Consider the following 72,089-nt stretch of genomic DNA (forward strand, 5'->3'; position numbering starts at 1 on the left):
TTTGTAAAGGCAATGTCATCCGTAAGGTGTCTCCCTCACTATGCCAAACTTGTCTGAACTATCAGCAGAGGAGAGAGGACTTCGAGCTGCATAGCAACCTTACCCTTGTTTACTGTGCTTTTCCTGGTGACCCTTCTAACCAACTCTACAACCCCAGTATCTTTATAGAGCCCTCCACTTTGGACTGTGACTTCATTTTACTAGGTCACTTGTATGTATGCAGGAGGGATACATGTTGTTAACCTTTTTATTTTTAAATACATTTTTATTGATTTCAGAGAGGAAGGGAAAGGGAGAGAAAGAGAGATACATCAATGATGAGAGAGAATCATTGATTGGCGGTTTCCTGGACGCCCTTACTGGGGATCGAGCCTGCAGCCCAGGCATGTGCTCTTGACTGGAATCGAACCTGGGACCTTTTCAGTCCACAGGCCGACGCTGTATCCACTGAGCCAAACCAGCTAGGGCTGTTGTTAACCTTTTTGATTGTTTTTCCTCTGTTCATCTGGGGTATATCGATTTAATTATTAGACCAAGCAAAGAACCTAGAAAAGAAGGAGAATAATTATTCTACCCCCATAGTGTCATTTCCCTCATCTTTTTTTCACAATCACTCCACAAAACTCCAGAGAATTAAGGAACACCTTCACCACATTTAGAACCTAAGGATTTATTGGCCTGAAGAGTCATTATTTCCAGGAAACCAAAAAAGGGATACCAGCGATACTTGGGCATTGTCAGCAGGAGCACCTTAGCAACAGGTCCCAGAGGAAATGTACCACTCATTGACTTTTCTCCTCAACTTATCGCAGGTTGTAACTCCCCAGTGTGGACCTAAAGGGGACCACATACTAAACCTAGCAAACTCAGAGGAGCCTGTATGGAGAGCCTTACAAACCCAGAGGCCAAAACAACACATTGGATGGTATGAAATGAATTCCTTCTAACTTCAAAGCAAGTCTAGGCAGTAGTCATGTCCTAGACTGGTATCTTCACTAAAGGTCATTCTTTAGCCCTGGTCTGTGTGGCTCAGTGGATAGAGCATCAGCCTGCAGACTGAGGGTTCTGGGTTTGATTCCGGTCGGTCAGGGGCACATGCCCAGGTTGCTGGCTCGATCCCCAGTAGGAGGCGTGCGGAAGGCGGCCAGTCAATGATTTTCTCTCATCATTGATGTCTCTGTCCCTCTCCTTCTCCCTTCCTCTCTAAAATTAATTTTAAAGAATATATATATTTTTTATTTTATTTATTTATTTATTTATTTTTTAAAAAATATATTTTATTGATTTTTTTTTACAGAGAGGAAGGGAGAGGGAATAGAGAGTTAGAAACATCGATGATAGAGAAACATCGACCAACCGCCTCCTGCACACCTCCTACTGGGGATGTGCCTAAAACCAAGGTTCACGCCCTTGACCGGAATCGAATCTGGGACCCTTGAGTCCGCAGGCCGACGCTCTATCCACTGAGCCAAACCGGTCTGGCAAGAATATATTTTTTAAAAAAGGTCATTCTTTAACTTAACCAAGCCTGTCGATTGCCTTCTTACATCCAGGATGACATGACTTTGAAATGTTGGGGTAATTTCTTTTTTTTTTTTCCAGATTCCTCAGGGCACAATCTCCCACCAGAGCAAGAGACCACAGAGTCCCTCAATGTTATTGCTGTCATGTTAATTTTTAAGTGTTAATTATCCTATTTCCACCTACGCAGAGGTAGGTGTCTGTTCCTTTTACTTTTAATCCAATCCCAGAGATTTCTCTGCTTTGCTTTCCCCCTCACTCCTAATGCTTCACCCATGGATTTCATGTAACCTTCTTGTGTTTCTTTGATCCTCATGTATAAATTAGGTGTAAAACTGCCATTCTCTAAAGCCTTTTCTTAATTCATTGTTATTTTGCTTCCAGGCACTTGTCGTAGCTTTGGCTCAGATAAACTCATAAAAATTCTTTACAAGTTTGGACGTATCTGTGACGGCACCAGGAACAATTGAATCATGTGAAGCAGGAGGAGGCTGCAGGGTTAGTATCAGCATTTCCGTGACACCCCTGACTGCAGACGGATTTCTGTACAGAAACACAGAGCAGATGCCAAAGACACCAAGACAGAGCCTCCCTGTTGCCAGCTCTATTCAGAGAACAGAAGGAAATGCTCCAGGCTCAGGTGACTGGATTTGTTTTTTCCCTTTGCTTTCTTCTGTAGTGGATTTGAAGAGGCCTATAAAACCACCTCCATTAATCTGAAAAGTACACACATACACACACACACACACACACACACACACATATATTTTTTCTCTCTTTCACATATATGCATTTGAATATATGAAACGTGTTTCTAGGTTAACAAGCACATTTAACTTTCACATTATAGAAATATCTAATTGGGAGAATGCTTGGATGTACAATTACAAATAGTATTTTACTAGCCATGGGGTTCTTCAACTGTATATTATAATAAAACTCCACTCGCTATATAGGTGCAGTCTGTAAAGTGAAAATGAGCAGAAAAACTAACATTTCTCCCAGGTCATGTACAGGAAGTCACGCCCTTACACAGCATGGAGTTGTTACCGGAATCCCTGACATTTCACGATGTGGCCGTGGACTTCACCTGGGAGGAGTGGCAGCTCCTGGACCCTGAGCAGAAGGACCTGTACAGGGACGTGATGTTGGAGACCTACAGCCACCTGGTGTCAGTGGGTGAGGACAGCTCCCCCGTGTCAGTCCGATGGTCCCCAGTCAGTGGCTTTTTATTGATAAGCTGCTTAACTGTTCAGAATAAATACAGATATGGACATGGTACAACCTCACATCTTTCTCTTGCCCCAGACAAGAGAGTATAATGTCCCCTCACCTGATAAAAAAGTCATTGTGTTAGATGTGAACCTGTTCATTCTCCATTCTTTTTTTATTTTATTTTTTTATTTTCACTGGCCCTAACTGGTTTGGCTCAGTGGATAGAGCGTTGGCCTGCAGACTGAAGGGTCCCAGGTTTTTTTTTTTTTAATATATTTTATTGATTTTCTACAGAGAGGAAGGGAGAGAGATAGAGAGTTAGAAACATCGATGAGAGAGAAACATCGATCAGCTGCCTCCTGCACATCCCCCACTGTAGATGTGCCCACAACCCAGGTACATGCCCTTGACTGGAATCCAACCTAGGACCCTTCAGTCCGCAGGCCGACGCTCTATCCACTGAGCCAAACCGGTTTCGGCTGGGTCCCAGGTTTGATTCTGGTCAAGGGCATGTACCTTGATTGCTGGCACATCCCAGTGGGGGCTGTGCAGGAGGCAGCTGATCGATGTTTCTCTCTCATTGATGTTTCTAGCTCTCTATCCCTCTCCCTTCCTCTCTGTAAAAAATCAATAAAATATATATAAAAAAATATATATTTTTTTCACTGTTTTCAGAGAGGAAGGGAGAGGGAGAGAGAGAGGGAAACATCAATGATAAGAGAGACTCATCCATTGGCTACCTCCTCCAAGCCCCCCACTGGGGATTGAGCCCGAAACCCAGGCATGTGCCCTTTGACTGGAATCGAACCCAGGACCTTTCAATCCACAGGCCGATGCACCATCCACTGAGCCAAACCAGCCAGGGCTCATTCTCCCTTCTTGACAGAGCCCAGCCCAATATAATATGTCTAACTCTCTGTCATTGTTCACAAGCAGGGTATCAAGCCAGCAAACCAGACGCGCTCTCCAAGTTGGAACAAGGGGAAGAGCCGTGGACAGTACAGCGTGGACGCCACTGTCCAGTCTCTCCAGGTGAGGGGGTGAGAACCAGCAAGGTGGGCGGCCAGGAACAGTGACTGAGGAAACTCAAACCTCCCCTCCACATATGAGAACCCTTTTGTAGAAGCTTAGAGGATAGCAGGCCCTGGTTTTCTTTTCTGAGCTCTGCCTTGCTTATTTTATCTTACATCTTGATTTTGTTTGCATAGTTTCCGTTGTCCTAAGATTTTCAGATTTTTTTTCCCCTTTGTCCATGGTCACAGTGTCTCTGTCTGTGTTACCACTTCTGTAGCTGTGGAATTCTACTTCCCAGGTCTCTTTGGAAAGAGAGAACTTTGAATTCATCACTTTTTTCTTCCTTCATGCCCTGGTTGGAAAGAGTGATTTCCCTCCATAACATTCAACCCACTGTGGATACTGTATCGTGGATACTGTATCCCTGTGATAACCTCTTTTTCACAGTGCATTTATATTGTTTTTCCCCCATTCTCCCATCAGTTCTCATCTGTTTTTTTTTAAAATACATTTTATTGATTTTTTACAGAGAGGAAGGGAGAGGGATAGAGAGTTAGAAACATCGATGAGAGAGAAACATCGATCAGCTGCCTCCTGCACACCTACCACTAGGGATGTGCCGGCAACCAAGGTACATGCCCTTGACTGGAATAGAACCCGGGACCCTTCAGTCCGCAGGCCGACGCTCTATCCACTGAGCCAAACTGGTCAGGGCCATCAGTTCTCATCTTAAACGTCTCCTCTATTCCCATGAGGTGACCTCTTTCTGTTCTGTGAAATGGACTCCCAAATTGACTTCTTCTATATCATCTAATGTACACTTTCTTCCAATGTATTTTACTCATTGTCATAGCAGCTGGCCTCTGATTTCCCATTTTGTGTGTGAGAACAGGAATCACCTTCCCTTTATTTTATTTATTTATTTTTTTACTATTAGTTCCTCTTTCCGAGTTAGGTATTTTGAATTCTGTCCATCCTGGCATCACCTGGGATGTTCCCTACATGCTGACGCTACCTTCTTAAAGGTCTCTACTGCTTCATTTGATGAACGAGAAAAGATCTTAACATATTACATGAGTTTGAGACCAAACGATGTCATAACTTGTGTCTGCTTCAAATGACTTACTTCCTAGTTTTCCCAATTCAGATTTTTGTTCATTCTAAGATGTTATCACTGCATATATTTATTTATTTACTCATTGTAATTGTTTTATTATTACTGATATTAGAATGAGGTGGGGGAGATAGGTAGGTAGGTAGATAGATAGATAGATAGATAGATAGATAGACAGATTTGTCATTCCACCTATTCATGCATTTATTGGTTGATTCTTATATGTTGCTCTGACCAGGGATGTGCAACCTTCATATATTGGGATGATGCTACAACTAACTGAGCAGTTTGGTCAGGGCTACAATTATTTATTTATTTATTTTAAATATATTTTATTGATTTTTTTACAGAGAGGAAGGGAGAGAAATAGAGAGTTAGAAACATCGATGAGAGAGAAACATTGATCAGCTGCCTCCTGTACACCCTCTACTGAGGATGTGGAAGCAACCAAGGTATATGCCCTTAACCAGAATCAAACCTGGGACCCTTCAGTCTGCAGGCTGATGCTCTATGCACTGAGCCAAACCGGTTAGGGCAAGGGCTACAGTTATTTATTTATTTATTTATTTATAAATATATTTTATTGATTTTTTTTACAGAGAGGAAGGGAGAGGGATAGAGAGTTAGAACCATCGATGAGAGAGAAACATCGATTCAGCCACTTCCTGCACACCCCCCACTGGGGATGTGCCCGCAACCAAGGTACATGCCCTTGACCGGAATCGAACCTGGGACCCTTCAGTCCGCAGGCCGGCGCTCTATCCACTGAGCCAAACCGGCCAGGGGGGGGCTATAATTATTTAAAAAAAAACAGCAACAACAACAAAAATACCACATCATAGTTTTAATGGTTTTACTTAGATTTAATTCACATACCATACAATTCACCTAAATTATATAATTCACTGGTTTGTGGTATATTTGATATAGTTGTGGTGGAACCATCATCATAATCAATTTTAGAACATTTTATATTTACAGAAATGTTTTTTAATATATTCATTTAATATATTCGTAATAAGTGCTTTTGGTTTTGTTTTTTGTTAATCCTCACCGGAGGATACTTTTTCCATTGATTTTTTTTTTTTTTTTTTTTTTTTACAGAGAGTAGAAGGGAAGGAGGGAGAGGAAGAGAGAGAGAGAGAAACATCAATGTGAGAGAAACACTTTGATTAGTTGCCTCCTGTACTTGCTGGTACTGGGGATCAAACCTGCAATCCAGGTACATGCCCTTGACCTGGAATCAAACCGCAGTCTTTTGGTGAACAGGCCAATGCTTCAACCACTGTTCAATACTGGCCATAACTAGAGTGAGAGAGAAAGAGAAAGAGAGAGAGAGAGAGAGAGAGGAGAGAGAGAGAGAAACATCTATTAGTTTTCTCCTGAACTGGCCCCCACCAGTTACTAAACCCTCAACCTAGGCAAGTTCCCTGACCTGGAATCCAACTAGTGACCCTTCGGTGCATGGGACACACTCCAACTAACTAAGCCACACCATCCAGAGCTATTTACACCTTCTGATTGAGGCCTTGATTCCTGTAGCTCTTTATAAGTTTTGAAATTGGAAAGAGTGAACTACCCAGCTTTGTTCTCTTTCAAAATAATTTTGATTTTTGGATAGTTGAATTTTCATTTGAATTTTAGAATCAGCTTGTGAATCTCTGCAAAAGAAGAAAATGCCGAACTGGATTGGTTCAGTGGATAGAGCGTCGGCCTGCGGACTGAAGGGTCCCAGGTTCGATTCCAGTCAGGGGCATGTACCTTGGTTGCGGGCACATCCCCAGTGTGGGGCGTGCAGGAGGCGGCTGATCTATGTCTCTCATCGATGTTTCTGGCTCTCTATCCCTCTCCCTTCTTCTCTGTAAAAAAATCAATAAAATATTTTTAAAAATTTAAAAAAAAAAAAGAAGAAGAAGAAACAGCTAGGATTTTGGTAGGGATTACATTGAATCTGTATCTGAACTCAGTAGTAATTCCATCTTAACCATATTAAACATCCTGATCCATGATCATTGTCTGTCTTTCTATCTAATTCGTTCTTTAATTTTTTCCAACAACGTAAGTTTCAGAATAAAAGTTCTACAGTTCCTTTTCTTCAGTTTATTCTTAAGTATGAGGTTCTCTCATATTATTTAAAGTAATTATTTAAATGGAATTATTTTCGTGATTGCATTTTCAGGTTATTCATTGCTAGGGTATAAAAATAAAACTGATTACTTTTTCATCATATGCTGATGACACTTAGTCCCAGGTAACCAAGTTTCCTGTCATATGTAATTGCAGCTTCTCTTTCAGTGATCTCTGTGACACGCTATTACCTTGCTTAGAAAGTCTGTCCTTTTCCTGAAAACTCTTTAAAGTGTTCCATACTTATAATTGCCTCCTGCAGTCTAAGTGACTGCTTTATTTCTTTACAACTTGCATGTCGATAGCCTAACATTTTTAAAAAATATATTTTCATTAATTTCAGAGAGGAAGGGAGAGGAAGAGAGAGATAGAAACATCAATGATGAGAGAGAATCATTGATTGCCTGCCTCCTACACACCCCCTCACTGGGTATTGAGCCTGCAACCTGGGCATGTGCCCTTGACCGGAATCAAACTCTGGGACCCTTCAGTCCGCATGCTGATGCTCTATCCACTGAGCCAGACCAGCTAGGGCAATAGGCTAGTATTTTTTAAGTTAAAAGCAGTACAAGAAAAGTCTTAAAAATGTATACCTTCTCGCCACAACCGGTTTGACTCAGTGGATAGAGCGTCTGCCTGCGGACTGAAAGGTCCCAGGTTCGATTCCGGTCAAGGGCATGTGCCTGGGTTGCGGGCACATCCCCAGTAGGGGGCGTGCAGGAGGCAGCTGATCGATGTTTCTCTCATCACATCAATGTTTCTCTCTATCCCTCTCCCTTCCTCTCTGTAAAAAATCAATAAAATATATTTAAAAAAAATGTATACCTTCTCTCTACATTGCACAGTCCTTTCATTCTCAGTAGAAATACTCTAGATCAGTGGTCGGCAAACTCATTAGTCAACAGAGCCAAATATCAACAGTACAACGATTGAAATTTCTTGAGAGCCAAATTTTGAGAGCCAAGTTTTTTTTAAAAATATATTTCTTGCCCTAACCGGTTTGGCTCAGTGGATAGAGCGTCGGCCTGCGGACTCAAGGGTCCCAGGTTCGATTCCGGTCAAGGGCATGTACCTTGGTTGCGGGCACATCCCCAGTGGCGGGTGTGCAGGAGGCAGCTGATTGATGTTTCTCTCTCGTCGATGTTTCCAACTCTCTGTCCCTCTCCCTTCCTCTCTGTAAAAAATCAATAAAATATATTAAAAAAAAATATATATATATATATATTTCTTTATTGATTTCAGAGAGGAAGGAAGAAGGAGAGAGAGAGAGAAACATCAATGATGAGAATCATTGATCGGCTGCCTCTTGCACACCTGCTACTGGGGATTGAGCCCGCAAGAGAGCCACATTTTTTAAACTTAAAACTATATAGGTAGGTACATTTGTTATTAACTTAATTAGGGTACTCCTAAGGCTTAGGAAGAGCCACACTCAAGGGGCCAAAGAGCCGCATGTGGCTCGCGAGCCGCAGTTTGCTGACCACGGCTCTAGATAATCAATAATAAGTTTATATCTTAAGGCAAAAAATGCTGAAAGAAAATTGAAGCAGCCAGTGGAACAGTGGGCGTTCATTCCAGAACTGTGCTTTTAGGAGTGCGAATGGCTCTCTGATAGGGTTCTTTTGAGCACGTAGACCAGGGATATGAGTCAGCTCCCTGGAGCTCTCCAAATGTAAGCCTATGGGAAGTTCCAGAGCTGAATTTGGGATGTGTTTGAGGAACTTCTAGGAAGCCTTTCTGGATAGAGTGAAATGAGCAGGAGGGAAAATGACTGCAGATAAGGACAAGGTGGTGGCCGTGAGATATAGGTCACACGTCGCTTCTTGAGGCCAATGAAGACCTTGCTGTCATTCCATTAAAGTTGAAAAACCAGTAGAAAAGTGACATTGTGTAACTAAGTTTGAAAATGGACCACTTTGCCTAAATTGTAGAAGACAGACTTTATAAGGGAGGGAAATATAACCATGTTATACTCACCATTACAATTTGTGAGAGTAGAAAAACACAGATTAAAATTATGAAAGATAAAAGGTGCCTAGGGAAGAATCCAGGAGTGACTTGAAAGGTGCTAAATTGCCTGACCTAAGCCCTGCTGGTGTTGCTCAGTGGTTGAGTGTTGACCTATGAACCAGGAGGTCATAGTTCAATTCCCAATCAGGACACATGCCTGGGTTGCAGGCTCGATCCCCAGTGGTGGGCGTGCAGCAGGCAGTCGACCAGAGAGTCTGTCTCATTGATGTTTCTATCTCTCTCTCCCTCTCTGAAACCAATAAAAAAAGGAGAAGAAGAATAGCAAGTTTTAGGCACATGATACCCCTCAATAGTCTGTTATAATTACCTGGATATCAGATGCTGAGAATCCACATCCTTACTCTCTGCGTATTTGTTCTGTACCCCTGTCAGCAGGTATGCACCCGATCACAATACTCAGTGTTTGCTTCTTTTTGGTGGGGTCCTTGAGTTTCAGAACTTTAGATATGCCTTCATGTTTTATTTTACATGTTTCAAAACACAGTCTAGTTTAGTCTCTTTGAAGAATTTGTAAATGTTCATGGACTGACACATATTTTCAGACTAGACCTTTTATAGCATTTATACAGTCAAATAATTTCTTCATATTTGTACTTGGATATGTGATGATAATATTAAACTTTGTTTCACAATGCAGTCTAGATTTTCTCCTCATTCTGAACTTCAGTAATATCCCTTATTTCATTAAAAGGCATTTCACTTACTTAGTGGCTCACTCCACAATCCTTTCGTTCCCAGTAGAAGTACTCTAGATAATTAGTAATAAATTTATATCTTAAGGCAAAAAATGCTGTAAGAAAATTGAATGCTGTAAGAAACATCACTCCTGCCCTAGCTGGTTTGGCTTAGTGGATAGAGTATCGGCCTGCGGACTGGAGGGTCCTGGGTTGGATTCCCGTCAAGGGCACATGGCTGAGTTGTGGGCTCAGTCCCCAGTAGGGGGCATGCAGGAGGCAGCTGGTCGATGATTCTCTCTCATCATTGATGTTTCTATCTCTCTCTCCCTCTCCCTTCCTCTCTGAAATCAATAAAAATATATTTTAAAAAAAAAAGAAAGAAAGAAACATCACTCCTGGAGTAATGTTTACTAGTAAGTCCTCACTTTCATTAACCTCTTCTTGCTTCTCCCATTTAGCCCATCAGTGAACCTTGTCTTCTCTTTAAATACAGGTTGAGCAAAAGTATGTTTGCCGTTGTGAGTACATGAAACACAGGTTTATAATTGTATTATTATTTATCAGTTAATGCCAGATTTCCCATATAAACACCTGTAAAGCTGCTCTTGCTGCATCCTGTGTATCCTCTGGAATCAATAAAGATATATATATACATATATATATATATATATATATATATATATATATATATTTTAATATATTTTATTGATTTTTTACAGAGAGGAAGGGAGAGAGATAGAGCGTTAGAAACATCGATGAGAGAGAAACATTGATCAGCTGCCTCCTGCACATCTCCTACTGGGGATGTGCCCGCAACCCAGGTACATGCGCTTGACCGGAATCAAACCTGGGACTCTTCAGTCCACAGACCGACGCTCTATCCACTGAGCCAAAACCGGTTTCGGCAAGATATATATATTTTTAAAAATCAATGGAAAAATATCCAAAAAAAGAAAAAAGAAAAATATCCTCAGGTGAGGATAAAAAAAAAAATTAATTCTTACCCAGCGGTATTTTTGTATATTATTTCCTGCAGAGGATTCAATCCTTGAATTAAATCTCTACTAATTCTGTAATGAATATCTATGACTTATAGCATAATAAAATCTATTTTTGCCCTGACCGGTTTGTTCTGTGGATGGAGCGTCGGCCTGTGGACTCAAGGGCCCTGGGTTCGATTCCAGTCGGGGGGGATGTATCTTGGTTGTGGGCGCATCCCCAGTGCGGGGTGTGCAGGAGGTAGCTGATCGATGTTTCTCTCTCATTGATGTTTCTGGCTCTCCCTCTCCCTTCCTCTCTGTGGAGAATCAATAAAATGTATTTTTTAAAAATCCATTTTTATATATATATACTAGAGGCCCGAGTCATGAATTTGTGCACCAGTGGGGTCCCTCGGCCTGGCCTGTGGGATCAGGCCGAAACCTGCTCTCCGACATCCCCTAAGGGGTCCCAAATTTTGCAAGAGGGGATAGGCCAGGCTGAGGGACCCCACGGGTGCATGATCAGGCCGGGGAGGGACGCGGAAGGTTGGCCAGCTGGGGGACCACAGGAGCGCTCCAAGGTGTGTCTGGCCCATCTTGCTCAGTCCCATTGGGCAGACCCCAGCAGCAATCTAACCTACTGGTCAGAGTGTCTGCCCCCTGATGGTCAGTACACATCATAGCGACTGGTCAGCTGTCTGCCCCCTGGTGGTCAGTCCACGTTATAACGAGCAGTTGCATGGCCTTAGCATATCATTAGCATATTACACTTTGATTGCTTGAACGGATGACTGGACACTTAGCATATTAGGCTTTTATTATGTAGGATATATTTTATTGATTTCAGAGAAGAAGGGAGAGGGAGAGAGGGAGAGAGAGAGAAACATCAACGATACAAGAGAATCATTGATTGGCTGCCTTCTGCACACCCCCTACTGGGGATGGAGCCTGCAAACCAGGCATGTGCCCTCAACTGGAATTGAACCCTGGACCCTTCAGTTTGCAGGCCAATGCTCTATCCACAGAGCCAAACCAGCCAGGGCATAATAAGATCTATTATGTTCAAAGTTATTTGCTGTATCTTAAAATATGAAAAATTTACTGTTATATTTAAGTTTAAGGTTTAGATTTAGAGTCAGCTTAATTGTAGAAAATAGGCTTGGTTGAAGTTAAATTCGAGTTCGTTCTAGAGTTGAAACATTTTATAATTTGATGTTAAAGCTAGAGATAGTGTTAGAGTTAGTTTTAAGCCTAGCGCCAGACATAGACTCACCCGATGTGTTAGACTTTGTTTAGGGTTATTATTTGTGGGAACATTAGAATTGATGTTGTATTTTGCTTTCAGTCGTGGTTATGATTTGGAGAAATATTTTAGTTTCTTTGAGTAGTAGTGTTTGTACAATGATTACGTTTTGGTCCAGGGTTTGGTTTGAGTTCCGGATTCCAGTTAAGTGTTTCGTAGAATTAAAAGAGAGACTTGATATTAGTGTTTGGTATGAAGTTAGGATAAGTAATTTTTTTTAAAAAATAAATAAATTTTTATAAAAATTACAAAGGTTTGACAAGCTCAGTGTCAAGAACTGTGGACGAAGACAAAATATATCTCTTATTCTACAAAACATAGAATTGACACTAAATAGTTACTTCAGCAATGGGTGCTGTGGCTCAATTGTTTGGAGTGTCATCCCCTACACCCAAGGGTCACTGGTTCTATTCTCGGTCAGGGCACATACCTAATTTGCAGGTTTAGTCCCTGGTCAGGGTGTGTATAGGAGGCAACCGATCAATATCTCTCTCCCCCCCCCCACCCCCCCTCACTTTTGCTCTTGCTCTCGCCCTCACTCTCCCTTCCTCTCTAAAAGAAAAAAATCAATAGTCCTGGCCAGGAGGCTTACTTGGTTGGACTGTCGTCCTTATACCAAAATGTTGTGTGTTCAATTCCTGGTCAGGGCACATGCCTTGGTTGCACGTTCTATCCTTGGTCAGGGCATGTATTATGAGAGGTAACTTATAGATGTTTCTCATATCAATGTTTCTTTCTCTCCTTCTTCTCTCTCTCAAATCAATTATAATAATAATATATATCCTCAGGGAAGATTTAAAACAAAATGTTAAAAAAAATCAATAAATGTATTTTTAAAATAGTTACTGCACATGAAGGTATTTTGTAAGAACAGCTTTATTTCTTCTTTAAAAATATATTTTTATTGATTTCTGAAAGGAAGGGAGAGGGAGTCCTGGCCGGTTTGGCTCAGTGGATAGAGCGTCCTCCTGTGGATTCAAGGATCCCATGTTCAATTCCAGTCAAGGGCATGTACCTTGGTTACGGGCACATCCCCAGTGGGGAGTGTGCAGGATGCAGCTGATAGATGTTTCTATCTCTCTATCCCTCTCCCTTCCTCTCTGTAAAAAATCAATAAAATATATTTTTTTTAGAATTTTTTTTAAAATTTTTAAACATCAATGATGAGAGAGAATCATTGATTGGCTGCCTGCTTGGTGCCTCCCTTGGGAATCGAGCCTGTAACCAGGGCATGTGCCCTGACTAGAAACAAACCATGACCTCCTGGTTCATAGGTCAATGCTCAACCACTGATTCACACCGGCCGGGCACGAACAGTTTTATTTTAAACAAAGATTATGAGAGATTACAGAATGATTTACTTTCTCTTCTTTCCCAGAATTCAAGGAAGTTGCTGATCCTCTGAATTGTCACTTGCAAAGTCGAAGCCTTCAGAAGAATCTAGGACTATGCTGTGAATATAATATGTTTGCAAATATTTTTCATCAGAGTGAAGGTCATTTCCTATTAAAGCAAAATCATGGTATGTTTGACATTCGTGAAAAACCTTTAAAATCTAATTTACATTTTGAAAACCAAACCAGAAGCTGTCACTTAACTAACTCTGTTGAGTTGAATGGCAATAGGACATGCATTCTACATGCTAACAATGAACAAACTGAAATGAAATTTCCTGTCAGTATGAAAAACAGCAATAATGATTCACCTGTTAATAAGCAACAGAGAAGTCAGAACGTAGAGAAACCCCATGTGTGCACTGAATGTGGGAACGCCTTCATGAAAAGGTCTCAGCTCACTGATCACCAGAGAGTTCATACTAGGGAGAAACCTTATGGGTGCAGTCTGTGTGGGAAGGCCTTTGCCAGAAAATCCAAGCTCACGAAACATCAGAAAATTCATACAAGACTGAAACAATATGAATGCACTGAATGTGACAAAACCTTCCTCAATAAATCACAGTTCAATATACATCAGAAAACTCACCTGGGGGAGAAACCATATACCTGTAGTGAATGTGGGAAAGTGTTCATAAAAAAGTGGCAGCTCATTTATCATCAGCAAACTCATACAGGGGAGAAACCCCATGGATGCAGTCTATGTGGGAAGTCCTTTTCTACAAAGTCTTATCTCACTAAACATCAGAAAACTCATACAGGAGAGAAGCCTTATATATGCAATGAATGTGGCAAAGGCTTCATTGTCAAGTGTCGTCTTATTGCACATCGTCGAACTCATACTGGAGAGAAACCATTTATATGCAATGAATGTGGGAAAGGCTTCACCTTGATGAACAGTCTTACCACACATCAGCGAACTCATACAGGAGAGAAACCCTATACATGTAATGAGTGTGGAAAGGGCTTCACCAGGAAGAGTCTTCTCATCAAACATCAGCGAACACATACAGGGGAGAAGCAATATGTGTGTAGTGTATGTGGAAAAGGCTTCACCATAAAGAGTAATCTCACTGTTCATCAGCGAACTCATACTTTAGAGAAGCCGTTTATTTGCAATCAGTGTGGGAAAGGTTTCACTGGGAAGAGTTACCTGATTGTACATCAGCGAACTCACACAGGAGAGAAACCCTATGTATGCAGTGAATGTGGAAAAGGCTTTCCAGGAAAGATGCAGCTCATTTTACATCAACGGACTCATACGGGAGAGAGACCTTATGTATGCAGTGAATGTGGAAAAGGTTTCAAAGCGCACAGTCATCTCATCAGACATCTGCGAACACATACAACAGAGAAACCATTTGTTTGTAGTGAGTGTGGAAAAGGCTTTACCATGAAGACTAATCTCACTGTACATCAGCTAAGTCACACTTCAGAGAAACCGTATATGTGCAGTGAATGTGGGAAAGGCTTTGCCGTGAAGAGCCGTCTTATTGTACATCAGGGAATTCACACGGGAGAGAAACCCTACTTGTGCACTGTATGTGGAAAAGGCTTCCCAGCAAAAAGCAAGCTGATTGCACATCAACGGATTCATACAGGAGAGAAACCTTATATATGTAGTGAATGTGGGAAGGGCTTCACAGAGAAGTTTAATCTAATCAGACATCAGCGAAAACATACAGAAGAGAAACCCTTTGTAGTGTATGTGGAAAAGGCTTCACCATGAAGAGAAACCCTGTGAATGTAATGAATGTAGGGAAGCCTTCATGACAAATTCAGGACTCAGTGAGGAGAGAAGTCGAATGGGTGCAGCAATTATGGGAAAGATTTTGCCCACTTGTCAATCCTTGTTAAACAAGAGAATTTACAGATAGTTGCTTTTGGGAAATCCCTTTTTGAGTTCTAGGCCCTCAAGAAGATAGTATGCAATGAAAATGACTTAATGCAAAGAACCTGGTACTGTGTTTACTGATCAATTATGTCATTATCTCTTGATAAAAAATAACAAAATAACTCAGATACAATCAGCCTTGGTGAAAATATTTTAGGACATTATATATCTAAAGAGTGTTTATTGAGACAAATCCCATGAATGTAACATTGGGAAATCCTTTTGTGGTAAGTAAACCCTATCATATGTAATCATCAGAGATTATGAATTAATAAATATTTCTAATTATGGGAAAGCATCTGTCCAAAAGTAAAACTTCAGTAGATGTCAGTTCACACTAGAAAACAGTTTTGTCTTGCAATGCATATGGCATCATTTACAGTAATTTATGTTACCTCATCATTTGCCAGCAAATCCTTGCTGAAATATCACATGAACACATTCAATTTAGTGGTCTTTAGCAAAAGCTTAGGTAATGTAATGAAGGAAAGAAGGCTTGAATAAAAAAGCATTGTGTCATAAGTCTTAGCAGATAGTACACCTCACAGGCAGTTGGGGGCAGTATACCTTCACCATATTTCTAGTTACCTTGCCATTGAATTAAGCTTTAAATAGTGGCAGTTACTCTCTTTATGGATCAAATTTTAATATACGCAACATAAAAGTGTTCTATGCCTGTTTCATGATGTAATTAACTCTTGCAATTCTTTCATTCCAACTTAAAGATTGGTTAGTATACAAAATACCTGATTAGTACTCAAAAAAATTGAGGACATAAAAAAGAAAAATACCAAGAAATGGTCACAGAAGAGAGAAAATGTAGGAAACATGATGTTTGAAAACTATTGTATTTGGGGTTGAATCTTGGGACAAGAAAAAAATGGCAGAAGAAAAACTTGTCAAATCTGAGTAGGATCTATAGTTTGGTTGCGTATTATACCAATGTTAATTTCTCAATTTCATAAATATACCATGGTTATATAAGATGTTCAGATAGCAGGAATTTGAATGAAGGTATATGTGAACTCTTTGTAGTAGTACCTTTTGACTTTTGTATAAATATAAAATCTTCCCGAAGTAAAAAGTTTATTAAAAGTAGGTCTAGCCCTAGCCGGTTTGGCTCAGTGCATAGAGAGAGCGTCAGCCTACGGGCTGAATGATCCTAGGTTCAGTTCTGGTCAAGGGCACATGCCGAGGTTGTGGGCTCCATCTCTCCCGCTCGGAAATCAATAAAAATATATATTTTTAAAAAGTAAATAAACAAAAGTAGTTCTAATCTATGTAAATTATATTTCAATCATACTGGGAGGAAAAGCAGGTATGATCTAATTTTATTTTAATTTTTTAACATTTCCATATAAAATGTTTATATATGTAAACATGGCATATATATATACATATATATAGATATAGATATACTATATACACTATATATATAGTGTGTGTATATATATATATTTCATGGCAGGCTAAACTTTTTTAAAAGTGGGGTATTCATAAAACAAAATTTAATTATGTTTGGCTTATATTATGACACTCTTTTTTTAAAAAAATATTTTATTGCCTGGTTAATGTGGTTCAGTGGTTGAGCATCAACATATGAGCCTGGAGGTCACAGTTCAATTCCCATTCAGGGCACATGCCCAGATTGTGGGCTCGATCCCTGGTGGGGGGCATGCAGGAGGTGGCCAGACAATGATTCTCTCTCATCATTGATGTTTCGATCTCTTTTCCCTCTCCCTTCCTCTCTGACATCAATAAAAATATATTTTTTTAAAATGGTAAACATTTATGTGTATTTTACCACATTAAACAATGTGTTCTCATTTTTTGAAAATTCTAGAAAAATTTTTGTCTCCTATGAGGTTTGTCTCTAACAGGGTACATGACATCACAGGGTGGAAGTGGTGTACCTGGCCTATGGAATTATCATGGGGGGGTCAGGTGAAAGGAGCACCAAGGTATTTGCAAGGAAGGAGGTGATACACCTGTCTGTGGTTGGGGTACATTTGGGGTCATCAGGTGATTCGGGGTCTGTAGAGATCAATGACCGTGTCCCTATTATCATGGTCTTTGAGAGCCACTCTGTTTTTAATGGATGGAGGTACCATTTAGGATGATTGCAGTGTCAGGTTCTGGGTCAGGATTCAATATGGGGCTTGATGATGGGCCATGGGTGGTCATCACGAGGGCATCTGGTTCAGGTTTGGGAATAATCGGGTGTGTGACCAGTGTCTGTGGTCCTAAGGGTCTCATGAGACTGAAGCTTTGGACACCCAGGACCCTGGGCTGGTGGTTGGGCTGAGCATCAAACTATGAACCAGGAGGTCATGGTTTGATTCCCAGTCAGGGCATAGCCAGGGTTGGGGGCTTGGTCCCCAGTGGGGGGCGTGCAGGAGGCAGCCAATCAATGATTCTCTGTCATCATTGATGTTTCTATCTCCCTCTCCCTTCCTCTCTGAAATAAGTAAATATATGTTAAAAACTTTTTTTCATTTACAGTTGACATATAGCATTATACTAATTTTAAGTATACAAATTAGTGATTAGACATGTATATAACATACAAAATGATCACCAGGTAAGTCCAATACAGGGCTGTTTCTAATGATTTTCTACAATAGGCTTCCTGCTTCAGAAAAGTAAATGGATGCAAATTCCCTAGTCAGATCCCACACCCCTAAGCCAGAAACCCCAGTACTGAACTGGGGTCCAGGATTATGCCTTTTTAACAACGGCCTGATGCACAACTCATTTTTTAAAAATATACTTTTATTGCCCTGACCAGTTTGGCTCAGTGGATAGAGCGTCGGCCTATGGACTGGAAGGTCCCAGGTTCGATTCCGGTCAAGGGCATGCACCTTGGTTGCGGGCACATCCCCAGTAGGGGGTGTGCAGGAGGCAGCTCATTGATGTTTCTCTCTCATCGATGTTTCTAACTCTCTCTCCCTCTCCCTTCCTCTCTGTAAAAAATCAATAAAATATATTTAAATATATATATATTTCAGAGAGAGGAAGGGAAAGGGAGAGAGACATAGAAACATCTGTGAGAAACATTGATTGGCTGCCTCCTGCAAGCCATAACCCGGGGCATGTGCCCTGACTGGGAATCTAACCTAAGACCTCCTGGTTGCTCAACCATCTGAGCCACACCCTCTGTACTGCACACCTCCCTTTGACATTCTTGCAAACCCTAAGTCCTGGATTACAGCTCCATCACCTTGTAATGGGGTGGATTCGGGTTGCATCCTTGCCATCGATTCCAGACTTTTACTGGCCTCACGCTAATGGCTTTTTTTCTGAGTCCCTACCCACAATGACAAGTTAGACTCATCTCAGCAGTTCTTTTCTCCTAGTTGGGAATGGCCAGCCTCACACTGTACGAGTTTCTGGAAATGTTTTTGTTCTTAAAAACACACACACACACACACACACACACACACACACACACACACAAAACCACTGTGACCAATTATATTCTGGCCAGAACTATCCGTGGGTATCTGTTTACCAGATGTGTTATCTTCCATTGTTCCTTTCTAGTGTTGTATTGCAAATCAGGGAGCTGGACAAGACACCTTAATCAGCCCATTCGTTAGGAGTCATCTTGATTGCGTGCAGGTTCAGAGTGGATGACCTCTGTCAAATTCTGAACAAACAACAGGAGGGAGTATTTCTATTTTTTATCCTTCTAGTTCTTTGTGTAAGTTATTTTGGCAGACAGCTTGTAACCTTGAGTATATATCGTATCTAACAAACACCTGTCATGTCTCTACAGACAACTTGTAACTTTGAGTACATATCATATCTATACAGACACCTGTAACCTTGAATGATCAAACACTTGGCATGAAGATGGGAATTATTTTCAGTATCAGTGTGTCAGCCCCTTTAGATGGCTAGCTTGCAAGGATCAGACAGTTAAGTTTATCCTTTCTATTATTCAAGCTATAAAAACAGCTATAGACTAAGAAACTATCTGAAATAAGTAGCCCTAACTGGTTTGGCTCAGTGGTTAAAGCATCGGCCTGCCGACTCAAGGGTCCCGGGTTTGATTCTGGTCAAGGGCATGTACCTTGGTTGCTGCACATTCCCAGTGGGGGGTGCAGGAGGCAGCTGATTGATGTTTCTAACTCTCTATCCCTCTCCCTTCCTCTCTGTAGAAAAGCAATAAAATATATTTTTTTAAAAAGTGACCAATGAGTTAAAAAAATAATAAATAAAAAAAAATAACAGGCCCTGATCTGTTTGGCTCAGTGGATAGAGCGTGGGCCTGGGGACTCAAGGGTCCCGGGTTTGATTCCGGTCAAGGGCATGTAGGGAGTGTGCAGGAGGCAGCTAATTGATGTTTCTGACTCTGTCCCTCTCCCTTCCTCTCTGTAGAAAAGCAATAAAATATATTTTTTTAAAAAGTGACCAATGAGTTAAAAAAATAATAAATAAATAAAAAATAACAGGCCCTGATCTGTTTGGCTCAGTGGATAGAGCGTGGGCCTGGGGACTCAAGGGTCCCGGGTTTGATTCCGGTCAAGGGCATGTAGGGAGTGTGCAGGAGGCAGCTAATTGATGTTTCTGACTCTGTCCCTCTCCCTTCCTCTCTGTAAAAAAATCAATAAAATATATTTTTAAAAAACCAATAAAATATATATATATTTAAAATAACAGTGGTTCAAACAGCAGTTTTCCAAAGGAGGGACCACCACGCTTCGCTAGCAGTGCCTCTTCCGCTGCGACAGTGACATCTGAACTCCTAATTGCTCGTTTGGAAACGTGTTTCTAGTGGAGCATGTGCTCCCCGGCGCAGCCCTCTGAGCGCAACCCAGGTCGCACCGTGTTTGCATGGCGAAGCTCTGGAAACGGACCCGTTTCTCACCAGAGTGGAAGTGCCAGAACACGGGGTCATTTCAGTACCTTCCCATTTCCCCGCCAATCCTCGCTCCCGGTCCCACAGCGCGGCTCTGCCTTCTGTACGGCAGTCAGGAGTCCCAACATGGCGGCCCCCAGGGCACAGCCGCGATATGAGCGCGGCCATATTGCTAACGGAAACCGGAAGTGGTTGTCTACGTTCCTTCAAACGCCTCCTTCCTAGGCCGCCGTAGCCGGACCCGGACCAGTGCCGCAGTCGAAGCCGTTTGCGGAAACAAAAAGCGTTGGCGCGGTCCCGGTGGGTCTGGGGGGAACCTTCAGGTGAGTGTGTGGTTTTGTGCCTGGAAGTGTTTTCGTTTTTGTCGAAGTTTTGTCTCTCACAGGGTGGCGTGTGGGCGTGGTGTGTGAAGAATGGAATTGTCGCCGGGGTCGGAGGGGGAGGGCGAAGAGCCCGGGCGGAGGCAGCTGAGGGGAGCCAGATGGCCACGGGATTGGACGCCAGAGGCGGGTGTCTGCGGTCGGGGTGTCCTGGGGGTCGCTGCCCGGTTAATAGTCTGTGGAGGTTAAGTCCGTGTCCTGCCGGGGGTTTCCTGCAGGACCCCACTTGTGAGGAATCCGGAGGCGTTTAGGATGATCGCGGTGTCGGATTCAGGTTGGGGATTTAATGCACGGCTCGGTATCGGAGCCGGCGCTGGTCCCTGCATGGGAGCGTCTGGCCCGGTTCCGGATGCGTAAGGCGTTGTGATCCGCGTCTGGGATCCCGGGAGGCTGATGAGGGAGAAGTTTTGGACGCGCAGGGCCCCTAGTGTTTCTTTAAGGTTAGGACCGGGGATGCTGTTTTTTGTTTTTTTCTTTGTTGTTTTTTATTTTTTATTTTTTCTTTTTAAAATCTATTTTTATTGATTTTAGAGAGGAAGGAAGAAGGAGAGAAAGATAGAAACATCAGTGATGAGGGAGAATCATTGATCGGCTGCCTCCTGCATGCTCCTTACCGCGGATGGAGCCAGCAACCTAGGCATGTGTCTTTTTTTTAATTTATATTTTATTGATTTTTTACAGAGAGGAAGGGAAAGGGATAGAGAGTTAGAAACATCGATGAGAGAGAAACATCGATTCAGCTGCCTCCTGCACACCTCCCACTGGGGATGTGCCTGCAACCAAGGTACATGCCCTTGACCGGAATCGAACCTGGGACCCTTCAGTCCGCAGGCTGACACGCTATCCACTGAGCCAAACCGGTCAGGGCTGAAGACAGATTTCTTAATTTTTACTTTTCTTTTTTTGAAGATTTCTGAACAGAAATTTATTGCTAGCTCTTTTCAGAGGACAGAAGAAAATGCTCTAGGTGACTGAATTTTTTTTATCTTTGCCTTTCTTCATTAATGGATTTATTGAGGCCTATAAAAAAAACCCCTCTGTACCCATTTTGGCACAGTGAATAGAGCATCAGCCTGCGGACCAAAAGGCCCCAGATTCCATTCCAGGTCAAGAGCGTGTACATTGATTACACGCTCCTCCCAGACCGGGGGCCTAGTTGGGACTCATGCAGGAAGCAACCAATTGATATGTTTCTCTCACATTGATATTTCCCTCTGTCTTTCCCTCTCTCTAAAAATCAATGGAAAAATATCTATTGGTGAGGATTAAAAAACAAACAAACAACCCACCTCCATTCATCTGGATGGTTTGTGTGTATGTGAGGTGGACAAGAACACTGAACTTTTTTTTTTTTCCCCAAATGTATGTATGTATTTACTTATTTATATTTTTATTGATTTCAGAGAGGAAGGGAGAGGGAGAGAGAGGCACATCAGTGATGAGAGAGGGTCATGGATTGGCTGCTTCCTGCATGCCCCACACTGGGGATCAAGCCCGCAACCTGGGCATGTGCCCTGACCGGGAATTGAACCCTGACCTCCTGGTTCCTAGGTTGAAGCTCAACCACTGAGCCACGCCAGCCAGGCTGAACTTCTTAACATTATGGTTATTTCTAATTGGATGAATGCATGGGTAACTGAACGCACAATTACAAACAGTGGGGGAAAAGTAGGTTAACAGTTCTGAGTATGCCAAACAGTTTATTCTTGTATTATTATCTATTAATTATTGTATTATTTTTCATATGAACAACAGAAAACCTAATTTTGCCCCAGTTTGTTTTTACTAGGCATGTAATTATTCAAGTGTTTATGGAAATAAAACCCCATTAGCTCCATAGATGCAGCCTATAAAGTGAAAATGAGCAGAAAGACTAATATTTCTTCCATATGTGGATGAAGATGGGCCACATACTAAACCTGTCAAGCTCAGAGGAGGCCTGTTTGGAGTCCTTACAAAATCAGAGACCTGCCGAAACCGGTTTGGCTCAGTGGATGGAGCGTCGGCCTGCGGACTGAAAGGTCCCAGGTTCGATTCCGGTCAAGGGCATGTACCTGGGTTGCGGGCACAAGATGTGCAGGAGGCAGCTGATCGATGTTTCTCTCTCATCTAACTCTCTATCTCTCTCCCTTCCTCTCTGTAGAAAATCAATAAAATATATTAAAAAAAAAAAAATCAGAGACCTAAAGTAACCACAAGGATGGTCTGAAATTAAAACTCTTCAACTAAAAGCAGTTCATGGTGGTAGTCATGTCCTAGGCTAGAATCTTCCCTGACAAAAGTCAGTCTTTCCTGCCCTAACCAGTTTGGCTCAGTGGATAGAGCGTCGGCCTGCGGACTGAGGGGTCCCAGGTTCGATTCCAGTCAGGCGCTTGTGCCTTGGTTGCGGGCACATCCCCGGTGGGGGGGGGTGCAGGAGGCAGCTGATTGGTGTTTCTCTCGCATCGATGTTTCTAACTCTCTATCCCTCTCCCTTCCTCTCTGTAAAAAAATCAATTAAAAAAAATATATATCCTATCTAATAATAGAGAAACATGGTAATTAGCCGTACCTCCACTACCCTTCCCATTGGCTAATCAGGACATATGCAAATTAACTGCCAACCAAGATGGTGGCCGGCAGCCAGGCAGCTTGAAGCGAACACGAGGCTTGCTTGCTTCAGTGATGGAGGAAGCTAACGTTCCCCGCCTGCCTTGCCGGCCTCTGAGCTTGCAGTTTAAGAAACATTGTTACAAATATAGAAGCTAAGCAAAACCCCAGAAACCTGCTTTCAGCCAGCTGGGCTTCAGCCAGCAGGACCACAACATTGTTTCAATTATAGAACAAACGCAGATCCCTGCTTTCAGCCAGCCAGGATCTCAAAGCTGGAGTGAGCAGGACCGCAACAGTGTTACAATTATAGAACCCAAACAAACCAGATACCTACTTTCAGCAGCCGAGGCCTCAGAGATGGAGCCAAGCCTCAGAGCTAAAGCTGGCCCAGAATAAAAAAAAAGAAAAAAAGGACAGGTTGGGAGCTTCAGTCACCCGCCAGCCTGAAAACAGCCCTCAGCCCCTCACCCAGCCTGGCCAGGCACCCCAGTGGGGACCCCCACCCTGAAGGGTGTGTGACCAGCTGCAAACAGCCATCATCCCCTCATCCAGGCTGGCCAGGCACCCCAGTGGGGACCCCCACCCTGATCCAGGACACCCTTTAGGGCAAACCAGCCAGCCCCCACCCATGCACCAGGCCTCTATCCTATATAGTAAAAGGGTAATATGCCTCCCAGCACCGGGATCAGTGGAGCTGCGAGGCCTCCCGGCACTGGGATCAGCGTGACAGGGGGCAGTGCCCAAACCCCCTGATTGCCCTGCGGCTCTGTGTGTGACGGGGCGGGGCCACAACCTCCCTATCCGCCCTGCTCTGTTCGTGACAGGGGAAGGCGCCCCAACCCCCTGATCAGCCCTGCTCTGTGCCTGATAGGGGAGAGCTCCCCAACCCCCTGATCGCCCTGGGGCTCTGTGTATGACAGGGTGCAGTGCCCCAACCCCTCCCCCCCCCCCATGGGCCCTGCTCTGTGTGTGACGGGGTAGAGCCATAACCTCCCCGTTGGCCCTGCCGTAAGTGTGACAGTGGCGGTGCCCCAAACCCTGATCGGCCCTGCTCTGTGGGTGATAGAGGTTGAGGCCCAACCCCCTAATCCGCTCTGCTCTGTGTGTGACAGAGGGCGGTGCCTCAACTACCCTATCGGCCCTACTCTGTGAGTGACAGGGGGAGCTCCCCAACCCCCTGATCAACCTTGCTCTGCGTGACAGGGGGGAGCTCCTCAACCCCCTGATGAGCCCTGCTCTGTGCGTGACAGGGGGCAGCGTGCCAACCCCCTGATCGGCCCTGCTCTGTGTGTGACAGGGTACGGAGCCCCAACCCCCCTGATGGGCCCTGCTCTGTGCGTAAAGGGGGCAGCGCCCCAACCCCCTGATTGGCCCTGCTCTGTGCGTGATGGGGTGGCGCCGCAACCTCCCTATCGACCCTGCCTTGAGTGTGATGGGGGCGGTGCCCCAACCCCCCAATCGGCCCTACCCTGAGCGTGACTAGGGGTGGCGTCGCAACCTCCCGATCCGCCCTGCTCTGTGCATGACAGGGGGTGGTGCCCCAACTCGCCAATCGGCCCTGTCTGAGCCCAACCAGGGGCTGCACCTAGGGATTGGGCCTGCCCTCTGCCACCCGTGAGTGGGCCTACGCCAGCAGGTCATTATCTCCCGAGGGGTCCCAGACTGTGAGAGGGCACAGGCCGGGCTGAGGGACCCCTTCTCTCCCCCGAGTGCACAAATTGTTGTGCACCGGGCCTCTAGTATCCTATCTAATAAAAGAGAAACATGGTAATTAGCATATGACAGCTACCCTTCCCATTAGCTAATCAGGGTGATATGCAAATTAACTGCCAGGCAAGATGGCGGCTGGCAGCCAGGCAGCTTGAAACTAACATGAGGCTTGCTTGCTTCAGTGACGGAGGAAACCAACGTTCCCCGCCTGCCTTGCCGGCCTCTGAGCCTGCAGTTTGACACATTGTATTAAATATAGAAGCTAAACAAACCCCCAGAAACCTGCTTTCAGCGAGCCGGGATCTCAGAGCTGGAGTAATACATTGTTTCGATTATAGAACCCAAACAAACCAGATACCTGCTTTCAGCAGCAAAGGCCTCAGAGCTGGAGCCAGAGCTAAAGCTGGCACAGAATAAAAAAGAAAAGAAAAAAAGGAGCAGTTGGGAGCTTCAGCCCTCAGGCCCTCACCCAGACTGGCCAGGCACCCCAGTGGGGACCCCCACCCTGAAGGGTGTATAACCAGCTGCAAACAGCCATCATCCCCTCACCCAGGCTGGCTGGGGACCCCAGCCCTGAAGGGTGTGTGACCAGCTGCAAACAGCCATCATCCCCTCACCCAGGCTGGCCAGGCATCCCAGTGGGGACCCCCACCCTGATCCAGGACACCCTTCAGGGCAAACCAGCCGGCCCCACCCATGCACCAGGCCTCTATCCTTTATAGTAAAAGGGTAATATGCCTCCCAGCACCGGGATCAGCGGAGCTGCGAGGCCTCCCGGTACTGGGATCAGCGTGACAGGGGGCAGTGCCCAAACCCCCTGATTGCCCTGCGGCTCTGTGTGTGACAGGGAGCGGGGCCACAACCTCCCTATCCGCCCTGCTCTGTTCGTGACAGGGGAAGGCGCCCCAACCCCCTGATCAGCCCTGCTCTATGCCTGATGGGGGGAGCTCCCCAACCCCCTGATCGCCCTGCGGCTCTGTGTGTGAAAGGGTGCGGCACCCCAACCCCCTGATCGGCACTGCTCTGTGTGTGACAGGGTGTGGCGCCCCAACCCCCCCCCCCCCCTCCATGGGCCCTGCTCTGTGTGTGACAGGGTAGAGCCATAACCTCCCCATCGGCCCTGCCCTGAGTGTGACAATGGTGGCGCCCCAACCCCCTGATCGGCCCTGCTCTGTGGGTGACAAGGGGCGGTGCCCCAAATCCCTTATCGGCCCTACTCTGTGAGTGACAGGGGAGAGCTCCTCAACCCCCTGATGGGCCCTGCTCTGTGCGTGATAGGGGGAGCTCCCCAACCCCCTGATAGGCCCTGCTCTGTGCGTGACAGGGGGGAGCTCCCCAACCCCTGATCGACCCTGCTCTGTGTGTGACAGGGGGGAGCTCCCCAACCCCCCTGATGGGCCCTGCTCTGTGTGTGACGGGGGAGCTCCCCAACCCCCTGATCGACCCTGCTCTGTGTGTGACAGGTTAAGGAGCCCCAACCCCCCTGATGGGCCCTGCTCTGTGCGTGACAGGAGGCAGTGCCCCAACCCCCGGATTGGCCCTGCTCTGTGCGTGATGGGGGTTGGTGCCGCAACCTCCCCATCGACCCTGCCTTGAGTGTGACAGGGGGTGATGCCCCAACCCCCCAATCTGCCCTACGCTGATCGTGACTGAGGATGGCGTTGCAACCTCCCGATCCGCCCTGCTCTGTGCATGACAGGGGGCGGCGCCCCAACTCCCCACTCGGCCCTACTCTGAGCCCGACCAGGGCCTGCACCTAGGGATTGGGCCTGCCCTCTGCCACCTGGGAACAGGCCTAAGCCAGCAGGGCGTTATCTCCCGAGGGGTACCAGACTGCAACAGGGCACAGGCCAGGCTGAGGGGACCCCCCCTTCCCCCCAAGTGCACAAATTTTTGTGCACCGGGCCTCTAGTATATATATAAAAGTCAGTCTTTGCCCTGACCGGTTTGGCTCAGTGGATAGAGCGTCGGCCTGTGGACTGAAGGGTCCCAGGTTTGATTCCGGTCAAGGGCGTTTACCTTGGTTGCGGACACATCCCCAGTGGGGGGTGTGCAGGAGGCAGCTGATCGATGTTTCTCTCTCATCGATGTTTCTGACTCTCTATCCCTCTCCCTTCCTCTCTGTAAAAAATATCAATAAAAATATATTTTAAAAGTCAGTCTTCCCCTTAACTGAGCCTATTTTTATCATTTTGCATCTTTTTTTTTTTTTAATATATTTTATTGATTTTTTACAGAGAGGAAGGGAGAGAGATAGAGAGCCAGAAACATCGATGAGAGAGAAACATCAATCAGCCGCCTCCTGCACATCCCCCACTGGAGATATGCCCGCAACCCAGGCACATGCCCTTGACCGGAATCGAACCTGGGACCTTTCAGTCCCCAGGCCGACGCTCTATCCACTGAGCCAAACCGGTTTCGGCTCATTTTGCATCTTTAATTGCATATCTTTGGAATGTCAAAGTAATATCATTTTTCTATGTCCCTCAAAGCACAGATATCACACCAGAGCAAAGACCACACATCCCCTCATTGTTGATTGACTTAATTGTTGACTGTTAATTATTCCATACCCACTTATGTAAATAAGTATGGGTTTGTCATTTCACTTTTTATCCAACCCTAGAGGTACACCCCCCCTGCTTTTTCCCACCTCCCTAATCTATTATCAGTGGATTTCATATAACCCACTTATATCTTTCCTTCCTATCTAATAAAAGCCTAATATGCTATGTGTCCAGTTGTCCGGTTAGCCATTCAACCAATCAAAGCGTAATATGCTAATGATATGCTAAGGCTGCTCAACTTCTCACTATGATATGCACTGACCACCATGGGGCAGTCAACTGGTCGACCAGTTGCTATGACGTGCACTGACCACCAGGGAGCAGTTGCTCTGACCTGTAAGTTAGCTTGCTGCTGGGGTCCAGCTGATTGGGACTGAGCGAGACAGGCCGGACACGCCCTGGAGCCCTCCTGTGGTCCCTCCCCAGCTGGCCAGCCTCCCGCATCCCTCCCTGGCCCCAATTGTGCATCAGTAGGGTCCGTCTGCCTGGCCTGTACCCCCTTGCAATCCGGGCTGAGGAACCCCCCACCCCCTGCCTCCAAGTGCATGAATTTCGTGTACCGGGCCTCTAGTTTGATTATAATGTATAAAATAAAGTGCAGAACTGCCATTTTCTAGAGCATTTTCTCAATCTGTTTAGAGTTTGCTTTCTGGCAGAGGTCATCAGTTTGGCTCTAATAAACTCAAAAATTCTCTACAGGTTTGAATGTGTGTTACCTTGACACATATCTAAAGGATATCACTCCATTACACAGCATGGAGTTGCTACAGGAATCCCTGACATTTCACGATGTGGCCGTGGACTTCACCTGGGAGGAGTGGCAGCTTCTGGACCTTGAGCAGAAGGACCTGTACAGGGATGTGATGATGGAGACCTACAGCCACCTGGTGTCAGTGGGTGAGGACAGCTCCCGTGTGTCACTTAAAAGGAGCCCTGATAGTGGATTTTTCCCCCTCAGCTGCTTAACTCTTTAGTAGAACAGTGGTTCTCAACCTTCCTAATGCCGTGACCCTTTAATACAGTTCCTCATGTTGTGGTGACCCCCAATTTCATTGTTACAAATTTGAACTTAATGAAAGCATAGTGATTAATCACAAAAACAATATGTAATTATATATGTGTTTTCCGATGGTCTTAGGCAACCCCTGTGAAAGGGTCGTTCGACCCCCAAAGGGGTTGCGACCCACAGGTTGAGAACCGCTGCTTTAGAATGACTACAGTTCTCCGAAATGGTAGAATCTCAGATCCTTTTCTTGTGCCAGACAAGAGGGTATAATGTCTCCTCTCCTGAGAGAAAAGTCTTTGTGTTACAGATGTGAAGCCTGGTCATTCCCTGCAACATAGCATTCTCCCTTAACAGGCCCCCAACTCAGTTTAGTATGTCTAAGTCTTCTTTTGTTTTTCATGAGCAGGGTATCACATCAGCAAACCAGATGCGCTCTTCAAGTTGGAACGAGAGGAAGATCCGTGGACAGTACAGCATGGACTCCACTGTCCAGTCTCCCCAGGTGAGGGGGTGAGAACCAGCAAGGCGGGCAGCCGGGAAGTCACATTCTAGTCAGGCAGCATCAGAGCTGTGACAGTGAATGAGGAAACTCAAACCTCCCATTCATGTATAGAATGCTTTTTCTTTGTAGATGTTTAGGGGAAATTATACCCCTTTTGTCTCTCCTGAGCTCTGACCTCTGTTTATTTTATTTACATCTTGTTTGTTTGTGTGTTTTTTAAAACATATTGGTTTTTTGTTGTTGTTTTTTTAAAAATATATTTTATTGATTTTTTACAGAGAGGAAGGGAGAGAGATAGAGAGCTAGAAACATCGATGAGAGAGAATCATTGATCGGCTGCCTCCTGCACACTCCCTACTGGGGGTCAAGCCCACAACCTGGGCATGTGCACTTGACTGAAACGAACCCAGGACCCTTCAGGGCTACATCTTGTTTTTATTTGCAGAGTTTTCTTCTCCATAAGATTCTCAGATCTTCTTTGTCCACCGTTACAGTGTCTCTACCTGTGTTATCACTTCTCTTGCTATAAAATTCCACTTTCCAGACCTTTCTGGAAAGACAGAACTTTGAATTGATCGCTTCTTTCTTTCTACTGGGCCTTTGTACCCTGTTAGAAAATAGTGATTTCCCTCCTTAGCATCCAACCCACCTTGGATGCTGTGCCCTCATGATAAACTGCATTTATGTAATTTTTTGCTCGTCTCCCTCCAAGGTTCTTCATACTCACTTCTCATCACTCTTTAACGTTTTCCCTATTCCCATGAATATTTCCCTCTTTCTGTTCTGTGAAATGGACCCCCAGATTGACTTCTCCCTCAATATTGTCTAATGCAGCAGTGGTCCGTGAGGTCCGAAAGGTTGGTGACCGCTGGTCTAATATACACTTCCTTCCGATGTATTTTACTCATCATCATGGCAGCTGGCCTCTGACTTCTCATTTTGTGTGTGAGAGCAGGAATCATCTTTTTAAGTTATAGTTTCTCTTTCTGCACTAGATGTTTTAAATGCTATTCAGCCTGGCATCCCTACATGCTAAGCTCTCTTCTTAAACGTCTCTACTGTCCTACTTAATGGATGAGAAAAGATTTTTTTCACATGCTACATGTACAGTTCCAGCCAAAACTAGGTTATAAGTTATTTCGGCTTCAAATCACGTTCTTCCTAGTTTTCCTAATTCAGATTTTTCTTCATTCTTAGATGTTATTAGTGCATTTATTTTCCAATGGCTTTTGTTTACGCATCATATTTTTAGTGCTTTTACTTAGACTTAATTCACATACCATACAACTTACCCATTTAAATGATATAGTTAATTGGTTTTTAGTATATTCATATAGTATTGCAACCATCACCACAATGAATTTTGGAAAATTTTATATGTACATATTTTCATTGTGGCCTTAATTCCTATAGCTTTGTATTTCATTTCTAAATTAGAAAGGGTGAATCCTTCAGTTCTGTTCTTTTTCAAGATAGTTTTGACTTTTGGATCCTTTAATTTCCCCCTTGCATTTTAGAATCAGATTATGAATTTCTGGGGAGAAAAAAAACCTAGCTTAGTTTTTGATAGGGATTACACTGAATCTGTATCTCAGTTGGGTAGGGATTCCATCTTGACCATGACATACATCCTAGTCCAGAATCATTGGGTGCTTTTCTTTCCTTTCATTCTTTTTTTTTTTTTAAATTTCTTTATTGGTTAGGGTATTACAAATGTGTCCTCATCCTACCATTATCCCCCAACTTCCCCCACCCCCACTCATGCTCTCATCCTCCTGTTGTCTGTGTCCATTGGTTTGGCTTATATGCATGCATACAAGTCCCTTGGTTGATCTCTTCCCCTTACCCCCACCCTCGCCTACTTTCCCTCTGGGGATTGATAGTCTGATCGCTGTTTCTCTCATTGGGTGCTTTTCTATCTAATTTGGTCTTTAATTTTTCCCCCCACAACATTTTATAAGCTTCAAAATAAACATTTTACACTTTCCTTACATTTCTTTCTAAGTGAGATATTCCTTTTTATGATATAATGAATGTAATTGTTTTCTGGTTTGCATTTTCCAATTGTATATTGCTAGGATATAAAAATAAAATTGATTATTTTCCCATCATATTCTGATGACACTTGGCCTAGGTAACCAAGTTTCCTGTCATATGAAATTACAATTTCTCTTTCAGTGATCTCTGTGATACGCTATCATCTTGCTTAGAGAGTTTCTGTCCTCTTCCTAAATACTCTTTAATGTTTTCCATACCTGTGATTGCCTCCTACAATTGAGGTAATTGTTGTATTTTTAAAAAAACTTGTATTTTGATAGCCTAATATTTTCAAAGCTAACAGCAGTACAAAAAAAATTTTAATAAATAGACATCATTATTTTGTTCTCCATAGAAGTACTATCTAATAAATAATAAACATATCCTAGGGTAAAAATTGCTATATGGAAAATTAATATAGCCAGTGGAACACTGTGGGTGTTTATCCTGGAACTGTGCTTTTAGGAATGGGAATGGCTCTTTGATAAGCTGCCTTTGAGCTCACAGATGAGGGATCTGAGCCAGCTTCCTAGACCTTTTAAAATGTGAAACAATGGGAAGTTCAAAGAACTGGATCTGGAATGTGAGGAACTGGATCACTTTACCTATAATGTAGAAGGGAGACATTATCATGGAGGGAAGTGTACTGTTATACATATGGTTGCAATTTGTGACAGGAAAACAATACAGATGAAAGTTACTAAAGATAAAAGGTATATAGGAAAACATTCAGGAGTCACATGAAACATGCTACATTGTTGGAACTAATCATGTTTCTAAAGTTAAGAGACAAGAAGCAGAAATAGCAGAGGTGCTCTCCTATTAACCTTAAAGCAAACTGCCGTGTTGTGGAGAGGGTCACCTTTCAGGACACAGCATGCCATCTCTGGGAGGTGACAGCCTCAGTCCCACAACCACAGGAACTAAATTCTGCTCACCATCAGTGAACTTGGAAGGGGGCCCAGTGCCAGATAAGATCCCAAATCTGACTGACATATTCATGTAGTCTTGAGACCTTGAGAAAAGGACCCAATGAGTCTATGGTTGGACTTCTGACTTATGGAGACAGATAATAAATGTTTATTGTCTTAAAAAATTTCTCAATTCTCCCAGCAATGATGTTGGGGACACATGCGAAGGATTGCCTACCAGGGAAGCTGATTCAGCTGGTGTATCTAACTCCTAAAGTCAAAAGGTTACAGTGTTTTCCTAAGCCTCAGGCACACAAAAACTGTCCTGGGCCATAAATTTAATTGTTCACATAAACTCTCTGGTATGGTCTAAGACCTCGGTTATAAAAACACTTCTACCAGGCAGGGATTCTCCAGGGAATCAGAGGTTTATCTTCTAATCAGTCAGGGCCAGTCCTTTCTTTGGAATGTGTAGCAATGGTGTGACCCAGGCCAACTGAGTTAACACTTTAATGCAAGGTACCCATCCTCTTTTTGTAGGAACATAACACAGTATGTTCCAGCCAGACCATTAGTTGGGGTCTTGATAATTTATTTATTGTATTATTATTATTATTATTATTATTATTATTTTTTTTTTTAACATATTTTATTGATTTTCTACTGAGAAGAAGGGAGAGAGATAGAGAGCCAGAAACATCGATGAGAGAGAAACATCGATCAGCTGCCTCCTGCACATTTCCCACTGGGGATATGCCTGCAACCCAGGCACATGCCCCTGACCGGAATCAAACCTGGGACCCTTCAGTCCGCACGCCGACGCTCTATCCACTGAGCCAAACCGGTTTCGGCTATTTATTGTATTATTATTTTTAAATTATTGTATCATTTTCCATATGTAAACCTATTTTTGCCCCACCCTATATATCCTGATTCCCTCCACCTCTTAAATATCCATTGCTCCTTTAACCAAGTTTCACAGACTGTGGTTGCTTTATTTTATTTTATTTATTTATTTTTTAAATATATTTTTATTGATTTCAGAGAGGAAGGGAGAGAGAGAGATAGAAACATCAATGATGAGAGAGAATCATCGATCAGCTGCCTCTTGCACGCCCCCTTCTGGGGATCGAGCCTGCAACCCAGGCATGTGCCCCTGACCAGAATCAAACCCCTAACACTTCAGTCCACAGGCCAACGCTCTATCCACTGAGCCAAGCCGGCCAGGGCTGTGGTTACTTTTGTTACTTTGCTTCAAGTGTCTGTACCTGGAATTATTAAACTTGGATTTCCTACAAATTTAACTCAAATAGCACACTATCCACCTTAAAATAGTATCAGAACCTACAAGTTAAGAGTTCATTGCCCCTTTACATGCCAAACACAAGTCCTGATTGTCACTTGTGCTTCTGACCAACTGGCTATAGATTGGAAGTTCTCATGAGCCCCTCCTTAGTTTAATTAATTTGGTAGAGCATCTCACAGAACTCAGAGAAATACTTACTTATATTTACCAGTTTATTATAATGGGTACTGACTATAATAATGAAAGTGTAATATGCTAATTAGACCGGACAGCCGAGTGACCTTCCAGACATCATTCTGGACGTCCTTCCAGACAAAGCCCTAACAAGGGGGGCGAGGTTGAGGTGGTTAGGGGCAAGCAGGCAAGCAGTTAGGGGTAATCAGGCAGGCAGGCAGAGTGATTAGGGTTGCTCAGGCAGATAGAGTGATTAGGGGTGATTAGGCAGGCAGGCAGAGTGGTTGGGGTGATTAGGTAGGCAGGCAGGCGAGCAGTTAGGAGCCACATGTCCCGGATTGTGAGAGGGATGTCCTACTACCGGTTTTAAGTCCAGTCTCGCAGGGATCAGGTTTAAACTGACAGCCAGACATCCCTTGAGGGGTCCCAGATTGTGAGAGGGTGCAGGCTGGGCTGAGGGACACCCCCCAATGCATGAATTTTGTGCAACAGGCCTCTAGTAGGTATATAATAGAAGGTCTTGCCGAAACCGGTTTGGCTCAGTGGATAGAGCGTCGGCCTGCGGACTGAGGGGTCCCGGGTTCGATTCCGGTCAGGGGCATGTGCCTGGGTTGCGGGCACATCCCCAGTGGGGGATGCGCAGGAGGCAGCTGATCGATGTTTCTCTCTCATCGATGTTTCTGGCTCTCTATCTCTCTCCCTTCCTCTCTGTAGAAAATCAATAAAATATATTAAAAAAAAAAAAAAGAAGGTCTGAACGATTCTTGAAATTGGGAACTTCTGTCCCCTTGCAACCTGGGTAACCACCCATTGGGCACATGATGTGTTCACTAACCCAGGATCTGATCGGATCTGGTTAAGAATTTTTAAAACATATTTTTATTGATGTCAGAGAGGAAGGGAGAGAAGCTAGAAACATCAATGATGAGAGAGAATTATCAATCAGCTGCCTCCTGCATGCCCCTTACTGGGGATCAAGCCTGCAACGCAGGCTTGTGCCCTCCACCGGAATCGAACCTAGGACCCTTCAGTCCACAGGCTGACACTCTATCCACTGAGCAAAACTGGCTAGGGCAGGTTAAGAAATTTTTATACAGGGTATTTGATTATTATAACAGCCAGAAGATCCTTGAGGTTAGGGGAAACCTTGTTCTTGCCCGAAAAGCCCAAATAAACATCTTGGGCTTTATGGGAGGAATCAGTCCACTACCCTTCCTTCCTGTGCCTCCCTAGGAGAATATAACTACCATGTCTTCCAGTGCTTTGACAAAACCTAGATACGTGCCTTTTGGCCAAAGGTCTGCAATATCATATTCTTGGAGCCATCATTGTATCACTGGGGGTTGCAGCTTTCTGTCAGTTTGCTGAGGCTAAACCAAGAAAGGTGGCATACATAGATTTCTACAGAAATTATGATTCTGTGAAAGATTTTGAGTGTGTGAGGAAGACATATCTTTCAAAGTGCAAAGTGATCTTGGAATGCAAATAATTTCTTTGTGTTGAATTCCATGGAAGTCTGTCACTGTCCCATGTTCCTGAACTATGAAAGATGGAGGTTTGATCTAAGGAATAGTTTCTTTTGTAAATAAACCATTAAGAAATACTTTGGACAGGGGAGGGGGGGGAATAAGTAAAAAGAAAAAACAAAGGAAACCACCACGTGGGGTCTAGGAAACCTTAAGGACATGCTAGAGAGAAGAAAGGAAGGGGGACAGGAGAGTGAGAGAGAAGGAGAGATTGGTTGCCTTCTGTTTGCTCCTTGACCAGGAATCAAACCCACAACCCAGATATGTGTCCTGACCAGGAATTGAGGCATGCACAGGACGATGTTCAACCTACTGAGCCACTCAGGCTGGGGAAAAAAAAATGGTTTTAATAGAGCTTTAATTTTTATGTCCTCCATCCTTTCTCAGAAGTCAGTGGGTAGAGCTGAAAGTCCAATTTACTAATCAATTGGTCTTTGTGGTGACTAGATCCATCCTGAAGCTTTGTAGTATTATTAGTATAAACTCACTGTTATAAAACGGTTTGTGGGTTTTTTTTTTTTTTTATGTTTAGCAAAAGATACTATCACTTAGGAAATTATACAGTTTAACAAGCTTATTGTCAAGTACTGTGGACATAGACCAAATTTATTTCTTATTCTACAACACATAGGCTTGTCAGTAAATAATTACTCCACATGAAGGCATTTGTAATGTTTTATTTCAAACTAAGTTTATGAGAGATTACAGAATGATTCACTTTTCTCTTCTGTCCTAGTAGAAGGTACAGTTGGTGATTCTCTGCAGTATCCCTTGCAAAGTCGAAGCATTCAGAGTCTGGAAACATGCTGTGAAAATAGTATGTTTGGAGATATTGTTAATCAGAGCAAAGGTAATTTCGTATTAAAGCAAAATCACAATATGTTTGAGATGCATGAAAAACTTCCAATATCAAAGTTAAGTTTTGAAAACCAAAACAGAAATTGTAACATAAAGAACTTTGTTGAGTTGAAAAGAGAGGACACACCCATTCTGCATGCTAACCATGAACAATTTTACACTGAAATTATATTGCCTGTCAGCACCAAACCCATCAATAATAAGTCGCAGGCCATTCAGGAACAGAGAACTCGCCACATTGAGAAAGTCCACATATGCCCTGAATGTGGGAAAGCCTTCATGAAAATGTCTCAGCTCACTGATCATCAGAGAGTTCATTCTAGAGAAAAACCTAATGGATGCTGTCCATGTAGTAAAGCCTCTAGAAAGTCCAGGCTCACTGCCCATCCAAGAATTCATAATGAACTGAAACAGTATGAATGCACTAAATGTGACAAAACCTTCCTCACGCCATCACAGTTCAGTATACATCAGAAAACTCACATGGGACAGAAATCTTATGTGTGCAGTGAATGTGGTAAAGCATTCATCAAAAAGTCTCGGCTCATTTATCATCAGCGAAGTCATACAGGAGAGAAACCCCATGGGTGCAGTTTATGTGGCAAGAACTTCTCTACGAAGTTTAGTCTCACTACCCATCAAAAAATTCATACAGGAGAGAAACCCCATGGATGCAATATATGTGGAAAGACCTTCTCTACAAAGTTTTGTCTCACTAAACATCAAAACACTCATACAGGAGAGAAACCCCATGGATGCAGTCTATGTGGGAAGACCTTCTCTACTAAGTTTAGTCTTAGTACCCATCAGAAAACTCATACAGGAGAGAAACCTTATACATGCACAGAATGTGGAAAAGGCTTTTCAGTGAAGCGTGGCCTCATCCTACATCAACGAACTCATACTGGAGAGAAACCCTACATATGTAATGAGTGTGGGAAAGACTTCACTTGGAAGAACACTCTAATCAGACATCAGCGAGCACATACAGGAGAGAAGCCCTATGTATGTATTGTATGTGAAAAAGGCTTCACCATGAAGACTGATCTCACTGTACATCGAAGAACTCATACTTTAGAGAAACCGTATGTGTGTAGTGAATGTGGGAAAGGCTTCTCAATGAAGCACTGCCTCATTGTACATCAGCGAATTCATACTGGAGATAAACCTTATGTATGTAATGAGTGTGGGAAATGCTTCCCCTGGATGTGCCCTCTCATCAGACACCAACGAGCACATACAGGAGAGAAACCCTATGTATGCAATGTATGTGGAAAAGGCTTCAGTATGAAGGGGGGTCTCACTGTCCATGAGCAAACTCATACTTCTGAGAAACCATACATGTGTAAAGAATGTGGGAAAGGCTTTACTCAGAAGTACAAACTCAGTGTACATCGGCGCATTCACACGGGAGAGAAACCCTATGTGTGCAGTGAATGTGGAAAAGGCTTCGCAGTGAAAAACAAGCTGATTGTACATCAGCGGATTCATACAGGAGGGAAACCTCATATGTTGTAGTGAATGTGGGAAAGGCTTCCTCTTAAGGAGCCCTGCCATCTGACAACATCAAACATACAGGAGAGAAGCCTTATGTATGTAGTGTATGTGGAAATGGCTTCACCATGAAGAGTGATCTCAGTGTACATTGGTGCACTTATATGTAAGAGAAACCTTAAATATTCAATGAATGTGTCAAAGGCTAACCTGGCAAAAGCCTGCTCATTGCACCTCTGCAAATTCATATGCAGATAAACTATATGCCATGAATGGACTTCACCATGAAGAATACTCTAAGTATACATCAACAAATTCATACCACAGAGAAGCCATACAAATGCAATGGATGTGGTGAAGGCTTTAGGAAAAAGATATGCCTCGTGCAACATCAGACATTTCACTAAGGAAAGACTTTTCATGTTCTGAATGTGGGAAATTCTCATTGTGCAAAAATAATCTCATTACCCATCAGAATGAACACAGAAGAGAAACACTATGAATGCAATAAAGATGGGAAAGCCTTCACTATGAAGTCAAGTTTCAATGTTCATCAAAGAAAACATACAGGAGACCGACTCTAGGGATGCAGCGATTGTGGTAAAGCTTTTCCTGACTTGTCCTTATCTGTATATATATAGAGCCAGGGTCATCACATCACAACCGAAGGTTCAACCAACTGGAAGTCAGTGATGGGTTGCTGTAGTGACCCAGCAACGGCGACCCAGCACTGACTGCCACTACTGTGGATGCCCTGTTACAGCATTGACTGCTGAGCGGGCTGCGGATCACACCCGAAGAGAGGTCTGGAAACAGAGAGACAGGGTCTGATCCGTAGCCTCCATGGCAGCTTTTGATCAGCACTTCCCCCTCTCTTTTGCTCTGGGCGTGGCCAGCAGCTGGCCTCTTTCTCTTGGCCTTTGCTTGGCCTTTGCTGGGGCTGCTGATCAGCCCTGCCTTTCTGATCAGTTCCACTGATAGGCTCAGAGACGCTGACTGGCATAGAAACCGACCAGTCAGAACCAAATCTGGGTGAAGTGTGAGGAGCCAATGGCTGCCTAGGAGGTGGAGCTTTTGACACTGACTGGCATAGAAACGAACCAACCAGAACCAAATTTGGATGAAGTGTGAGAGGAGCCAATGGCTGCCTAGGAAGCAGAGCTTTTGATGCTGATTGGCATAGAAACCGACCAGTTAGAACCTCATCTGGGTGAACTGCAAAGGCAGAACCTAAGGTGGGGGCTGAGGAGGGGTTTTAAGGGCAACAGCTGTTTGGTGTAAGGTGTAAGGAAGCAGTTCAATTTTTTGATGACTGGTTTGGCAGTATAGTGCATGGCTGGTTATCAGTCCCGATGTAAGTATTTTATATTTTTGTCTGCCAAGAGCACTCCTCCTGATGAAAAAGTCTCCCCTCCCCCCCATTTAAGCAATCTTATCCTATATAATCTATCTATACTGCTAAAACGGTAATATGCTAATTAGACTGGGTCAACTGGCCATCTTCTGGACATCCGACTTCCTTCTGGACAAAGCCATGGTGGTGGGCGCTGAGGTAGAGGCCGTTAGGGGCGATCAGGCCGACGGGAGGGCAGTTTGATGCGAACTCAGGCTGGCAGGGGAGGGCAGTTGGGGGCACCTGGCTGACAGGGGAGGGAAATTGGGAGCGAGAGCAGGCAGGCAGGGGAGAGCAGTTAGGGGCAAAATCAGGCTGGTAGGGGAGGGCTGTTGAGGGTGAGATCAGACCAGCAGGGGAGGGCAGTTGGGGGCAACCAGGCTGGCAGGGGAGGGCAGTTGCGGGCAAGATCAGGCTGGCAAGGAAGGGCAGTTGGATCGAGATCAGACTGGCAGTGGAGGGCTGTTGGGGGAGACATCAGGCTGGCAGGGGAGGGCATTTGGGGAGAGATCAGGCTGGCAAGGGAGGGCAGTTAGGGGTAATCAGGCAGGCAGAGGCAGATGGGGGTGAGATCAGCCTGGCAGGGGAGGTCAGTTGGGGGCAAGATCAAGCTGTAGGGGATGGCGGATGGGGTCGATCAGGCAGACAGAGGTGGTTAGGGGCGATCATGAAGGCAGGCAGGTGAGCAGTAGGAGCCAGCGGTCCCAGATTGTGAGAGGGATGTCCGATTGGAGAGGGTGCAGGCTGGGCTGAGGGACTCCCCCCGCCCTCTGCACAAATTCCGTACACTGGGCCACTAGTTAAACATAAGAGAATTTACAGGTAGTTGCTTTGTGGAAAATCTGTAGGCCCTCAAGATAATAGTATGTAAAGAACAATAGCTCAATACAAAGACTATAGTGCTGTATTTATTGACCAGTTACCTCTTATTTTATATTGATGAAAAAATTTATAAACCTCAGATATAATCAACATTGATGAAAATATTTTAGGACAGTATATGTCTAAACAGTGTTTTCTGAGGTAAATCCAATGAATGTGACAGAATGAAGAACACTTTAGTTGGAAGAACATCTCATACGTGATCATTTGAGATCAAGAATGAGTGAATATTTTTTTTAAAATATATTTTATTGATTTTTAACAGAGAGGAAGGTAGAAGGATAGAGTTAGAAACATCGATGAGAGAGAAACATTGATCAGCTGCCTCCTGCACACTCCCTACTGGGGATGTGCCCGTAACCAAGGCACATGCCCCCCACTGGAATCGAACCTGGGACCTCCCAGTTCGCAGGCCGACGCTCTATCCACTGAGCCAAACCGGTCAGGGCAGCAAAGTAAGACATTATTAGAAATCAGTTGACACTACAGCTAGTCACTGCTTGGGCAGTGAATATAGCATGGTTTGCAGTAATTCATGTTGCTTTGTCATTTGCCACGAAATCCATGCAGAAATAACTGACAAACACATTCAATTCGGTACTCTTTAGCAAAACCTCAGGTAACTTAATCAAGGAAAGAAGCCTTGAATGAAAAAGCATTGTCACAAGTCTAAATAGTTAATATACCTCACAAACAATTGGAGACAGCATACCTTCAGCCATATTTCTAGTTGCTTTGCCAATGATTTTGTAAGTTTTTTTTAAAAATATATTTTATTGATTTTTTACAGAGAGGAAGGGAGATGGATAGAGAGTTAGAAACGTTGATGAGAAAGAAACATCGATCAGCTGCCTCCTGCACACCCACTACTGGGGATGTGCCCGCAACCAAGGCACACGCCCTTGACTGGAATCGAACCTGAGACTCTTGAGTCCACAGGCTGACGCTCTATCCACTGGTCAGGGCTGATTTTGTAAGTTTTAAACTGGCAGTTTCTCTCACCATGGATTAAATTTTAATATATACAACACAGGAGTGGTCTATGCTTATTTCATGGTGTAATTAACTTTGGAACTTCTTTACTTCATATTTTGTGTTATTTCAGAATATTTGAAGTACTTGAAAATGAAACTGAGCCTGGCTAGTGTGGTTCAGTTGTTGAGTGTCAACCCATTAACCAAGAGGTCACTGGTTCAAATCCCAGTCAGGGCACATGCCCACATTTTGGGCTGAAACCACAGTAGGGTTTCAATCATCCATGTTTTTATCTCTAGCCCTCTCCCGCTCAATCTAACTCAGTAAAAACACATTTTTAGAAAATTAAGCAATACATTAATTTTATAAAAACAACAGCACATTTAGATGTGTTTCATCAAGTTTATAAGTAGCATCAAGTGGTTTATAAAATGAAATATTAAAAAAATATGTATGTATTTTTTATTCAGTTGTATAGAGGAAGGGAGAGGGAGAGAAAAACACACCTTTTTTTATTGTTAATCCTCACCCGAGAATATTTTTTCCATTGATTTTTATAGTGGAAGGGTGAGAAGAAAACATCCTTGTGAGAGAGACACAGCAATTGGTTGCCTCCTGCATTTCCCGAACCAGGATAGGAATTGAACCTACAATTCAGGTATGTGCACTTGACCAGATTCAAACACAAGACCCTTCAGTGGGTGGGCCAGTGCTCTAAAATCTGAGCCACACTGGACAGGGTTAGAGGGAAAAAAAACCCTTGTTAAAAAAATAGGCATTTTTGCCCCAGCTGGTTTGGCTCAGTGGATAGAGCGTAGGCCTGCAGACTGAAGGGTCCCAGGTTCGTTTCCGGTCAAGGGCATATACCTTGATTGCGGGCACATCCCCAGTAGGGAGTGTGCAGGAAGCAGCTAAATTGATGTTTCTCTCTCTTCGATGTTTCTGACTATCTTTCTCCCTTTCTCTCTAAAAAAATCAATAAAATATATTTTAAAAAATAGGCATTTAAAAAAAATGTGTTCTTGATTTTAAGAGAGAGAGAGAAATGTCAATGTGAGAGAAACACATTGATTAGTTGCCTCCTGCACATGCCTTGACCATGGCCTGGGGTGGGGAGGAGCCTGCAACCCAGGTATATGCTATTGACTGGAATTGAACCTGGGACCCTTCAGTCCACAGGCTGACACTCTATCCACTGAGCCAAACCGGCAAGGGCCTGATTGTTAAGAGATGAGAAAATTAACCTAAGCTTTGGCTCTCATGAAAACTTGGCTACACTGAAATTCTTACAGCAAAGTGTGTGTGTGTGTTTTTCAATTCATGCCAACTTGGGGAAATACTGGTGAGGTGAGAAAGATAGAGTAAGATGTGAGCAGAACAATTTAGAATTGTAGAAAAATAGCCATAGCAGCAAGTTTCATTCTTTCAACGGTTTTTTAAAATATATTTTTATTGATTTGAGAGAGTAAGGGAGAGAGAGAGAGAAACATCAATGATGAGAGAGAATCATTGATCAACTGTCTACTGCACACCCCACATTGGGGATGGAGTCCACAACCCAGGCATGTGCCCTTGACCGGAATCCAATCTGGGCTGACTCTTTATCCACTGAGCCAAACCGGCTAGGGCTCAACAGTCTTTTATTAATAATGTCACTGCTTCAGAGGCTGTGTTACACAGCAGTGAATAAAGGAATAGGTTCCCTACCAGGCTTCATCAAAGGCTTTATTAAAAGGGTAGCCAATTACTGAAGAGAAAATATTCTATGTTATAGTAAATTCTTAGGTGACAGGTGATGTGAAAACACAGAGGTGGGCAAATGTAGGTTTATAGTTCTAATACAATATTACAAGAATAATCATACAATAATAAACTGTGTTTTGCATACTCACAACTGTAAACCTACTTTTTTTACCCTGTATAAACTGAGCAGCACTCAGGAATGACAAGCATGTGGCTCCTGAAGATTTTAAGAACACACATTTAAAGGAGAGGTGCCCTGACTGGTTTGGCTTAGCAGGTAGAGCGTTAGCCTGTGCATGGAGGGGTTCCGGGTTCGATTCCAGTCGGGGCACATGCCCTGGTTATGGGCTTGATCCCCAATGGGGAGTGTGCAGGAGGTGGAAGATCAGTGATTCTCTCATCATTGACGTTTCTATCTCTCTCTCCCTTACTCTCTCAAATCAATTAAAAAATATATATTCATTTATAAATAAATAACATAAAGGAAGGGAACAAAGGGATTTGAGTATATTAGGAAGATGTTTCATGGACAAGAAAGTGCTGTCCAGTGTTCCCATGCCAGCTGTTCACCAGGAGTGTCAGACTCTGACCATTGTTTCGGTTTCAGGATGCTGGAGATTATTTTTATTTAGAACTGACTTCTATAATTTATGGAAAGTTTAAAAAAATTTTAAACTCTTCTGTTAGATTATTTAGGGTTTTTTGTTTTTTCTTAATATATTTTCATTGATTTTAGAGAGAAAGGGAGGAGAGACATATAGAAACATCAATGATGAGACAGAATTATTGATCAGCTTCCTCCTGCACACTCCACACTGGGTATCTAGCCCACAACCCGGGCATGTAACATGACCAGAATTGAACTCTGACCTGGTTCATAGGTTGATGTTCAAACACTGAAATACACCAGCCAGCAAGAATTATTATTGATTTTAATATTTATTGCACAGATGCATACCAATAACTAATTTTTATATTTTGTGTGATTGTTTTTAAGTTTCTGAGTTATACATGGCTCAACTTTCATTATGAATATAGACTTCATTTACTCTAAATATTGTTTATAAATATGTTCATAGTCTCATCACATTGAAATGTCTAAAACATCATCACACCTGACATGTTAGATATGTCTATAAAGGACAAATTTTTTTTCACTATGAGAATTACAATAGCATTTTCTCATGAAGAAAACCACCAATAACAAAAGTCAATTTTTCCACTTTTTAAAAATTTATTTATCTTAGTTGATGTTCAAATTAAAACGAAACAGTAGAGTTCCATTTAAAGTTTATATTATGCCCTGGCAGGTGTTTCTAAGTGGATTGAGTGTCCTCCCATGGATCAACCGATCCTGGAGTTCCATTCCTGGTCAGGGCACATCCCGAGATTGTGGACTCAATCCCCAATAGGGGGCGTGCAGGGGACAGCCAAAGGATGTGTCTCTCTCATGGTGTCTGTATCTCTCCCAGTCTATCCAAAAAATAAAGTTTATATTATGCATCTTAGTTCTTTTTTATTTCAAAAGTCTGTCCTATATTCCTATGTTATATTTTTCCTATTCATATATGATGGTTTAAGTAGGTCATTTTGGGATAAAATGTTCTAGACTCTAATGCATTCATACCTCTTTATTATGAGTCGCTGTATTGGGCTCAGGGATCACGTGTTTTCATTTCCACATGCTCAAGTTCCTTCACCAGGAAAAGATAACTTCCTTTAGCCATTTTGCAGATGACTTTCATTAGGATGGGAAGCCTCTCCAGAGGCCTATCTTGGTTTTTTCCCCTGGTGGTGAGGTGGGTAAACCCTGGACCCCAGCCTGGGACTAACCCACCTTATGCAAAAGCGAAATCTGAAATACCACGCGGAAACCAATGAAGGGTCAGAAAATGCGCTTCCGGTGAAGTACTAGAGGCGGTACTTCCGGTGTCCGCAAGGGAGGCATTTTGTCTGGACTCAGGTTACAGTCTCTACCTTATCGGAGATTCCAGATCGCTAGTTTCTAGTGGAGATGCCCCGAGGGAAAAGCCGGGAGAGCTGTGGTGCGCACAGCACACGCGCTGCTGTGAAGATGGACGTGGTAACGCGGGTGACCCGCTCCATGGCCGGGACAGGGACCGCCCTTCCCGCGGCGGCCCCTTCTCCCGCCGCTCCCGCCCTGCTTCCTCCACTGAGTGCAATGGCCGCATCCGCACTGAGTCGCTGGGCTCAGGTGAGTGCGAGTCCCCGGGCCCTCACCGCCTCCTCACACCGAACAGGGCATCCCCGGGGGCGGGAGCCTCTCCCGTCCTGCAGCTCAGTCCCGCGTGGAGGACCGTGAGGAAGGTGGAGGGGAGAGAGGAGTGTTGTGGCTTCTGAGGACACAGCAAGTGCAGGGCAGAGAGGACGGGGGTGACTAGTATCTGAGGTTCCCATGAGCATGTGGATGGTGAGTATTGAAGTAAAGATCAGAGGCTGCAGGGAGGACGTCACAATCTCAATCCGGGCTTTCTGGGCTCTGGGATCCATCAGTGGACTGGTTGGACCTGGTTCTGGCTGAAATACAAGCTCTCTCGGATAGCATGCCAAGTTCATGGGTGAGTCCAGCGAGAGCCAGTGGCATTGGAGCAGGAAGGGGGCAGAGCTGAGGGAGTGAACCTGGGATCTGAACATGGGAAGGGGATGAACATTACCCAGTGGTGTGCACATCTGGAGGAAGTGTGAGCTGATGGTCCCGGGACCTGGTGTGGGGAGCTTAGATAGTGTTTCTGTGCTGTCCCCCTTCCCAACTGAGCTGCTCTGCTGAGGGCCATGCAGTGAGTAATGGGACTGTGATGAGAGAGCAGCCTGCACTGGCATTAGGGCCTGGTGTCCACACTAACCTGGGTGCCCTGGAGGAGACTGAGGGTGGGAAACCTGTGTGTAAGGAGTAGGATGGCAGGTTCTCAGAGAGACAGCTCTGGTTTCAATTGTCTCAATTCTAACAGGTTGGGGTGACCTTTGAGGACATTGCCCTGTACTTCTCCAGGGAGGAATGGAGCCTCCTTGATGAGGGTCAGAGACAGCTGTACCTGAATGTGATGCTGGAGAACTTTGAACTTATATCCTCCCTGGGTAAGACCCTCACTCTCACCAGTGACCTGGACTTGGCTTTGCACTTCCCCAGGCCTCTTTTCTCAGGTGCACTCTGTCCTCACATGTGGACCTTGGGCACTGGGTGATTTCCAGTTTTCTGGGTAGTTGCTGTCCTTTGCTTGCACTGCCGGCTTCTCTCCGTGCAGCCCCTATACCTGCTGCACTGAACTCATAGGGATGAATATGTGGTTGGTAGTGTGGCAGGGAGCCTAATGGATTCCACCTTGATTAGCAAGGAAAAGTGTTTTTCATATTCCTGTTGGTCATTTGTACATATTTTTGGGTATATTTTTTCTACATCCTTAGCCTGTGTTTTTTGTTGTTATTGTTTTATGTTTTTCTTGATTTCAGAGAGTAAGGGAGAGGAGAGAGAGAGAGAAATATCACTGATGGGAGAGAATCATTCATCACATGCCTCCAGCATGTCCCCTCCTAGGAATCGAGCCCATAACCCAGGCTTGTGCTCCAGACTGGAATTGAACCCGGGACCCTTCAGTCTACAGGCCAACACTGTCCACTGAGCAAAACCAGCTAGGGCAGCTTATTTTATTTTTTAAAGTAAACTTTCTATGCCTTTTTCTTTTTCCCTTCCTGGTTTTCCTCTGTCTCTTCCCACCTGCCTGTGTTTCACAGGATTCCCATAATGCAGATAATGGGTCTCTTGATGGTGTTACTTAGTTCACATTGCTGTATTCTTTTTTTTTAATGTTTTTTTTTTTTTTTTTTTTTAAGAAATATACTTCTTTAATGATTTAAGAGGAAGAGAGAGGGGGAGAGAGATAGAAACATCAATGATGAGGGAGAATCATTGATCGTCTGCCCCCTCCTGGGGGGTCAAGCCCACACTCCGGGCATGTGCCTTTGGCTGGAATCGAACCTGAAACCCTTCAGTCTGCAGGCTGACGCTCTGTCTACTGAGCCAGATCAGCTGGGGCTGCTGTATTCTTTAAATTTATTTTCCCTCTTTCTTTCCACCTGAATGATTTCAAATGATGTGTCTTTGACATCACATATTCTTTCGTGTCTGATTTTGATTCTCTTCATTTTAGGTTTTCAATTCACGCCTTGTAATTTATCATCTCCACCATTTGTTTCATTCTGTTTTATGATTTCTGTCTACCTATATTTTCCTTTTGTACTTTTTTGGTGTTTTTTTAATTTATTATATTTTTATTGACTTAAGGAAAGAAGGGAGAGGGAGGGGGAGATAGAAATATCAATGATGAGAGAGAATCATTGATCGGCTGCCCCCTGCATGCTCCCTGCTAGGGATCAAGCCCGCAACCCGGACATGTGCCCTTGATCAGAATCAAACTTGGGACCCTTCAGTCTGCAGGCTGACATTCTATCCACTGAACCAAACCAGCAAGGGCTGATATTTTCCTTTTGTTACTGGGTTGATTTTGTCATTATGTTGGTTCCATTTGTGTTTTCTTGTAGCTCAGAGATGTTTTTAAAAGTAAAAGTAGTTTGGATTCCTTATCAGGTTGTATGTAGATACCATTTGTTTTCTATTGATTACTGGAAAATTATCATGTTTTCTTGGTGGTGGTTTTGTTTTCAGTATGTATTTTTTTTAATTATACCTTTACTAGAAGCCTGGTGAACGGATGCGTACAGCAGTGGGGTCCCTCAGCCTGGCTTAGGCCCACTCGCAATCCAGACTGTTGCCCTATTCCCCGAAAGGTCTGACATCCCCCGAGGGATATAGTGCATGAAGCTACAGGTGGCCACGGAGGAGCCCGAGCTTCTGCTGGGTGTTATGCCGCTCCCACTCATCCCAGCCCCACTCTGCATGTTGCCGCTGCTCAGTAGCACACTGCCACAGAGGCTGAAGAGTCTCGTGCCACCACAGCGACACTCACCAGGCGTTAGCCCGGCGTCTGGCGCCCATCAGTCAGCTGAGCAAGGCTCCTGCCGTGAGAGCACATTGACCACCAGGGGTTAGCTGCTGCGTTGAGCATCTGCCCCCTGTGGTCAGTGCGTATCATAGCGACTGGTCAAATGGTCATTCGGACACTTGGTTATTTAGGCTTTTATATACTGTTATATAGACTAGATGCCCAGTGCACGATATTTGTGCCCTGGGTTCACAGAGGCTTCAGCCCGGCCTGTGACCTCTCGCAGTCCAGGACCCTTTGATCCTTACTGTCCGCCTGCTTGCAGCCCCTTACCACTCAGCCTGTTGTTCCTTAGCAATGCTGCAGAGGCAGGAGAGGGCCTCTCACCAGCGCTGCTGTGCTCGCCAGCTGTGAGCCCGGCTTCTGGCTGAGCGGCGCTCCCCCTGTGGGAGCGCACTGACCACCAGGGGGCAGTTCCTTCATTGACCATCTGCCCCCTGGTGGCCAGTGAGCACCATAGCGATTGTTCGTTCTGGTTGACCCGCCATAACAGTTCTTAGGCTTTTACTATACAGATTGTTGAAGGTATTACATATGTCCCCTTTACCCCCCTATTGATCCCTACTGGCCCTACCACATACCTTCCCGTAGGCCTACACCACCATATTGTCTGTGTCCATGGGTTATGCATATATGCATACAAGTTCTTTGGTTTTTGTCCTACCACCCACCTACACCCCAGCACGTTCTCTCTCAGATTGCACGGTCTGTCCCATGCTTCCATCTCTCTGGATCTACCTTGTTAATCAGTTTATTTTGTTTATTAGATTCCACAGATGAGTAAGATCATGTGATACTTATCTTTCTCTAACTGGCTTATTTCGCTTAGGATAATATTCTCCAGGTCCCTCCATGCTGTCTCAAAGGGCAAGAGGTCCTTCTTTTTCTTTTCTTTTCTTTTTTTTTTTTTTTTTTATTGATTTTTTACAGAGAGGAAGGGAGAGAGATAGAGAGCCAGAAACATCAATGAGAGAGAAACATCGATCAGCTGCCTCCTGCACATCTCCCACTGGGGATGTGCCCGCAACCCAGGTACATGCCCTTGACTGGAATCAGTCCACAAGCCGATGCTCTATCCACTGAGCCAAACCGGTTTCGGCGGTCCTTCTTTTTCTATTGCTGCATATTATTTCATGGTGTACACGTACCATGGCTTTTTTATCCACTCAATGACTGATTGGCACTTGGGCTAGTACCAGATCCCACCTAATATAAATAGTGTGTATGGTGTAAGTTGGTGCGCTAGTTTCTTTTCTTTCTTTCTTTTCTTTTTTTTTTTTTTGCATGTATCTGTCCAGTTATCACAGCATCACTTATTGAAGAGGCTGTCTTGACTCCACTGGATGTTTTTTGTCAATTATTAATTGAGCGTAATGGCGTGGGTCTGTTTTTGGGGTCTCTGTTCTGTTCTGTTGATCTATATTCCTGTTCTTCTGCCAGCATCAGGCTGTTTTGAGTATGTGGCTTTGTAGTAAAACTTGTCATATATTGTGGTCTCTCCAACGTTGTTTTACTTGCTGTCGCTATTCAGGGTCTTTTTGGTTCCATATAAATTTGTTCTGGCTCTGTGAAGTATGACTTTGGTATTTTAATAGGGATTGCATTGAATCTGTAGATTGCCTTGAGCACTATGGACATTTTAATGATATTGATTCTACCAGTCCATAAATACAATATATTCTTCCACTTGTTTATATTTTCTTCTATCTCTATTTTCACCATCCTGTAGTTTTCTGAGTACAGGTATTTTGTCTCCTTGGTTAAGTTTATTCCTAAGTATCTTAATTTTTTTTTTTTTTTGCAATGGTAAATGGGATTGTTTATTTAGTTTTTCTTTCTGAGAATTTATTTTTGGTTTATGAAAAAGCAATCGACTTCTGGGTGTTGATTTTTTTTTTTTTAAATATATTTTATTGATTTTTTACAGAGAGGAAGGGAGAGAGATAGAGAGTCAGAAACATCGATGACAGAGAAACATCGATCAGCTGCCTCCTGCACATCTCCTACTGGGGATGTGCCTGCAACCCAGGTACATGCCCTTGACCGGAATCGAACCTGGGACCTTTCAGTCCACAGACCGACGCTCTGTCCACTGAGCCAAACCGGTTTTGGCCTGGGTGTTGATTTTATATCCTGTTGATTTTGCCCAATTCATTTATTAAATGTAGTAGTTTATTGATGAAGTGGTTTTTAAAAATATATATATTTTATTGATTTTTTACAGAGAGGAAGGGAGAGGGATAGAGAGTTAGAAACATTGATGAGAGAGAAATATCAATCAGCTGCCTCCTGCACACCCATTACTGGGGATGTGCCCCTAACCAAGGTACATGCCCTTGACCAGAATCAAACCTGGGACCTTTCCGTCCACAAGCCAATACTCTATCCACTGAGCCAAACCAGTTAGGGCTATTGGTGAAGTCTTTTGGTTTTTCTCTGTATAATATCATGCCATCTGAAAATAATGAGAGTTTTACTTCCTCCTTTCCAATTTTGATGCCTTTTACTTCTTCTTCTTGTCTGATCGCTATGGTTAGGACTTCCAGTAGTATATTGAATAATAGTGGTGAAAGCAGGCATGCCCCTCTGGTTCCTGTTTTTACCAAGGGGAAATGGTTTTAATTTTTGCCCATTGAGTATGATGTTGACTGTCATATATGGCCTTTTTCCATACTGAGATATGCTCCCTCTATTCCCAGTTTGCTGTGAGTTGTTATCACAAATGGGCTTTGGATTTCAAGGAATGCTTTTTCTTCATGTATTGATATGCTCATGTAATTGTGTCTTTCAATTTGTTTATGTGATATATCACGTTTATTGATTTGTGACTATTTATTCCAGGGATTCCAGCCTGGCATCCCTGAAATGAATCCCACTTGATTATAATGTATGATCTTTTTAATATATATCTAGATCCGATTTGCTAATATTTTGTTGAGAATTTTAACATCGGTGTTCATCAAGGGTATTGGCCTGTAATTCTCTTTCTTTGTAGTGTCTCTATCTGGTTTTAGAATTATGATAATGCTGGCCTCATAAAAAGAGCTTGGAAGTGTTCCTTCTTGGTCTTTTTTGGAATAGTCTGAGGAGTATAGATGTTAGTTCTTTGAATGTTTGATAAAACTCAACTGTAAAGCTGTCCAGACCCAGGGTTTTGTTTTGGGGGAGTTTTCTTATTACTGCTTTTATTTCATTCAGGTTTTCTGCTTCTTCCTGATAAGGTTTTGGGAGATTCTATTTTTCTAGGAATTTGTCCATTTCATCCTCATTGTCCAGCTTGTTGGTATATATGAGTGATGGCGAACCTATGACATGCGTGTCAGAGGTGACACCCTAACTCATTTTTTTGGTTGATTTTTCTTTGTTAAATGGCATTTAAATATATAAAATAAATATCAAAAATATAAATCTTTGTTTTACTATGGTTGCAAATATCAAAAAATTTCTATATGTGACACGGCACCAGAGTTAAGTTAGGGTTTTTCAAAATGCTGACACGCTGAGCTCAAAAGGTTCGCCATCACTGGTATATACCAATAGTTGTTCATAGTATTCTCTTTTTTAAAAAATATATTATATTGATTTCTTACAGAGAGGAAGGGAGAGGGATAGAGAGTTAGAAACATCGATGAAAGAGAAACATCGATCATCTGCCTCCTACACACCTCCTACTGGGGATGTGCCTGCAACCAAAGTACATGCCCTTGACCAGAATTGAACCTGGGACCTTTCAGTCTTCAGGCCAACACTCTATCCACTGAACCAAACCAGCTAGGGCCATAGTATTTTCTTAAAATCCTTTGTATTTCTGTGGTATTAGTTGTTACTTGACCGCTTTTGTTTCTGATTTTATTTATTTGGCTCCTGTCTCTTTGTTTCTTCAAGAGGTTGGCTAATGGTTCATCAATTCATCAATTTTGTTTATACTTTCAAAGTACTAGATATTGGTTTCATTGATATTTTTTGGTATTATTTTTTTAGCCTCCAAATGATTTATTTCTCCTCTAATCTTTATTATTTCCTTCCTTCTATTTTGGTCTTTTCTTGTTCCTCTCTTTCTAGTTCTTCAAGTTGTAGGATTAAATTTTTTTTAAAAATATATTTTATTGATTTTCCACAGAGAGGAAGGGAGAGAGATAGAGAGTTAGAAACATCGATGAGAGAGAAACATCGATCAGCTGCCTCCTGCACATCCCCTACTGGGGACGTGCCTGCAACCTAGGTACATGCCCTTGACTGGAATCGAACCTGGGACCCTTCAGTCCGCAGGCCAACACTCTATCCACTGAGCCAAACCGGTTTCGGCTAAATATTTTTTTTTTTTTTTTATTAATTAAATCTTTATTGTTCAGATTATTACATTTGTTCCTCTTTTTTCCCCCCATAACTCCCCTCCTCCCAGTTCCCGCCCCACCCTCCGCCCTCACTCCCCACCCACTGTCCTCATCCATAGGTGCACGATTTTTGTCCAGTCTCTTCCCGCATCTCCGACACCCCTTTCCCCCCCAAGAATAGTCAGTCCATTCCCTTTCTATGTCCCTCATTCTATTATAATCACCAGTTCATTCTGTTCATCGGATTATTTATTCACTTGATTCTTAGATTCACTTGTTGATAGATGCATATTTGTTGTTCATAATTTGTATCTTTACCTTTTTCTTCCTCTTCCTCTTCTTAAAGGATACCTTTCAGCATTTCATATAATCCTGATTTGGTGGTGATGAACTCCTTTAGCTTTTCCTTATCTGTGAAGCTCTTTATCTGACCTTCAATTCTGAATGATAGCTTTGCTGGATAAAGTAATCTTGGTTGTAGGTTCTTGGTATTCATCACTTTGAATATTTCTTGCCACTCCCTTCTGGCCTGCAAAGTTTCTGTTGAGAAATCAGCTGACAGTCGTATGGGTATTCCCTTGGAGGTAACTGAGTTTCTTTCTCTTGCTGTTTTTAAGATTCTCTCTTTATCTTTTGCTCTTGGCATTTTAATTATGATGTGTCTTGGTGTGGTCCTCTTTGGATTCCTTTTGTTTGGGGTTCTCCGCGCTTCTTGGACCTGTAAGTCCATTTCTTTCACCAGGTGAGGGAAGTTTTCTGTCATTATTTCTTCAAATAGGTTTTTAATATCTTGGTCTCTCTCATCTTCTGGCACCCCTATAATTCTGATGTTGGTACGCCTGAAGCTGTCCCAGAGGCTCCTTACACTATCCTCGCATTTTTGGATTCTTTTTTCATTTTGCTTTTCCGGTTGGGTGTTTTTTGCTTCCTCGCATTTCAAATCATTGACTTGATTCTTGCGCTCCTCTGTTCTGCTGTCGGGAGTCTGTATAATATTCTTTATTTCAGTCAGTGTATGCTTAATTTCTAGTTGATTCCCCAATATAACATCGAGGGTCTCATTAGTTTTCTTGTAGATCTCATTAAGTTTATCGGCGGCTTCTAAACAGTTCTTGAGAGACCTTAAAAGTGTGGTTCTGAACTCTAGATCTTCCATTGACAGTTTTGTCCTGTTTCTTTGTCTCCGCATTTTGTTATGCTTCCTTGGTGCACCCCCTAGTGGTCTTTGTTCGTGGTTTTATAGTTAAATCTTGATTGTTGTAGCTAATTCCAGGGAGGGTTTGACCTCCAGGCCAAGTGGCTATGAGAATCAGCTGTGTCTGCAGTGAGAGAACTTCTGTCCTCTAGGGAGGTGCTAATCTGGCGTTTGCCTGAGGCTATCCGGCAAATGCCTCTGTGCAGGGCTTGGGCGGGGCGGGTCGCACAGGATCAACAGGGTGGGCCGGAGAGAGCAGTGATGGCGGCTCTCAGTCCTGTCCCCAGGGGCTCTGCCTCTCTGAGTCCCAGCACCCGCTGCAAAGCTCGGAGAGAAAGCTGCACTCGCTCTGACGGAAGCCAGGCAGTCCCGCTTCTCCCTTTTGAGTCTGGGTCCCTAAAGACTCGCCCGGATCTGGAGCTCAGAGTCTGCGACTCCCTCCCGATTGAAAACGGCAACCGCGCCCTCCGCCGCCAGCCCGCTCCTCGCACTCCGCACCTCAGAATTTGACTTCAGCACTGCGCCTCCTCTGCGTGTCCGTATGCGTTTCTCTTTCCTCCTAGTTGTAGGACTTCCATTCAGCCAGCGTTCCAGTGGTTTTGGGTGATGTCCGTTCTGTCTTTTAGTTTCACTTTTGAAGTAGTTGTTCAAAGCAGCAAACTCCGGCGTTAACCTATGCCGCCATCTTGGTTCTCTAAATATTTTTTTAAAAAATATATTTTTATTGCCGAAGCCGGTTTGGCTCAGTGGATAGAGCGTTGGCCTGCGGACTGAAAGGTCCCAGGTTCGATTCCGGTCAAGGGCATGTACCTGGGTTGCGGGCACATCCCCAGTGGGAGATGTGCAGGAGGCAGCTGATCGATGTTTCTCTCTCATCGATGTTTCTAACTCTCTGTCTCTCTCCCTTTCTCTCTGTAAAAAATCAATAAAATATATTTAAAAAATATATATATATATATATATTTATTGATTTCAGAGAGGAAGGGAGAGGAAGAGAGAGATAGAAACATCAGTGATGAGAGAGGATCATTGATTGGCTGCCTCCTGATTGCCCCCTACTCAGGTCCAGCCCGCAACCCGGGCAAGTGCTCTAGACTGAAATTGAACCCAGTACCTTTCAGTCTGCAAGCCGACACTCTATCCATTGAGCCAAACCTGTCAGGGCAGCCTTTTTCGGTCTGGAAATTTCTTTATTTCACCATCTATTTTGAATGATGGCTCTTCAGGAGAATTCTCTTGCTCTTTCTTTGGGGGTTGTGTTTTTGTTTCCCCATTTTGGCTGCCTGTTTGCATTTGGGTAGATCTGCTACACTTCTGATCTCTAGTGTAGGACAATGTCAGACACTCCTTGTGATTGGAACTGTATACCCAGTTATGAGCTATTAGCAATCTGTAGCTTTTCTATCCCTCTACTGTGGCAGGTTCCCTTGGAAAGGACCAAGATGTGCACCAAGGTCTGCTTTTCCTATCGCTGACCCAGAAGGAGATCAGGCAAAGACTCAAAGCCTCCAGGACCCACCTCAGCCTGCAGTCTGATTGTTGTCATCCTTGATAACCTTCAGGCTGTTGACCGAGAGTGGGGCCAGACATGTTCTAACAGGGTGAGACAATTGGCTTCCCCCAGGCAAAAACTGCCTGGATGGCAAAGGTCCACAGCAGAAAGATGTCCTCCATATCATGAGGAAATGACTTAGCACAGGATACTAGGGTGGCTGCCCTCAGAGTTCCAACTCCAGAGACCCCAGTCCTGGACTCTCCTCATACAGTTTCAGTCCACTCTGCCCTCCGTCTGCCAGAGCCCATGGTGAGTGGTTGCACTCGAAATTTTGTGCATTTAAGAGGATGCCTGCGTTTGCCGCTTTTCATATCCATATGTTTTGCAGGCACCCCTCTTAGTTCTCCTGCTCTGGGCTTGGGATCTCAGCTTGGGATTCAGACACCAGAGTTCTTAGTGGGAACACCCACAGCCAAAATATCCCTCCAAAATTCAGCTGTTGTCTGTGGGAACCCAGCCATCCCTTTTGTGTTTCAGCATTGCCGACCAGTCTGTATGCAATCACCACTTCCTGTTCTGTGTTATCAGAGTTCTCTCCAGCTAGTGCTCAGCTGATTTTTCAGGATGGTTGTCCTACATTTTAGTACTCTTACCAGCTTGGTCTTGAGAGCTTGTCAGTGTGCCTTCAACTTATTCCATTGCCATATTTTCTCCTCTTTAGTATTTCTTTTATTACTATACTAGGGGCCTAGTGCACGAAATTCATGCAAGGGGGGTGGGTCCCTCACCCCAACCTGCACCTCTCCAATCTGGGAGCACTCATGGGTGCCCTCTTCAATCCAGGAGTTTCTGTCTGTCTTTGTAATCATATGAGCGAATTGTCTGAGACCCCAACCCAGTTCACTTTGGTGCTCACAGAATAATAGAGGTCTTTTTTTTTTCTTTGCTCCATTGTTGGAGATTTCCTAGAAGTTGCAGGATATCTTCCATTTAATTTTTCCTCAAAACTCTGACTTTAGTTATGATTCTAACCTTTGCTCTTCCTCCATCCCCCACCCGCAACAGTAACTTGCTTCTGGCTCACTTCACTCTAGTGTCTAGGGCAGGGGTGGGCAAACTTTTTGACTCAAGGGTCACAATGGGTTCTTAAACTGGACCGGAGGGCCAGAACAAAAGCATGGATGGAGTGTTTGTGTGAACTAATATAAATTCAAAGTAAACATCATTACATAAAAGGGTACGGTCTTTTTTTTCAATAGTTTTATTCATTTCAAACAGGCCGGATCCGGCCCACGGGCCGTAGTTTGCCCACAGCTGGTCTAGGGGATCCCATAGCACGTATGCCACCAGAACTACGATTCCCAGAATTCCTGGTGCTCCCTGCACTCTTGGTTTCTGATTCCAATCCAGGAACTGCAAAAATCAAAAGGACTGGGAACTTCAGCTTCCCCCAGGCCGAGCAGACAAGACCGGACACTCCAGTAGTTTCCCCGGAACCCCGGCGACTCGGCGCCGGCGTGTGCTGGCTACAGGCTCGGAGCAGGTGGGGTCCTGGGGAGGACTTTGGCCCATTCCGCCCCCTGCTGCTTGGCGCCTGTGCATGTGCGCGCTGCCCACAGGCCTGAAATCTTTGTCAGGTTAATTTGCATGCTCACTCCTGATTGGCTGTGGTTGTCGTGGAGGGACCATCAATTTACATATTTGGCTATTATTAGTATGGATTAAGTGTCTTCACATATCATGAAGCAGTTACTCCTTTAATCCTTTCACCCTTATGGACCAATTATGTAATGATAATTAGATTTATCTACATGAGTGATAAAGGCTGTTGGCTGGGAGGGGTGTTGTTTTGATGTTGAGAAACGATTCAAAAGTCTTGCCTTCTTGATACTCTATGAGCTGAGCTCTTAATAACAAATAATGTATGAGTCCATAATGACTTTGGTAGCAATTCTTTTCAGTGACAATTAAGGGTGAAAAATAGTGCTGGGGACATACTGATTTCTGTTTCTATTCTATGGTAGGTTGTGGCCAAAAGTATTTCTTTGATAATTCATACCAACAAACACTAAATAGTCCTTTGATGTGTAAATTGGGGGGAATACACAGATGTTATATGGGCTTTTGCGGTTTTCCAAAACAAAACTTTTCAGTGTATTTCACAGAACAATCCACTCATGTTAGTGTGGTTACTCTGACTCTGGTTTTTAACCCTAGCTATCTTCAAATCTTTTTGATTACCCATCTTCCCAGTCATCCTTTCTATGCAGTTCTTTCCTTTTTCGGTCTTTTGCATTGCTCTTTGTTTTTATTGGGCTCTTATTCCCATCTCTGGTGGGTGTTTATTTATTTGTTTATTTGTGGATATCTGTCTAATTATTCTGGCAGGAAGATAAATTCTTCTATCTCCTATTTTACTATATTGCTGGTGTCACTCACATAGTTTTTTATTTTATTTTTTCTTCTGCTTCGATTTGTTTTTTCTCTCTATTGTTTCATCCATGCTCTCTTGTTCTACCACAATACTGGCCATGCATCTTTTCAGTTTTTCTTTGAGGATTTCTGTCATCTGTATCCAATATAATTGCTCAACTGGGATTTAAGGGGAAGAATCATTTTTGCATTATAAGAGAAAGATGACTATATCCACGGCAGAGTGGACCCAGAGGCCGTCTTTCCTTGGTGAAGGGCTGTTGGGTAGAGTTTGACACAAGAGCTTTATTAAGATTATAAGAAAGAACTTATTTTGTTCAACATTGTTTTGTTACCATTGCCAGTTCTGTACCCCATTCTACTTGTGTTTGTTTATTATTTACACTTTGCAAACTGTTCAGTTCTATTTTTTAAAAGGTTTTTCTTTATTTTAGACACAGGGAGGGGAGAGAGAAAGAGGAGTGATGAGAGAGAAACATTGATTGGTTACCTCCTGTATGCAGCCCAAATGACTGTTGAACCTGGAACGTAGGAATGTGCCTTCACAGGGATTCGATCTGGCATCCTTTCAATGGGTAGGATGATGCTTAACCCACGTTGCCACACTATCTATGGCTAAAGTACTCCATTCTAACCGTTATAATTTCCACTTAGGTTTCCAGCTTATGGATAATCTTTACCTCTCTAAACTATGTACCTCAACTGCTTCCCATACAGGTTCCTCTTTACTGCACTCCAACCTTGATCCATGCCTTTACAGCCTTGGTGTGTCACATATTATATTAACCATACACATCATGTGGTGGAATGCAATGGGTTTTAATATGTTCGAGCACATTCATATTGTTCTACACAGGCTGCTTCAACAGTTAGAATGGTCCTGTAGGAAGCTGTCTGTGAAGGAACAACTTGAGAGCCCTGCCTCTCTCGTTTGTCCCATCCTGTGTTCCTGCCCCTCCCGTGGTAAGATCTTCACCACTGAGTGACCTTAGGAGTCAAGTAATGTATAACAGCCATTTCCTCAGAGTCTAACTCATGGTCTTAAAAAGCATCCCATGCAATCATGCCTGGTTGTGACAGATAGACAGTGGAGATGAGGGTATTTCTTCCTTCCAAAGTCATCATGTACTTCACCTGCATTTCCTTTTATTTAGGTTGCTGCTGTGGAGCAGAGCATGTGGAGGCACCTTTTGAAGAGAACATTTCTGTAAGAGTGTCACAGGCAATGAATGCCAAGTTAGCTTTGTCTTCCCAGGAGAGCCACCCCTGTGAGAGTTGTGGACTAGTTTTGAGAAACATTTTCCACTTGACTCATCAGCAGGTATTACAACACAGGCAGATACTGTTGAGGTGTGGGGCATGTGCAAAACAAATTTATTTCAGTGCACAGTTTCACCAGCACCAGCAGCAGTACTTGAGAGAGAAGCCTTTGATAAGCGGTGTGAACAGTGTCTCACTTGAAAACAGCTGCAATTTCAATGTGTTTCAGAACCTTTTTACCTGTGGAGAGGTGGAGCAGGACATCCTTAGCATGGCAGGCCATTTCCAGCAAAAGGATACTCAGATCAGTGACAAGCCAAATGGTATCTCAATGTGTGGGGTGACATATCAAGGGAAAAATAATTATTTTACTACAAAAGAAAGTAAGAAAGCCATGGGCTATAACTACACGTGTATTTGGGACAACGGTGTCCCTACTGACAAAGCATATTTCTGTTGCCATGAATGTGGAAAATATTTTGCCCAATTTTCTACTTTTTGTTACCATCAGAGATTTCATGCAGAAAAACACCTTTATGAGCACAGTGAATTTGGGAATTCTTTTACCAGTATTACTGGCCTCCTTTCTCATCAGAGTTGTCACAAAGGTGAAAGGCCTTATCAATGTATTGAATGTGGAAAATCTTTTACCAGGATGTGTTTTCTTCGTGATCATCAGATAGTTCACACTGGAAAAATGCCTTATGAGTGCAGTGAATGCGAAAAATCTTTTACCTGTAAAAGTGGCCTCCGTTACCATCAGATGAGAGTTCACACTGGAGAAAGGCCTTATGAGTGTAATGAATGTGGGCAATCTTTTGTCAGTAGTAGTGGCTTCCGTTATCATCAGAAATTGCACACTGGAGAAAGGCATAAATGCAATGAATGTGAGAAATCTTTTAACAGTATCTATCATCTTCGTTATCATCAGAGAGTTCATACTGGAGAAAGGCTTTATGAGTGCAGTGAATGTGGGAAATCATTTGTTCAGAAACATGGCTTCCAATGTCATCAGAGAATTCACACTGGAGAAAAGCCTTATGAGTGTAGTGAATGTGGGAAATCATTTACTCGGAATAATGTCCTTAATCGTCATAAGAGAGTTCACACTGGGGAAAAGCCTCATGTGTGCAGTGAATGCGGAAAATCTTTTACCTGTGGAAGTAGCCTTCGTTACCATCAGATGGGAGTTCACACTGGAGAAAGGCCTTTTGAGTGCAATGAATGTGGGAAATCTTTTACCAGTAGTAGTGCCTTCCGTCGTCATCAGAAAATTCACACTGGAGTAAGGCCTTATGAGTGCAATGAATGTGGAAAATCTTTTATTAGTGGTAGTAGCTTCCGTCGTCATCTGAGAGTTCACACTGGAGAAAAGCCTTATGTGTGCAGTGAGTGTGGGAAGTCTTTTACCACCAAGTATTGCCTTAATTGTCATGAGAAAATTCACACTAGAGAAAGGCCTGATGAGTGTAGTTAATATGGGAAATCTTTTATACAAAATTCTAACCCTACTCCCCACATAAGAGTTCACATTGGAGGAAGGTCTTGGATATGTAGGAAATGTAGATTTTTTTAGTTAACCCATAGCAATACTATAAGAAATTCCATGAAGCCCTATTTGTCTGAACTGAATCTCATACACTGCAACATCAAGAGTAGGGAGATTCCCAATAAATTTGAGTGCTGTGAAAATCATGTGTGTGTACTTTGCACTTATTTTTTAAACTTTTTATTAATTTCAGAGAGGAAGGGTGATGGAGAGAGAAATAGAACTATCTATGATGACACATAATCAGCTCCATCCTGCACATCCTTTACTGGGGGTTGACCATGCAACTGGGACATGTACCTTGAATGGGAACCCACTTAGCCACATGTGTATGTTATAATTTGTTATTTACACAGGTGTCTTGCCAATTCTATGTCCCTGCATCATTTTTTTTTCTTCTACACCTGTGTCCTATCACCAGGTTCACAACCTCTGTCAATTTTTTTTTTTTTACATATATTTTATTGATATTTTACAGAGAGGAAGGGAGAGAGATAGAGAGTTAGAAACATCAATGAGAGAGAAACATCGATCAGCTGCCTCCTGCACATCTCCCACTGGGGATATGCCCGCAACCCAGGTACATGCCCTTGACCGGAATCGAACCTGGGACCTCTCAGTCCACAGGTCGACGCTCCATCCACTGAGCCAAACCGGTTTCGGCATCTGTCAATTTTTTTAATATATTATTGATTGCAGAGAGGAAGAGAGAGAGAGATGGAAACATTAGAAACATGAATGATGAGAATCATTAATCGGCTGCCTTCAGCACGCCCCCTGCTGGTGATCGAGCCTGCAACCTGGTCATGTGCCCTTGACTGGAATCGAACCCAGGACCCTTCAGTCTGCAGACTGATGCTCTATCCACTGAGCCAAATCAAGTAGGGCTGTCAATATTTTTTTCCCCTTAAATATGTTTTTAGTAGACTCCCGGCACACAAAATTCATGTGCGTGTATGGTCCCTAGGCCTAGCTTGAGATTAGGGCCATCTTCCCTGGCTGCCGGCAGCCGCCTCACCCCTCACCTTCCTGTTCACCATCAGGCAAATGGAGCCTGCTGGGCGGGGGGGTGGAGGGGTGGGGGGAATGAGAGGTTGGCTGGCAGACCCTGATCAAGCCATCAGGTCCTACAGGTTGGGTGCAGCTCCTGATGGTCAGTGTGTGTCATAGTGACCGGTGGGTGGATCCACCATTTGGTCCAATTGCATATTACCCTTTTATAGGATATTAAAGTATATATTTAATTGATTTTTTACAGAGAAGAAGGGAGAGGGATAGAGAGCCAAAAACATCGATGAGAGATATCGATCAGCTGCCTCGTGCACGCCCCCCAGTGGGGATGTGCCCGCAACCAAGGTACATGCCCTTTACCGGAATCGAACCTGGGACCCCTGAGTCCGCAGACCGATGCTCTATCCACTGAGCCAAACTGGTTCGGCATTTAAAAAAAAATTATATATATATATATTGATTTCAGAGAGAAAGGGACAGGGAAAGAGAGAGAAACATCAATGCTGAGTGAAAATCATTGATTCGCTATCTCCTGCACATCCCCAACTGGGGATTGAGCCTACAATCTGGGCATGTGTCCTTACCGGAAATGGAACCATGACCTGTTTCATGCGTCCAGTCTCACCCCCTGAGCCACACCATGTATCTCACTACTATTTTGGTTGATGGAGCTATTTCACCTGGTCCACCTATATGGCTTTCACAGATTGCATGGGTCACCATCCTCATGTGCTCAGGAAAGCTAACTCTGTTCTCTGTTTTGTTGGAGAAATTTGGGAGTAGCCTGCGCTTGTACGAGGTCTTATTTCCTTTCACTCTGATTAGTTGCCATATGGACCTGACTCAGTGTTGTCCCCAGAGAACATCATCAGTGTTCAGCGAGCAGCTTATAGAATAACTACCTTTCCCCGGGACAGGCTTTTTCTAGGTAACAGTGATAGATGTTTTTGAGTGGCTAAGTCACGGAATCAAGAACTGCCAGGCTCTTGTCCCTTTGGTTTGTAAAACAGTGAAGGACTTTCTAAGTCTAATTTAACTTAGGTGTTCTATTTACTGTCTGGGAGTTTACAAGCAGATTTGGGTTCTATAAGCATCAGGAGGTGAACCAATTTTATGGGCATCTCAAACTTCCTCTACCTATGGGAGAATGACATGGTGCAGAAATTAGCAGTTTAGGCCAGCTTTTCATTGCTGTGCTATTTTCCCAGCTCTCATATTAAGCCTGATGCTATGAGTTTTAGGAGAGTTTCAGGAGATCACTCCAAAGAGTGGCTAGCTGTGCCAACCTCAGTTCCATCTGGAAAAAACATGAATTATTTTCCATTTGGGGGGGGGGGGGAGGTCTCTTGCCCAGGTCTTAACAAGGATTATTCGCCCTAATGCCTATAATTCCATGGGTGATGATTACTGGTTGAAGGACCATAGGGGTGAGGGCAGCCATGATTGCTACAGAACCACTGGCCTACATGGTGTTGGAAGAATTTGCTGCCATCGAGATGGAATGAGCTTATGAATGTGCATTCAGAACTGTTTGAAGAAAACACTGCAGGGTGACATGTACACAGATCTGAGAATCTCCACGCATGTTTACGAGTATTTTCTGTGGCCTCTGAGAGTTTCACGTCAGAGCCATTGGTGCCTTGGCACAAATAGAATGATAAAGAAAAGGGGTGCCCTGGCTGGCTTGGCTCAGTGGATAGAGCTTTGGCTTGCGGACTGAAGGGTCCTAGGTTCGATTCCTAGTAAGGGCTTATGACCAGGTTTCGGGGTCAGTCCCCAGGAGGGGCAATATAGGAGGCAATTGATCAGTGATTCTCATCATTGATGTTTCTATTCTCTCCCTTCCTACGGAATTAATAAGAATCTATTTGTAAAAAAGGGGGCATCTCTAAGTCAGGATGTGACTTGTGAACCAGGGGAGCATTCCTGTTGGTTTGGGTGAAAGCCCTTCATTGTTTGCTGTTTGCTGTCACTGAGGTTAGCCTCTCTTTCACGGGGCATGAGAATAGGGATTGAATATCAACTTGTCAAATCCGATTTCCAAAAAAAATGGGACATGCAAGTTTCTTTTACCTTGAACCAATTTTAAAATGGTTTCATTAATAACTGACATTGTGAAAAGCCACAGGCAGCGTCGCTTTCAGGTTCAAAAGCTTGGAGAAAGAGCTGACATGCAAATTAAAAAACAAGACAAGAAATATGAATTTGGAATTATGAGAGAAGCTAGGGGAAAGCTTAGTTGTAGTAGTCAAGCCATTCCTGTCTGCTTTTAGTTACTAGAATACACAATTGCCTTTTAGGAATGCAAACAGACATATCAATGGTAATGTTTAGTAAACAGTAAGATTATCAGGTTGGGGGAGTTTGCTTTAAGCCATTGAGTCAGCAGTAGGTAATAAAATGCAAATATTCACCCTGTGAATATCAAAGAGTCCAAATTCAGCCTTCTGACTGGACTTCTCGCATTTATATTAATTACTGTTGATCTTGGTTTTCAGCATGACATGTCAAGTACAAAATTTGAGGAACCCACATATGCATTAAGGAGGATAAATGACAATAAGTCATTTTTGAATCTCTCTGCCCTTAATAGCTTTTCACGGAACCACTAATTCACATTCCATCTTAATAGATAACTGCAATTTCTGAACTTTATATGATGGGAATCTGAAGTTTGTTTGTTTGTTTTGCTCTTTACATTGCATAAATGTTTAGAGATTTATTAATGATATATCTGTTGCTCACCTTTTTTGTGGAAAAATGTTTTTATCTTTGAATTTAGCATGCTTTATTCATTTCCTATGCTTATTTCTAATTTCTGACTGTATTTAAACTGCTACAAACAATTTTTGTAGAACTCTTTATGAGGATATGTTTCATTTACCCTTGTCAATAGTTTTGAATTGTTGGATAGGTGAATGTTTAACTTATAGATACGTGCAAGTAGTGATTGACACTGATTGGCCACCGGGGTTCTTGTTCCAGCATCTAAAAGGGTTCAGCAATCTGGAGAAGGGCTGGTGTGACTTAATAAAGAGTCCAGGAACGAAGCATAATTTTGAAAGGCATTTGGGGGTCAGAGTAGCCTAGCTAAAGAAACTAAGTTCTCCTCATCTCAGGACCCTGTTACAGTTAAGCCCCCCTTATAAAATAAAGGCAACTGGCTAACATAGAATAAGGAAGAAGGTCACACTCCAGTTTCCAAGGCTAGCACAATGCTTCCTCTTAACCTCTGAATGTCCCTCTCAGGTATGTTGGCAGTTACTGGGGAAATGGAACCAACTGTGGTTGAGGGTAGTCTAGGGTTCGGGGCAAGTTTATTAGTAGTTGGAGCAACGGGGCAAAGTTGATTAATAATACCTTGGTAATGGGGCAGTATTGATTAATGTAGCCCTGGCTGTATCCCAGGTAACTTTGTGTATGTTTAGCCAACCGTTTGATAGTTTCTGTGTATAAAAGGCTGGCCTAGAACCAGGTTCTGGGCTGACGTAGGAAAAAATGCCTATGGCAGTCACTGGCCAGTTTTCAATAAATCCTTGCTTGCTGCTTAAGACCTAATTGGAGTCAGTGGTCTTACTCTCGCGAACGATGGTCCACAACAACCCCTCTCTTTTTTTAACACAATTTGTCCTAATGCTAGGCATAGATATACACTTCAAAGGGTAGGGTTTCCACATACACAAGCATTGTGAACATGGGGGAATTTGCCTACGGCTGTTCAGGTGTTTGGCCAGTAGGAGGCAATAACATGTAGATTAAGATGCCCTGAGCTGTCTGGCAGCAAGCAATCATCCCTTTTCAGGTTTGGGGAAATGCCCTCAGTCATTCCCAATAGGTGACAACATATGTGACTCAGCCCTTGGGGAGTCCCCAAGTTCCATCAACCTTTTGATGAAACTCTTGCAATTGTGATGCTGGAATTGGCTTACGGCAATTGGCCTGTGTGCATTTTCCAGCAGCGTATGAGGGACTCAATTCCTCTTCATATTAGAGAATACTTGGTTTGGTCAATCGTTTTTTATTTAGACACTTTTTAAAAAAATATATTTTATTGATTTTTTTTAGAGAGAGGAAAGGAGAGGGATAGAGACTTTGAAACATTGATGAGAGAGAAACATCGATCAGCTGCCTCCTGCACGCTCCCTACTGGGGATGTGGCCGCAACCAAGGTACATGCCCTTGACCAGAATTGAACCCGGGACCCTTGAGTCCACAGGCCAACGCTCTATCCCAGGGGTGGGCAAACTTTTTGACTCGAGGGCCACAATGGGTTCTTAAACTGGACCGGAGGGCCGGAACAAAAGCATGGATGGAGTGTTTGTGTGAACTAATATAAATTCAAAGTAAACATCATTACATAAAAGGGTACGGTCTTTTTTTTTTTTTAGTTTTATTCATTTCAAATGGGCCGCCCCGCTAGCCGTAGTTTGCCCACGGCTGCTCTATCCACTGATCCAAACTGGTTAGGGCTAGACACTTTTAAAACTTTGTCATGCTACCTCACTGTTCTTTGCTTTCTCCTAAGGCCGTGGTCGGCAAACTGCGGCTCCCGAGTCACATGCGGCTCTTTGGCCCCTTGAGTGTGGCTCTTCCTAAGCCTTAGGAGTACCCTAATTAAGTTAATAACAATGTACCTGCCTATATAGTTTAAGTTTAAAAAATTTGGCTCTCAAAAGAAATTTCAATCGTTGTACTGTTGATATTTGGCTCTGTTGACTAATGAGTTCGCCAACCACTGTCCTAAGGATTTACGGTGAGCCTTTCCTAGGGTGTGTTCTTGCTAACTCTGTATCTTTGTTAAAATGTTTGGGCATGGGTTCTGCCTAATCTGCTGTGAGTTTTGGCTGTTTAACAAAAGGAGAGTGAAACAACCAAGATGGATATTGGGATTTCCTGTGGTGCCTTTTTAGGCTTTATGGAATAAAGGCTTTTCTTGTTGGAATGTTATGTCCTAATGTTTTTTACTTTTCTCCTGCTATGCACAATGCAATGGACGCTTTTCATTTTCACCCGCACTATTAACGTTCTCTATTGCTTTCAGAACACCAGTCATCTGATCATGCTTATGATAAGCTCTTGCTTTGTAGTCTTCTGCATTTTCCTGGTCTCCTGTGATGGGGGTTCTTGGGTTGGAACAGGTCTCTCAGGGGGACCAGTTGGCATCAGGATGGGCAGGGTGTTTTAGAGTCCCAAAGCCAGTGCAGAGAGAAATGGGGGGCAGGGATCAGACTCCTTATACCCCGGGTCAGGCATTTTGGATTTGAATCCCAGATTTCCAAATATCACTGGGACTCACGGGGAAACCATCCCTTCCTCTAGTTTTCTCCTCCGCAAACTGCTCTATCCCTGAGCTGCTGGAGGAGGACAAATGCTAAAATGTCTCTTTGCAGTGAGACATCTCTGCCGGTGGCCTGACTGGGCTCAGGCAGCTCTAGCCTCTGAGTATAGAGACATTTCGGGCCAGACATTCCTCACTCTCTCAGTGCTGACAAACACCTTGACTTGGGGTGTGCTTGAGAAAAAAAATGAGGCTCCTGAGAAGCCTCTGACCCACCTGCAGGGAGGCAGGTGCTGTGGGCCCTGAGGTCTCAGTGTGGGTTCTTTACCTGCAAATCTCCAGGTGATTCCTAGAGCTTCCCTGAATCTCATTTGGCTGAAAGTGACATGAAGGTGATGTTGGCACTTACCTTAATCTCTGAAGATCAATGAAAACCAACTGAGTCCTTGCTGGTGAGAGGATTCCAGGATTAGCTCTTGGAGCATTTTCTTTTTCATTTCTCACAACCACCTGGGAAGTGGAAACTAATTTCAAATTGCTGGCAACATCAAGGATCAGAGAACTGACAGAGGTTCTGCAAGTTTACTCAACAGACGTGTGTCTGGTATAAGAGCCTGGATTCCAACATGGGGTTCTGGCTCCAGAGCCTGGGGTGGGTACACTGTGAGGACCAGGGAGAATCAGCTGAAGGTGCTCTTTCCATTGTTGCAATTATGATGATTTTTCTAAGATGTATTCTCCCCGTATTCAGGGGAACGCCATCATCTCAGCTGCAGTGGATGTGTCTTTCTTATAGTGTCTGTATCTGTCCCTATTTATCTACAAATAAATAAAATAAAGTTTATATTATGCGTCTTAGTTCTTTTTTATTTCAAAAGTCTGTCCTACATTTCTGTATTATATTTTTCCCATTCATATATGATGGTGTAAGTAGGTCATTTTTGTATAAAATGTTCTAGACTCTAATGCATTCATACCTCTTTATTATGAGTCGCTGTATTGGGCTCAGAGATCATGTGTTTCATTTGCACGTACTCAAGTCCCTTCAGCAGGAAAAGATGACAACTTCCTTTAGCCATTTTCAAGATGACTCTTTCATGAGGATGGGACATCTCTTAGCCTCTCCAGAGGCGGATCTGGGTATTTTCTCCTGGAGTGAGGTCGGACAACCCTCTACCTGGCCTTGGACTGACTCACACTATGCAAAGACCAAATGTGAAATACCACGCGGCAACCAATGAAGGGTCAGAAAACGCATTTCCGGCGAAGCTAGGGGAGGCGGGACTTCCGGTGTCTCCATGCGGCGTTTTGTCTGGACTCAGGTTACCGCCGCTACCTCATCCGAGATTCCAGATCGCTAGGCCCTAGTGGAGATGCCCCGAGGGAAAAGCCGGGAGAGCTGTGGTGCACACAGCACACGCGCGGGTGTGAAGATGGACGTGGTAACGCGGGTGACCCGCTCCGTGGCCGGGACAGGGACCGCCCTTCCCGCGGCTGCCTCTGCTCCCGCCGCTCCCGCCCTGCTTCCTCCACTGAGTGCAATGGTGGCGCCCGCGCTGAGTCGCTGGGCTCAGGTGAGTGCGAGTCCCCGGGACCTCACCGCCTCCTCACACCGAACAGGGCATCCCCGGGTGCGGGCGCCTGTCCCGTCCTGCAGCTCAGTCCCGCGTGGAGGACCGTGAGGAAGGCGGAGGGGAGAGAGGAGTGTTGTGGCTTCTGAGGACACAGCAAGTGCAGGGCAGAGAGGACGGGGGTGACCAGTATCTGAGGTTCCCATGAGGATGTGGGTGGTGATTAATGACGCCAAGATCAGAGGCTGCAGGGAGGACGGCACAGACTCAGTCCGGGCTTTCCCAGCTGTGGGGCCATTAGGGGTCTGGGGTGGTACTGGATCCGGCTGGACTCCAAGCTCTCTACACGCCATATGCCAAGTTCATGGGTGAGTCCAGCGACATGCAGTGGCATTGGAGCAGGAAGGGGGCAGAGCTGAGGGTGTGAACCTGGGGTCTGAACATGGGAAGGGGATGAACATTACCCAGTGGTGTGCACATCTGGAGGAAGTGTGAGCTGATGGTCCCGGACCTGGTGTGGGGACATAAGGGTGAGGCATAAGCTAATGTTTGTCTTTGTCCTGGAGGCAGGATCTGGGAGACTGCAGTGGTGTTGATTGGCAGGAAGGCTGGGGCCCTGCAGGCATCGCCCAGAGCTTAGATAGTGTTTCTGTGCTGTCCCCCTTCCCAACCCAGCTGCTCTGCTGAGGGCCATGCAGTGAGTAATGGGACTGTGATGAGAGAGCAGCCTGCACTGGCATTAGGGCCTGGTGTCCACACTAGACTGGGGTGCCCTAGAGGAGGTTGAGGTGGGGAACATGTGTGTAAGGAATAGAATTACTGGTTCTCAAAGAGACAGCTCTGGTTTCAATTGTCTCCATTCTAACAGATTGGGGTGACCTTTGAGGACATTGCCCTGTACTTCTCCAGGAAGGAGTGGAGCCTCCTTGATGAGGATCAGAGGCAGCTGTACCTGAATGTGATGCTGGAGAACTTTGAACTTATATCCTCCCTGGGTAAGACCCTCGCTCTCATGAATGACCTGGACTTGGCTTTGCACTTCCCCAGACTCCTTTTCCCAGGTGCACTCTGTCCTCACATGTGGACCTTGGGCACTGGGTGATTTCCAGTTTTCTGGGTAGTTGCTGTCCTTTGCTTGCACTGCCGGCTTCTCTCCGTGCAGCCCTTATACCTGCTGCACTGAACTTATAGGGATGAATATGTGGTTGGTAGTGTGGCAGGGAGCCTAATGGATTCCACCTTGATTAGCAAGGAAAAGTATTTTTCATATTCCTGTTGGTCATTTGTACATATTTTTGGGGATATTTTTTCTACATCCTTAGCCTGTGTCTTGTTGTTACTGTTTTATATTTTTCTTGATTTCAGAGAGTAAGGGAGAGGAGAGAGAGAGAGAAATATCAATGATGGGAGAGAATCAATCATCACATGCCTCCAGCGCATCCCCTACTGGGAATCCAGCCCACAACCCAGGCTTGTGCTCCAGACTGGAATTGAACCCAGGACCTTCAGTCCCCTGGCTGACACTGTCCACTGAGAAAAACTAACTAGAGCAGCTTATTTTATTTTTTAAAATAAATTTTTTATGCCTTTTTCTCTTTCCCTTCCTGTTTTTCCTCCGTCTCTTCCCACCCGCCTGTGTTTCACAGGATTTCCATAATGCAGATAATGGGTCTCTTGATGGTGTTACTTAGTTCACATTGCTGTATTCTGTAAACTTATTTTTCCTCTTTCTTTCCACCTGAATGATTTCAAATGATGTGTCTTTGACATCACGTATTCTTTCGCATCTGATTTTGATATTCTTCATTTTATGTTTTCAATTCATTCTTTGTAATTTATCATCTCCAGCATTTGTTTCATTCTCAGAAATGAAAATGATTTCTGTCTACCTATGTTTTTCTTTTGTATTTTTTGTGTGTGTTTTTTTAATTTAATATATATTTATGGACTTCACGGAAGAAAGAAGAGGGAGTTGGAACATAGAAACATCAATGATGAGAGAGAATCATTGATTGGCTGCCCCCTGCACTCTCCCTACTAGGGATCAAGCCTGCAACCCGGACATGTGCCCTTGATCAGAATCAAACCCAGGACCCTTCATTCTTCTGGCTGACGCTCTATCTCAGTGATGGCGAACCTTTTGAGCTCGGCGTGTCAGCATTTTGAAAACCCTAACTTAACTCTGGTGCCATGTCACATATAGAAATTTTTTGATATTTGCAACCATAGAAAAAGAAAGATTTATATTTTTGATATTCATTTTATATATTTAAATGCCATTTAACAAAGAAAAATCAACCAAAAATATGAGTTCGCGTGTCACCTCTGACACACGTGTCATAGGTTTGCCATCACGGCTCTATCTACTGAGCCAAACTGGCTATGGCTGATATTTTCCTTTTGTTACTGGGTTGATTTTGTGTCTCAGCCAGGTTTTGTGCCCCTCCCACTCATCCCAGCCCCACTGTCGGCTGCTCGGTAGCACACTGCCACAGAGGCGGAGAGGGTTGGGCCACCGCAGTGGCACTCACCAGGCAGGAGCCTGGCATCTGGCACCTGTCAGTCAGCTGAGCAGTGCTCCCACCATGGGAGCACACTGATCACCAGGGGTTAGCTCCTGTGTTGAGCATATTCCCCCCCTAGTGGTCAGTGCTCATCATAGCGACTGTTCAAATAGTCCTTCGTGTTTTGGTCCCTTAGGTTTCTTTATATATAGGCTAGAGGACCAGTGCACAAAATTCATGCACTTGGAGGGGTGCGGCTCTGCCCGGCTTGCTTCCTCTGGCACTGTAGGACCCCTTGCTCCTTACCGCCTGCCTGTTCACTGCTCCTTATTGCCTGGCTCGCTGCTCCTTAGCAGTGCCGCAGAGGCGGGAGAGAAGCTCCCACCATAGCTGCTGTGCTCGCCAGCTGTGAGGCCTGCTTCTGGCTGAGCAGCTCTCCCCTGTGTCAGCACACTAACCACCAGGAGGCAGCTCCTGTGTTGATCATCTGCCACCTGGTGGTCAGTTGCCATCATAGCCATCAGTCGTTCTGGTTGTTCCACTGTAATGGTTGTTAGGCTTTTATTTTATCGATTGTTGAAAATATTACTTATGTCCCCTTTATTCCCCTATTGACCCCTACTAGCCCTACCACATACCTCCCCTAGGCCTACACCACCCTGTTGTCTGTGTCCATAGGTTACGCATAAAAGTTCTTTGGTTTTTCTCCTCTCACCCACCTACACACCAGCACCTTCCCCCTGAGATTCCACGGTTTGTCCCATGCTTACATGTCTCTGGATCTATTTTGTTAATCAGTTTATTTTGTTTATTAGATTCCACATATGAGTAAGATCATGTGATACTTGTCTTTCTCTGACTGGCTTATTTTGCTTAGGATAATATTCTCCAGGTCCCTCCATGTTGTCTCAAAGGGCAAGAGGTCCTTCTTTTTCTACTGCTGCATAGTATCCCATGTGTGCACATACCATGGCTTTTTTATCCACTCAATGATTGATTGGCACTTGGGCTAGTACCAGATCTTACCTAATATAAATTGTGCTGCTATGACATCAGAGTGCATACATGTTTTCTGATTGGTGTTTTGGGTTTCTTAGCATATATTCCTCGAAGTGGGATCATTGGGTCCATGTTTATTTTTTTGAGGAAACTCCATACTGTTCCATAATGGCTTCACCAGTCTGCATTTGCACCAGCAGTGTACTGGGGTTCCCTTTTCTCCAGATCCTGCCAGCACTTTTCATTTGTTGATTTTTTTCATGGTAGCCATTCTGACAGGTGTCGTTTTAATGTGCATCTCTCTGATGATTAGTAACTTCAAGCATTTTTTCATGTCTCTTAGCCACTTGGGAGAAGTCCACTTGGGAGAAGTGTCTATTTAGGTCCTTTGCCCATTTTTTTTTTAAATATATTTTATTGATTTTTTACAGAGAGGAAGGGAGAGAGATAGAGAGCTAGAAACATCGATGAGAGAGAAACATGGATCAGCTGCCTTCTGCACATCTCCCACTGGGGATATGCCCGCAACCAGGTACATGCCCTTGACCGGAATCGAACCTGGGACCTTTCAGTCCGCAGGCCGACGCTCTATCCACTGAGCCAAACCGGTTTCGGCAGGTCCTTTGCCCATTTTTAATTGGACTATTTGTCTTCCTTTTGTTAAGTGTAGCAGTTCTTTCTATGTTTTGGATATTAACCCTTTATCAGATGTATCATTGCCAAAAATGTTCTCTTTCAGTGGGCTACCTTTTAATTTTATCACAATGGTTTCTTTTGCTGTGCAGAAGCTTTTTATTTTGATGCAGTCCCATTTGTTTCTTTTCTCCTTAGTTTCCTTCGCCCTAGGAGATGTAACCGTAAACATATTGGTACGAGAGATGTCCGAGATTTTGCTGCCTATGGTCTCTTCTGGGATTTTTATGATTTCATGACTTACATTTAAGTCTTTTATCCATTTTGAGGTTATTCTTACGTATGGTATAAGTTGGTGGGCTAGTTTCTTTTTTTTTTTTTTTTTCCATATATCTGTCCAATTATCCCAGCATCACTTATTAAAGAGACTGTCTTGACTCCACTGGATGTTCTTGCCTTCTTTGTCAATTATTAATTGAGTGTAATGGCTTGGGTTCTTTTTTGGGGTCTCTGTTCTCTTCCGTTGATCTATATGCCTGTTCTTGTGCCAGCACCAGGTTGTTTTGAGTACGTGACTTTATAGTAAAACTTCTCAGGTATTGTGATCTCTCCAACCATG

At 43.9% G+C, this 72,089-nt stretch overlaps 2 protein-coding genes across 6 annotated transcripts in view; both read left to right on the plus strand.

The window, feature by feature from the left end:
- LOC308530444 (uncharacterized protein) overlaps positions 1 to 16,071 on the plus strand; it is an 18,675-nt gene extending 2,604 nt beyond the window's left edge. The window contains exons 3-8 of one of the 5 annotated variants that reach the window (XM_081107107.1): positions 813 to 925; positions 1,603 to 1,713; positions 1,906 to 2,161; positions 2,538 to 2,700; positions 3,670 to 3,768; positions 13,361 to 16,071. In XM_081107107.1, the coding sequence (XP_080963233.1) occupies positions 2,147 to 2,161; positions 2,538 to 2,700; positions 3,670 to 3,768; positions 13,361 to 15,105 (2,022 nt within the window). In that variant the 5' untranslated portion in view covers positions 813 to 925; positions 1,603 to 1,713; positions 1,906 to 2,146 and the 3' untranslated portion in view covers positions 15,106 to 16,071. Of the gene's footprint in view, positions 1 to 812; positions 926 to 1,602; positions 1,714 to 1,905; positions 2,162 to 2,526; positions 2,701 to 3,669; positions 3,769 to 13,360 lie in introns of all 5 variants that reach the window. The other 4 variants (XM_081107104.1, XM_081107106.1, XM_081107108.1 and 1 more) reach the window with 4 other exon arrangements.
- Positions 16,072 to 20,400: 4,329 nt separating this feature from the next.
- Positions 20,401 to 59,619, plus strand: LOC308530449 (zinc finger protein 613-like). Its single transcript, XM_081107116.1, has 7 exons — positions 20,401 to 20,457; positions 28,083 to 28,280; positions 28,796 to 28,891; positions 35,585 to 35,695; positions 42,927 to 44,405; positions 45,160 to 45,286; positions 57,820 to 59,619. Exons 2-5 carry the CDS (start codon positions 28,139 to 28,141, stop codon positions 43,040 to 43,042), a joined length of 465 nt encoding a protein of 154 aa, XP_080963242.1. The 5' UTR covers positions 20,401 to 20,457; positions 28,083 to 28,138; the 3' UTR covers positions 43,043 to 44,405; positions 45,160 to 45,286; positions 57,820 to 59,619.
- The last annotated feature ends 12,470 nt before the right edge of the window (positions 59,620 to 72,089 follow it).

The sequence above is a fragment of the Myotis nattereri genome (genome assembly GCF_964212035.1).
Source record: "Myotis nattereri genome assembly, chromosome: 15".
In the NCBI taxonomy this organism is placed as follows: domain Eukaryota; kingdom Metazoa; phylum Chordata; class Mammalia; order Chiroptera; family Vespertilionidae; genus Myotis; species Myotis nattereri.

What these genes read in the sequence shown, in the direction of transcription:
- LOC308530449 (XM_081107116.1), top strand. Translation starts at nt 28,139, where the DNA reads ATGGAGTTGCTACAGGAATCCCTGACATTTCACGATGTGGCCGTGGAC. An exon ending in CAGCCACCTGGTGTCAGTGG is followed by an intron (nt 28,281 to 28,795) that starts GTGAGGACAGCT and finishes TTTCATGAGCAG; the next exon opens with GGTATCACATCAGCAAACCA. An exon ending in CCACTGTCCAGTCTCCCCAG is followed by an intron (nt 28,892 to 35,584) that starts GTGAGGGGGTGA and finishes CTGTCCTAGTAG; the next exon opens with AAGGTACAGTTGGTGATTCT.